This window comes from Setaria viridis, chromosome 1 (genome assembly GCF_005286985.2).
Source record: "Setaria viridis chromosome 1, Setaria_viridis_v4.0, whole genome shotgun sequence".
NCBI lineage: Eukaryota > Viridiplantae > Streptophyta > Magnoliopsida > Poales > Poaceae > Setaria > Setaria viridis.
This window is the reverse complement of record NC_048263.2, coordinates 26248002-26318878: the sequence shown is the minus strand read 5'-3', so window position 1 is coordinate 26318878 and position 70877 is coordinate 26248002. Positions and strand designations below refer to the sequence as shown.

The window sequence follows — 70877 nt, the reverse complement described above, 5'->3', positions numbered from 1 at the left end:
ATGTGCTGCATGTGCTCGCCCTCGCCGGTTGGAGATAGTTTCAGACTTCCACCAGTCAGTCTTTCAGACGCTTTTCCTTCCCTCCTCGGCCCGCGTTGCCCGCCCGAGTCGCTTCGGAAGCCCACAGTAGCAGTGAGTGAGTGCGGCTGGGGCTGTTTTTGTGTACAGGGCCGCGTCCATCCATACGGCCCAGTGGTTACAGAAGTTCGGTCAGGCCAGCTTGCAGCCCACTAAACACCTCCCAATTAGCCAGGCCTCCGACTCCAACGCACTCGTAAATCACAATGTTCCGCCATTGTTTTAGATAAAAAGATTGTTTTTTTTTGCGAATGAGGTAAAAAGATTGTTCCAGACAAATCACACATGTTGCTCAGGATATATTTTTGAAACATTGAATTAAATCAGATGTTTCATATATGTTTTTTGAAAAAAAAATCTGTCAATTTTTTTGATGTCGCAAATGTTGTCATTTGATGTTGCAAATATTATTTTTCGATATTTTAAAATATTTCGTGATTTTAGGGGAGGAAATGTGACAGATTTTCCAGATGTTACAAAATTTGACAGATTTACCCTTAGCAATCTGTCGACAGATAAATAGACATTACCAATATTAAACAACAATTTGCATCTAGAACCCTTAAAATTTAACATTTAATTTTTTTAGGCAAATCGAGCAAATACTCCATGCAAATGTTCTGCATACTGGATCAATTGTTCCATGGAAATAAAAAAATTGCGCACGGTCTCATTTTGATGGATTGTTAATTCTACACAACGGTTCAAACAATTTAGAAAACAAACTTCCAATTTAAGAGGGAAATGCGTTTAATGTTTCAAACTCATACTTATTTTCACCTACCATCGTCGGATACGAATAAACGCGCAGCATTGTCCCACCCCTCTAAAAGGAAACGCAGGAACGAACTTGAACGAGTACGAGCACTAGCGGATCCTCATTGTGGCCAAACGGGGTCATTAGAAACTTCCCTTTACCAAAGAGTATTTTTCACCAGAGATTAACTAACAAAAGCATCAATTTTACTATGTATTTGGGTTAAATTCTTAGGTTGACCCTCCCCCCTCCCTCAAGCTCCGCCTCTGAGTACGAGCATAGTGGTCACATGCTCAAAAATGCTGAAATACAGTAAGCTAGATGCATGAACGATGCACTTTTCCGTGCAAAATAGTGTTGATGCATCATATACTAAATCTTACCTCATTCACATTTTCTCGAAAACAAAACCAGGAACTCGTGACACATGTGGAATCAGAAACATCATGTAGTTTTTGTCGAACTGAGTAGGACAAAATATATATTAAATCTCAACTCATTCATATTTTCCCGAAAACAAAACCAGGAACTCGATTGTCGAACTGACTAAGGGCAAAATATTCGCCTACTCGGTGGAGAGCGGATCGAGGCGCAAAACTGCTTTGCTACCGCTACCGGTAGCGCTAGCACGTGCGTAGTACTACTCCGTAGCTCGGACAAACACACAAATGCTAACTCGTTTGTCGCCGCTCTATTCAGGCTAGCCCCGTCCAGTTCCAGCTGGAGCAAGCAATATGAACCTTCACCATTCCAGGACACGTGTCGGCAACGCGCTTTGCACGCAGATAAAGAGTCGAGGGATGGACCATCGGAGGAGGGAGGACGAAGAAGAACCGAAGGAGTTGGCAAGGCACGCTGGCGAGATGTGCCGACGTGGATCGTTGTATACCAATCGCATGCACAGACGGGGGCGCTGCGACTTTTCTTGCAGCCAAGCCATCCGCCGGAAAGGAAAAGGGACGGAAAAGGGAGGCGCCGTCTGTCGCTGATTTCATTGACCATCTATCCACCCATCGGATCATCCATCTCATCTGCCGACAAGCAAGCAGAAGGCGGCCGCCGCCAACCGCTCCGCTCCTCCTGTCGTCGTCAGTACTCCAATCTATATAAACTCGCACTCCTTCCACGTGCTCAATTCTGCTCTTCCGGCGTGGCGTCAACGTCGCGGTCTACGGCTCTATGCTGCGCAGCGGGCCTACCCTGGTTGCCTTGGACATGTGCCCGGCCGTACCCGCTGCGTCCTTTTTTCGACATCCTGCGCGCACGGTCGCTCGCACGCCGAAAAGGCACGAGCTTCAGCTCGGAAAAGAGCGAGAAGGGAACCCCGACATTCGGTCGATACTGTACTCCTAATCCAACGTCAGCTCGTTCGCATAGCACTGTTGTGTTGATAAATTGCAACGGGCTTATGGGAGCCTTTTCTGCTTGGGCTTGAAAACGAAAATACTTGTACCGTTGTTTGTTATTGGGACTGAAAGAAATCAGAGTGCTTTGTGTGGTGGAACGTCGTCCCAACCTTAAGGATCGATGGCTTCGTGTTAATTGTTGTGCTCAATAGGTACGAAAGAGTTTACATTATATAGACAGCTGGAGATATGCTTGATCATGATTTATAAGAGATATACTCGATTACAATATCTTTACAACAACTCTATCTTCTAGATCAAATCTACAACTACCGGACCAAACATATCCCACGGATCCAATACCGAGCTATCTTAACACTCCCCCTCAATCTAACCTTCCTAGGTTGAGATTGGTCTTGAACATCTCCAAGGTTGAGATTGGTCTTGAACATCTCCAGTTGCCGAACTGTGAGTGGTTTTGTAAAGCCATCTGCAACCTGATCTTTGGTAGATATATATTTAATATCAAGTAAATCTCCTTGCTACCCTTTCTCGTACAAAATGATAACCTACCTCTATATGTTTGGTACGTGCATGAAAAACCGGATTGGCAAAAAGATACTTAGCTCCAATGTTATCACACCACAACTTAGCTGCCTTTGGTGCTTGCACTCCCAACTCATATAACAATGTCTGTATCCACATTACTTCAGCAGTTGCATCTGCTACAGCCTTATACTCAGCTTCAGTACTTGACCTTGACATTGTTGCCTGTTTGCACGCGCTCCATGAAATAAGGTTAGAACCTAGTGTCGTACATACATATATGGACCCACCAGAAGGTTTGGATAGTCCCAAATGTGGGGCTGGACACCGAGACGCATCTGACATGGGGACCATAGTGCAGGACGGCGTAGTCTACATGGAAAGACAGGAATTAGTCGAGGATTAGGAAAGTACTCGTTGTAATAGGGTAGGCTTCCTCTAGTCGTATCCGACTAGTATTTTTGTAACTAACCGACCTGTAATCTTGCCCCCGACTATATAAGGCGAGGCAGAAACCCCCTCCAAAGCAATTCAATCTAACCAACACACAGAACGTAGGGTATTATGTAATCTAGCGGTCCGAATCTGTCTAAATCGTGTGTCTGCGTTTACCTTCAAGTTCCTGATCTCGACAAGTCCTACCGACCAAAACATGTAGAATATTTTTCAAGTAGAAATTTTGGGTATGAGCAGGAATTACAGAATGACCAACGTGACTAATTCCCATACCTACCCCGCAGGCCGTATGAATCTGCTCGCCACCCTTGTACTTATCCCAGATGGCTAGCTTCTCCAGATCACTGGTAACATGATCAGTTGCTCCTGTGTCGACGTACCACTTTGTGTCCACATTGTAGGAGCCCATTGCCGCAGCAACCAAACACTCATTGGGCTCATAATTTTCATCAAAACGATGCCAACAGCTAGGAGCAAGATGTCCCCTTTTGAAGCAAACCTGACAAAGAGGGCAGTCATCACTGCCGCCATTGTTGTTGGTGGAGCGCGGGTTGTTGGAGTAGCCGCGGTGTTGCTGCTGGTTGAAGTTGCCTCATCCTCATCCTTGATTGTTCTGGCCGTGCCCTCGCTTGCCACGGCCTCGTCCACCTCCGCGCCCTCAGTTGCCACGGCCTCGTCCACCTGACGGACCACGACCCCTGATGAGCCACGACCACCACGGCTTGCAATGCTGGCGGAGTAGCTGTGACCTTCTTGCTGGAGATTGATCCGAGTCTCAAAGCTGAGCATCTGAGAGTAGAGTTCAGAGATTGAGACTGGTTCCGCCCTTGCCATCACCGATGATGCCTACGGATTGAACTCAGAGTCCAACCCATTGATGATGTAGGAGGCAACTTCTTCATCGTCGAGTGGCTTTCCAGAGGCAGCCATCTCATCTGCAAGTGCTTTCATCTTTGCAAAATACTCAGTAATAGTCAATGTACCTTTCTTTGTTGTCGCAAGCGCAAGGCGTACATTCACCAATCTGGCACGGGTCTTGGCAGTGTACATCTCTTCCACCAGTCACCATGCCTCTGCTGACGTCTTTGCAGGAGCAATCTGCATGAGGACATCTTTCCCACGGATGTGAAGATTAGCCCAAGAACTTGTTGATCTAGAGCAAACCACTCCTCATACGCCGGATTCGGAGCCTTGACAATCTTGTTGTCTGCTTGCTTCTCATCGATCTCAGCTTCGGGAGCACCGGTCTTACCGGTGATGTGACCCTCCATGCGCGCATTGCATATAACAGTGAGCACGTGGACCTGCCAGAGGGCATGATTGCCCTTGCTAAGCTTCTCGGTGATATGAACGCCGAGCAACGGGTTGGAGGAGCTTGAACTTGACGCCATGGATCTAATCTAAGCTCCGATTATCATGAAAGAAATCAGAGGGCTTTGCGTGGTGGAACGTCATCCCAACCTTAAGGGATCGACGACTTCATGTTAATTGTTGTGCTCAATAAGCACGGGGAAGTTTACGTTATATAGACCGCTAGTTGTTGTGCTCAATAAGCACGGGGGAGTTTACGTTATATAGACCGCTAGAGATATGCTTGGCTAGGATTTACGAGAGATATACTCGGTTACAATATCTTTACAACAACTCTATCTTCATCAAGTCTACAACTACCAGGCCAAACATATCTCACGGATCCTCATTGAGTTTGTTACAATACCGAACTATCTTAACAGGGACATCATTGTACAGTATACTGGTACTCGCACCGAACAGGGAGATATTATGTTCATCCTTCGCACAAAAGCCAACTCTGTCATTCAGGCACGCTTCTGAGTTCAGACAATGCACCTTGTGCCACCCCTTGACCAACTAGATAGCCGACCATTTTGCAGATGCATGTTTGAAGCTTCCATTTTCTTCCAACGGGCAACCGAAAGTGCATGCTTTTAGTTTCTCCTTTGCACGCGCGCGTGAGCTTCACACCCGGCGCAAAGACGAACCTCCCTCAATCAAGGAAAAGATGCCTACCATACCGAAAGTGGTAGTAAGCTCCATTCATTAAATACGCAAACTTTGATCACCTTACGTAGTACGTAACTAATTGGGCGCAAAGCATGTAGTACGCACTTTTTCCATACCATTTTTTTTTTCACCCGACCCGTCAATCCGTCATATATATGCACACAGTAATCTCCTCTAGTGTCTTTTTTGAAGGTACAAAATGCTGGTGCTAGCTTCTACAAACATGCGGAATGCATGCGTGCCTATGAAAAGAATATCGGATCATATATTCCTGCAAATTCTTTCAGGTAGGTGTACAAGTAAAAGATCCCGTCCTAACTCCTACCTCCTCCGATTCCGTCGTACTCTTACGAGTAATATAATAATCGTCGCTACAATTAGCTTTTAGAACGGTTCATCAGATTTAATACGACCATTTACACACATCGGAGCTGGTCGCCGTACGTACAGCCAGGTCACGGTCTCTGTAAGCAGGTTGATCATTAACAGGTTTTGTCATAATAAATCCGCAGGTGGAGTGGTAAACGGTCGCCAGAGATAGGCACCGGCACGTGACCAAATACCACTACTCCGCAATTTATTTATTCATTTTACACGCGCGCGTGCGTTCGCGGTTTGACAATGGTGCTGGGCTGGTCAAACCGGGCCGACATGCGGGCCCGCCCGCTTAGTTCCGTCTGGACGACGCGTGTGTACGTGATTGGTGATTTCGTTAGTTTTGGGTTGGTATATATGCTTAGTTCCGGTGATAAATTAAATTATGAATTCTGATCCAAACGTCATGCTTAATTTCTTGTCTAGCGCTGCAGGAACAGGATGGACGTCACCACACCTTCCCTCCTAAAATAAATTCTTGCCAACACGTACGGATCGCTTCGCCAATCAATGTTCACGAGATTGTACAACAAAACTGCAAGAAACAGTCCACCTCCCGCAAGTTTTGTGAAAAAACTTCCGCATTCCGAACTGATGTATCCTGTTTCAAAGTGGTGGGTTACTAAGGGGGTGTTTATTTCTTTAGGAGCTTCTAAGATTCCTGTCACATTGAATGTTTAGATACTAATTAGAAGTATTAAATATAGACTAATTACAAAACCAATTGCACAGATGGAGGCTAATTTGCGAGATGAATCTATTAAGCCTAATTACTCCATGATTTGACAATGTGATGCTACAGTAAACATGTGCTATGATGGATTAATTAGCCTTCATCTGTGTAATTAGTTTTATAATTAGCTCATGTTTAATCCTCCTAATTAGTCTCCGAATATTCGATGTGACATGAATTTTAGTTCGAACTAAAGATCCAAACACCCCTGACTTATTACAATTGACGTTACAAAACTATTTTGATCCACATGGAACGGGCAACGGCAGAAATTAAATCAAAAACATCGCCGCGGGTTGACTTGTTCGCTTCCCCTTCCCTCCGCCCCCAACCTCACCGTCCTTCCTGCTATAAAACGCGCCTTCGCTTCCCCTTCCATTCGTTCAACTCCAAACAACATCACCTCTCTTGTTCCTCCTCTTCGATTCGATCTCTCCCGTCGCAAGGCAAGCGCTCTCACCAACTGTGCAACCAAGCAGCAGCAGCGCAGATCACAAGCGGACAGCTAGTATGGAGGTCTCGTCGTCGTCTTCGGCGGCGGCCGCGGAGGTGCCGCACTACTTCCTCTGCCCGATCTCGCTGGAGGTCATGCGAGACCCGGTGACGCTCGCCACCGGCATCACCTACGACCGCGCCAGCATCGAGCGGTGGCTCTTCACCGACGGCCACGCCACCTGCCCCGTGACGCGCCGCGCGCTGGCGCCCGAGGAGATGGACGCCACGCCCAACCACACGCTCCGCCGCCTCATCCAGGCCTGGTGCGCCGCGCACCAGGTCGAGCGCTTCCCCACCCCGCGCCCGCCGCTCGACTCCTGCCGCGTCGCCGCGCTCCTCGACGAGGGCCGCCACGGCAGGGAGGCCGCCGCGCTCAGGGAGATCAAGGCCGCCGCCGCCGAGAGCGACCGCAACAGGCGCTGCGTCGAGGCCACGCCCGGCGCCGTCGAGTTCCTCGTATCCGTCGTCACCAAGCACTCATCGGCCATTTCCACGTCCAAGTCTTTCTCAAAGCGTGCCGACGACGAGTTCCTGCTGGAGTCCCCGACGTCTACGAGCTCGCCGGCGGAGGACGCGCTCAGCGTTCTCTACTCGCTCAAGCCATCGGAGAGGAGCCTGACTCAGATCCTGGAGCGGGAGCCCGAGTTCTTGAACACCTTGACCTACGTCCTGCGCCGACCGAGCTACCGGTCGCGCACCTACGGCATCCTTCTGCTGAAGGCGATGGTGGCGGCGATGGAGCCGGCGCGGCTGGCGACGGTGAGCGCCGGCCTGGTGCAGGAGGTGGTGCGCGTGGTCTCGGACCGGGTGTCCTCCAAGGCGGTCAAGGCGGCGCTGCACGTGCTGTGCCGACTGTGCCCGTGGGGCCGGAACCGCGTGAAGGCCGTGGAGGCCGGCGCGGTGGCGGCGCTGGTCGAGCTGCTCCTCGACGAGGGCGGCCGCCGCGTCACCGAGTTGGCCGTGGTGGCGATCGACCACCTCTGCGGCTGCGCCGAGGGGCGGTCGGAGCTCGTCGCGCACCCGGCGGGGCTCGCCGTCGTGTCCAAGAAGGCCATGCGGGTGTCGCTGGCTGCCACCGAGAGCACCGTGCGCGCGCTCCACGCCGTGGCGAGGCACTCGCCGACGCCCGCCGTGCTGCAGGAGATGCTCGCCGTCGGAGTGGTGGCCAAGCTCATGCTGGTGCTGCAGGTCGACGCCAACGAGAAGGCCAGGCTCAGGGCGAAGGAGATGCTCAAGGCGCACGCTAGGGTTTGGAAGGACTCGCCGTGCTTGCAAGCGCACCTCAAGGCATCCTACCCATGATGACATATACACCACGTACATCGTGTACATTACATTGATTATATGTAGATAAAAGGAGCACACGTTTCGATTCTCCTGTTATGTTTGCCACTAAATCATTTAGTTAGTCGATTTACAAATTATTCTTTCATGTTTGAAAAGAATGTAATAATATCGTTCTTATGTCCTCTGTTAGATATTTACTCTCCAAAGGGGAAAAATGTATCTAATGATATGGATGTAGGTCCTTAGATTTTGTACATCTGGAATAATCAATCAAGCTGTACATTACTACATTCTCGATTCAAATATTTCATTTCATCATGTGGTAATTGTGATAGTAGTGTACTAGGTTGTTTGCATCGGGGCATACTGTGTGATTAAATTGTACAAAGTTGCTTGTTTCTGCATCTGGTTTAGTATGCATAGGGTTTGATTCTTCTAAACAAAATATAGCATTTGTAGCATTTTCTAGGGTTTGATTCTTCTAAGAAATACATTAGTTTTTTTTATTTAGTTTCTGGTTACCACTAACAAAAGATGTGAATTACAAAGCAGCAATAACATGAAAATGATGAATGCAAATATTGAGACCAAATTATGTTATCCCGTAGGCTAGTATTACTCAATTGGAATGACTTTAAGAGGTTTTCTCAAACTGTAATTGAATTGGAAGAAAGAATTTTTAATGCTTTCTGAAATTTGTTAACAAACAAAAATATATAATATTTTTTTAAGATCCTAATTTCGGTTTGGTTGCAGGAAAAATCAGTGCACGCGATTGATCCCACATTCTTACATTTTAGCTAGTAAGAGACATCAAATGATATTTTTCAGACGTAAAAAATTTGTATTGGTACCTTTTCCGAATCACCTTTTTATGTTACAGTTTTTTTTCCTGCAAAATCATGATAACTTGTTTTTTTTTTGCATATTTGTAGCCCTACGTTGTTACATTTTGGAGGCTATACCTTTCCCCATACAAGACACACACTTAGAGCACAGCTGAATGCCTCAATCTGATTGTTTGACAGAAATACAGAAGGATATGCTTATTTACATGCATGTTTGTCAAAATTGCACGTCAGATATGCCTGATCTTCCACTGTTTCTTACTGAAACCACCAGCTGAGCGAGGCTCTAGTTTCTGCAAGTCAAATCATTCGTATGCACAAGCTAATGAATAAATCAAACCTGATTGAAGAAGCTGCAACCAAACGCATACATTCATTTAGTTATTATAAGCGTGGTTCAAAACAAGGACCCGCTAAAACCATAAATGCACATTGGGATGAAGTAGTGAAAAGGAAAAGTCAAATGCTTATCATATCCTAGTTGTGCTGGCCAGGATGATAGCTACAGTCTAGAGAGAAGACAATTCAGTAGATCGAATCTTCTGCTGTCTACGTATGTTGCATGGGAAGCACGTTAACGTTGATCCTTCAGTTACCACCAGCTAGTTTGACTCGCCGTTCAACTTTGATGTTCGATGTTTACCTGCATGCGCTCTGAAATTCAATTTCCTTGTAGTAGTAGCGAGCTGCAACTCTGCTACAGTATGCAGACACGCTTCATCTCTCTCTCTCTCTCTCTCTAGCCACACATCACGAAGATACATCCCGGATCAAACAGGTCAAAGCAAATCAAAGTTTCGATGCCACCAAACTGCCAGAGGATCACTCATGCATGGTCACACTCACACATGAATGCGCAACGGTGATGGAGCCTGCGGCTTGTACACTGTATATGTTTGACACAACACTATATGCTCGCATGCATAAACAGATGAGAGAGATGCAATGAACCTCTCGATCGACTCTCGTGCATGCACGCAAAATCAAATCCTGCAACCGTAAACGATCGAAATTCAAAGGACACACATGCATGAGCTGACCGGCCGGGCAACCCTTTTTTTTTCTTTTTTGCAGGCAGCCTAGCTAATCGATCGACCTGGAGAATGAATGAAATGAACCTAGCTAGGGCGATACAGTATGGTCCAACTAACTCCTCCAACTAATATGGGCCTGCGCACGGAAGAAACGTCTAGAAATTAATGTAGCATGAGGAAAGCGAGATCGCGGAAGTGGTTTTGCTAGCCGCTGAATCTTCGCCCCATCAATTCTTCGCCGGGATGCATCTCTGCAGGTCGCCAAAGAGGTTTGCTATCGATGCCGCTGAATCGTTGCTCGATCGCCTAGATGTCTGCAGGTCCTAGTTGCAGAAATATTTGCATTGTGCAATCATGCATGCGTTAATTGATGCGATGCATGCAGTCTTCCAGGGTCATTTTTATCCTACATTTTTCAATGAATGTTCCCGTCAGCTGAAAAAAAGAATTCAGTTCTAAGTCCACTTTACTTACCGGCAGGAAGAAAAACCCTGGATTTTGGCTTAAGTAAGTCAATATTTGTTGCTCTATTTGGTCGTCTCTGAAGAGGCTAAAAGTAAAGAGAGACGGTAAAAAAAAAATAAGTCAGAAAAGTCTTCCTTGGGTTACTTTTCTGTGAGGGCGTCGATCTGTACTGCGGGATGGTGCTGTTAGGTCAACATCAGTTTGGATTATGGTCAAAATAAAAGGCAAAGATATTGACATTATTGAACTCCCACTATTGGAGTGTCTATATCTGAATTATTATATACTATATACAAATACCGTGGGCTGTTACATTTCATGCCAGCCAACAGAAGAGAAGAGATAGAGAGAAGAAAAAAAATGCGCTGTCACGCCTATCAACTGTACAGCTGTACTTCACTGATGATGAAGAGGAGTTGAAAAACAGCAGAAAGCAAACACGTACAGGATTCGTGCGTTCGGAGTAGTGGCTCGGGACAAGGCTCAACTCAGTTTGTTTCACATATAAATAATACAGCAATAACGGCATCTATCAATACACTAGTTTGGCAATTGGTTTTGAAGATGAATTTAGCCATACCATCTTCAAAGGTTCATTTGCAGTACCAAAAGAGATGCTGATGTTCGAAGTTTAAACGTACCAACTACAAAAATTAACAGTTACTTACTTCATCTAAATTATAAGTCGTTTTGTCTCTTTTTACATTTATAAATTTTATTATGCACTTAGATATATACCCTATGTCTACTATGAATTTAGAAAAATCAAAATGACCTGTAATTTTAGGATGGATAAAGTGATAATGATCGTTTGCAAGAGTCGTTGTCTTCTTCAGAAAACAGCGCCGCCACATGTTTCTTCAGGAACACTACGAACGAGGGGCTGAAAAGAAGCAGGTTTTCTCTCGAATCACAGCGCTGACAATGGCAACGTTCTGGCTTCAGCTAGCTGTTCATCACTGTTCAGCGTGCGCTGACCGATCAAAACCACGGAGGATTAGCCTCACCTCTGGAGGTGAGATCGATTGAGTCAGCCAGGCAGCCGAGTCAACGCAGGACTAGTCTGGTGGTGCACGTACTTTTCTCACTTGTTCAGCGGGCACTGCAAACCCAATCTGGTCAGCGGGGTTGACTGGTCCACTCATGCCTGCATGCACTGATTGATCCACTCTTCACTCGGAGGAATATAAGAAGCAGGCAGGAAGCCAGGTCCCGTGCTCTATCGCTGTCTGTCCTCTTCCTCCCAAATAAGCCCGGCACGTACGTGCCTGCCGGCCGGTTGCTACCACCCACGTTCCTCTCCCGCGTCGGGCACGCTGGCAGCGAGCAAGCGACTGGGTGACCGACCTCGCTTGCCACCGGCGCGCTAGCTTTACGTGGTGAGGCACTCGCAAACGACGGCGACCTAGCTCGGTCGCTGTCGGCAGTGGAGGCAAAGCTGCTGCCGGTGCTGCTGGTGGATGCCGGCCGGCGAGAGGGCCAGGCCCAGGGCAAAGGGGATGCTCAAGGCGCAACGCTAGCTAGGGTTCAGAACGACTCGCCATGGTTGCAATGTATAATACTCCACGTAATCATGTACTACCTTCGTATCGAAATATTTGTTACTGTTGAGTCACGTAACATAGAAGGATCGCATGATTCTCCTCTTGAGTTCATCACTATATCACCATTTTAACTTTTAGATATACAAATTCTTTCTTGTCCAAAAATAAAGAGAGATAGAAGAATTTTGAAGAATTGTGTGTAGTTCTTCTTGTCTTTTAGAGTGCATGATGTTATACCCTTTGATGGACGAAGGTCTCATAGCTGTACATTCTAATAAGCTCAACTATTTCAATCATGTGGTAATCGCGGCACCTCGTGCTAATTTCCATCGAAGGGAAATTGACATTGAACTGTTCTTTACTAGCTAGATAAATTATTCATTTCTGAAGGAAACAATATTTTAACTTAATATTAAGTAATATTATGAGCTCGAGTAGTTTAGGTTTTTATGTAATAATAAGACTATGTAGCTCTGGATTTGCTTCCTACTTAAACGACATCACATTGCTCCTGCGGTTTTTTATAAAAGATGGACACAATGTGAATATTCTTTGTTATGAAAGGTACTGAAGAAACAAACAGTTTGCTTTAACGGCAAGTACATTGCTACATCTCACCAGTTTCATAGGTTGTCTCATGCAATGCCACATAGAATTTTTGCTAATATAGAGAAGGGAGGGTGAGGAAAGAGAAAGAGGTCGTTGTTTCACGAAACAACAGCCTCATAGGCTAGATTTTAGGACTATGAGATGACTACTTCATCATTGTACAAGTTGTGGTTGTATACAACTCATAATATATTTTTTTTCTATACACAAATTAAGGAAATAAAATTACTATGAGACAACTTAGAAAGACAACACATTGTACATGTTGTTTGTTAAGTCGCCTCAATATTACGTGTCAATGCATAAGACTGCCTATTAGATACTTGCCCTAAACAATTTGAATATCGTATGTTTAAATGGATGTAAGGAAAATAGGTGCTGTGGCAATGATAAATAGATCACATTTACTGACACAACTAATATTTATCTACCCACCCCCTCAAAAAAAAATACTCCATGCCTTTTTCTTCGGGGAAACGATAATTTTGTTTGAAAAATAGTATGTTTTGCTTATTTATAGCCCTATCATTCCATTTCCTTGTTCCTTTGGAAGGGTGTTTCCTTTATTGAATGCAGACGTAGCTGAAGCAAATTTTGTAAGCATTCGGTGGCAGGATCTTACTGGTAATGATCAGTAATACTAAATTCAAACTTAGGACGATTTGGTATGCTGTTGCTTTCGCTTCATTGCTACGAATGGTATCTACCACCTGAATGACTTAGAACATATCTTCCACATAATTTATTCTTGGCTGAAATTAAAGCAGCAGCGGCACGAGAAATTCTGATGAGAGTGAGACTAGCGCGAAGAGGTCAGTTTCTTATTTTCACGAAAATGCAGAGGTCGGCAACTCAGATTAAGATTAAAAATTTGCTCAATCAAAACCAACCGTACTGACCCCGTCCTCATATTTTAGAGAAAATTTCATAGATTTTCAATTGCCAGGTCCAAAACTCATGTCAGATTAATTCTCAGCACAGAGCCACAGAGACAAATGTGCTCCGATGGTTTCTTACACGTAGTTGAACCGTCCTCCGAGCAAGGCACTAATTTCTGTCATTATTCAGAAATCCGTATGCACAAGCTATGAACGAATCGAACATTGGTTGACAAATTTACAAAGTTACACATTTGATTCTTCTAAACCGGGACCTGTTAAAACCATGAAAGCAGATTGGATCAAGCAGCGAAAAGGCAGAAACAATAGTCAAATGCTTATCCAACTCACAACATGCCGTTAGTTATTGCTTGTTATTTTGGTCAGGATAGCTACGCTACTGGGAATTGAAGACAATTCAGTGAATAGTCTTCTGCTGTCTCTTGCAAAGACAATTCAGTGAATCGTTTACCCTTTACTTGATGCTTCCTTGATCAGGTAAAACTACTACTGCTTCATTTCCTTTTGATCAGTTATTTGATCGATCAGGCAGACTTTATGATGAGTTCATATCCTATCTAAATATAAATTATTATACTCCTGCAGTATATAAACGTATAAGACTTTCTCTTGATTGAGAAAATTTTGAAGAGAATGCAGTAGTTTGGTTAGGCCTTTGGAACGCAAGGATTATACAAGAACCTTTAAAAAAAATCTAGTAAGAATAGAAGTTCCCATCTGCTGCGAGAATGACAAGTTGGTCTTCACATGTGAAACACCATGGCGTTTCCCAAATATAGCAGACTTCGCAGTGGTAGCTGTCCAAATTATTCTATCATAAAAATATTTGTTTTCAGATCACCATGAGTTTCTCTTTGTGTGCGTGCACATATAAGCTTACTACTCTATTTCCTTCATTTACCTTGCAAAAGTAATTACACTGACCCATAAATCAATATTAATTTCAAACTAAAGACAATTTGGTTCCCTGTCGCTTTTGCTTCATGGCTAGCTGCAATATGGACCACCTGAATGACTTAGCGTAGACACCTTTCACTTACTTCTCTTGCAGCCATTGTCGCTAGATTCTAGATGACTAAACTCAAGCAGAGACCATTTTATCATTTGAGGAGAAAAATTGCAAAGATCAGTGTCGCCAAATCAGATTAAAAAAGTGGGGAAATAAATACTAGTCACACTCTTCGTGGCTCTATTAGATCAACCGTACTTGACCTTTTCCTCATATCAGGAGAGGAACTAGCCCAGCTGAATGACTGAATCTAGTATCAGCTGCTCCCTTTCAATGATTTTCTAGAAGAAGAAAAAGAGGACGCAAAAGTCCTTGACAAGACAATAAAATTTGCATGATAAATTGTTACGTCTGATTCTTTGAAAGAAATACTAGGGGATATGCTTGTATAAGAGTGTTGTCAAAACTTCACGTCAAATGCTTAGACGCAGGCACACATGCGTAAATGTTCCCTGATAGTTTCTTTGCAGCTGAAGGCACCGTTTGGGGCGAGAGTCTAGTTCATGCAAGTTTCAAATTCATATACGACTACACGAGCTACCAACATATCAAACTTAGGGGTGTTTGGGAACACCATGTTAAAGTTTAACACCTGTCACATAGGATGTTTGGATGTTAATTATGAGTATTAAACATAGGCTAATTACAAAACTAATTGTACAGATGGAGTATAATTCGCGAGACGAATCTATTAAGCCTAATTAGTCCATGATTTGACAATGTGGTGCTACAGTAACCATTTGTTAATGATGGATTAATTAGACTTAATAGATTCGTCTCGCGAATTAGCACAGGGTTCTGCAATTAGGTTTATAATTAGCTCATGTTTAGTCCTCCTAATTAGCATCCGAACATCCGATGTGACACTGTTAAAGTTTAGCACCTCGTATCCAAACACCCCTTAGGTTGAGGAAATTACAAAGTTACACGTCCGATTCTTCAAAGCTAGGACCGTTCAACCAAAGCTAGGACCGTTCAACCCGTGAAAAGAACAGTCAGATGCTTGCACTTACAAAACTTATTCTTCTCTATTATTATTATAAGTTGGCCAGAACTCTGGCGGACTGTTTCAAAACAAAAGCTACTCCCCCATTTTAAAGTGTAAGTCGTTTTGTGAACTGAGCCTAGCTCACCTGGCAAGGTTTCTTGGGGTGAAACCTATCAGGGTTTAAGTCCTCAGCTCGGCGATGGTGCTCTCATTTTGCTGGATTTATTCCAGAATTTAACTAGCGCTATTCTTTCAGTAGTAAGCGGCGTGCCCATCGATAGCGAGGTGCCAGTAGTGACTTCGTCAATCTCGAGGACTTACCGGCTCGGTCTCTCGGAGGTGCTCATAAGGTAGAGTTGCGTGCGTGTATCCATAAGGTTGAGTGTGCGTGCGTTTGTGAGCGTTTGCGTTTGTACTGTGTTTCAAAAACAATTGTAAGTCGTTTTGACTTTTCTAGATATATAGTTTAGACTATGTATCTAAAGATTCTAGACATAATATAAATCTAGGTGCATAACAAAAACTACTTATCTAGAAAAATTAAAATGACCTACAATTTGGAATGAAAAGATTGATAAATTAATTTAGGATAAAAAGATTAATAAAATTGTAAGTTGTTTACTTTTCTAGTTAGCGTGCGCCTCTCCTGCTCGTCGGCATGTTGTGTTTCTGAATGCAGACACGCTTCCTCCATCGCTCTCTGCAGCCACATGATATATCCCGGATCCAGCAGGTCAAAGATTATCAGTGGATTATGGACACACATGAACGCTCTCTGCATGGGTGGTGGAGCTTGCAAGTTGTGTACTTGCTACTAGGCTACTAGCCCATCCATGTTTGACAGCCATGCAGATACCTTATAGAGCACCCGCAGTGTAGGTGAGGTTTGAAACGTCCTTTCACTGACGAGGTCCATTAATGCAATCAAGATTTATCCATTATTTGCTACTTGCTAGCCACTGAATCTTTGGTCCATTAAATTCGCCGAGATATCCGCAGGTCCTAGTGCAGATCATGCATGGATAATTGTCTCGATCCATGGCCATCCAGTTGCCACATGCATGTTGAATTGCTACTTTCTCATCTGGATCTGAATTTTCATACGAATTGTCTGCCCTGCTACAGTCATTGGGAAGTAGATACCGCCAAGTTATATCTTTTGGTGGTACCATAGCTACCTCGATCCCATGCAAGAACGAGCCTCGATTAACTCCTGCGTCAACTTGTTGCTCGATCGTTGTGATCACTGAAAAGGTGAAAACGATCGAGGAAACAAAGAACAAACAGTTAAAAATAAGCGAAATGCCAAATGTTCCTATTGGTGGGTGTTTTTGTTTCCCTGGGTTATTTGCAAAGCCGCTGAACGCCTTACCTTCGAGGGCGTCTCGTCTGTTCTGCAACGTCCACTAGCTTAGAGGCGGCTACTGCTGACTGCTGAGTGTACATACCGTGGGCTGAGATTTTCAAGCCAGCAGCCAATAGAATTATATAGAAAAGAGGAGAGGAGTGCGCTGTTACGCTTATCCAGGTGCCGAAATGTTGGACAATTCTCATGGAGGGCTAGACATATGGAGTACGTTCTGTTCCTAGCTACTCCTCAACTGACGAAGAGAAGTTGGAAAAAAAAAAACAAGGTTTCAGCAGTGATTAAGCTAGCGCTACCCGCCTCGATTAAGCTAGCGCTGACAGTGACAAGGTTTTGGCCTCATCAGCTGTTACTGCATGCGCTGACCGATCAAGCCAGCCACTGGTGTGGTAAGCAGGCTACTGAGGTTTTGGTGGGCTCTGGTCGAGAGGCCCTTAGTATGAACACAAAATAGTGATCTAGAGGCGAATTTAGCCAAGCTAACCATCAGGGTCATGTCCACATGGAGGTTAGATTGTACACTGCTATAACAGTAATTTTCCGCTGAATTCACCAAATTTTATCGAGATTAGCTGACCCCAATAACCCCCAGATCCGCTCCTGAATGGTTATAGTAGGGATAACAATATACGTATGAAATGTACTTATAAACACTTAAAGTGGATTAAAACAATACCATAAACTCGGCAAGTTCGTCAGCGTTGGAGAAAACAAAGTTGTCGCTGCGCGTGAGATCAGATTAGGACCTCACGCCGCGAGGAGTAGAGGAGTTGCCAACTGCCGAGTCACGCGTGCGCAGCTCGGCGAGAGGGCAAGCGAATCGACAAATGCGCTTTGTTGGTTCAGCAGGGGGACTCACGTGGCTTCTGGACTACTCAGCAGACAGCAGCGCTCGTTCTTTGGGCCTCGTCCAAATACGATACACATACACTGCCTGCTGCTATACTACTACTACTACTTTACACTTGTACTGGGAGGGCCCCTTCGTTTTGGAGGGGCCAGGTCGGCCGCACAGCTCGACCCCCCCAGGGCCGGGCCTGGTGGTAAGATTGGGCCAGCCAGGCAGAGTCAACACAGGCCGGTATTCTTTGGCTTCAAACGCTTTAAGATTCGTGCACCAGCTAGAGACTGTCCTATCGCTCTTCTCTCTTCCTCTCCTCTTCTCTCTCGCGCCGTCGCTGAGTCTCATGCCGCCATTGAGTCCAGTTCGGTGGAGCAGGTTGGAGGTGGGGGGAGCGGCTGGTGACGAGGTCGCCGCCAGCTCGGGTGGTGGTCGAGGTCGATGGGGTTAGGGTTAGGGTTTCGGGATTTCGGGGCCTCCAATGGCTGCCGGCCTCAGAGAAGGAGGAGGGTCACTACAGAAGCCCGGCAGAGGTGGCAGGTTGGCCGGCGGTGGAGGCGAGGTGGCACGGGAATGCCGCTGGCTGGGCAGGGCTGGACAGCCAGTGGCCAGTGGCTTTCGGCGGGGGACAAGGAAGGCCACGAGGTTAGGAAGGGTGGCAGGGGCGGATGGTGGGTGGATAGCGCGGTGGTGCGGCAGCTAGTGGTGAAGCTAGAACAAATTGGAGGGGGATGCACTTGCCTTGTGGATGCATATAATCGAGTTTTGGAGGACGCATATATGGTGAAATTTTGAACCTAATCACTGATTTTTCATTTTTTTGGGTGCATTAGCACCCCCTAAGGACACTATACCTTCGCCTCTAGCGGCAGCCGCCGTCCGAGGCAGCGGTGGTAGGTGGAGGATGCCGAACGCGAGGTAGAAGAAAGTGGGGTGTTCATGGGCTCTTGACGGGCCTAAGCCATCGTCCCTATCTAGCACACGGAATCCACATAGGAGCCCCCACACAGGCTGGTAGCATACTTTTCACCTGGTCAGCAGCCAAGCCTACTTTTCACACAAGCTGGTAGAGTAATTAAGAAGCTGGTCAACAGGGTTGACTGGTCCTCGTCCGCGCACGCACGCACAAATTGATCGATCGATCATTGGGAGCCTAGGCCCCGTTTGGCCAGTTGAATCAGTACCGATTCTTCTTCGAATCACTAGAAACGCTGCTAAACAATCACAAAAGGGATCGATTCCAGCTAGAAACATTCCTAGTGTTTCTGCTTTTTTCTACTATAGATCAGAATCACCACCCAGGTAGTTTCTCGTGATTCCGATTCTTCTTGTTGTCCTACCTCCCATCTAATCTATAAACATTTCTATTGGTCCTTTCTTAAGTGCAACAAGTTAAAATGGGTCTTATTTTAAACGTTCTTCACTCACAAAAAAATCAATATTTTTTGTAAATATATCAATTTCTATAATTTTTTATGTAAATATGTCATTTTTAACTGCCTTTCAAGAATCCGAATCTAGCCATTTAACCAAACAATTTTACGAAAGTGATTCCGATTCATACAAGAAACGTTTTTAAAAAAGAATCGGATCCAAAACGTTTCTCTGAAAATTTGGATCCTACCAAACACACCCAGTAGGAGAAGAAGAATAAGGCAGGAAGGCAGGCAGCAGGACCCATGTTTTCTCTCCGGCGTTTCTGGCGCGTGGGCGGTGAATGGTCCTATTGATCTAATGATCTTGGCCGTCTCAAGTCTCAACTCATCTGCACAACACTGCAGGGATCTTGTCCGATATCTCCAACAGTTCTCTTCCTCTCCTTGGAAGTTGGAACAAGTTAATTTTTCTAGTCGAGGACAAAATTTGCTCCACTAATAAACGGGGGAAAAGGACAATTTCGAAACGGTGCACCGATACCGGATGGGCCGGCGCGTTGAGAAAGCAGCAGACACCAGAGCTCGCTACGGCCTACCAAGTTGTAGCAACGCAGCCCAACAACAGAAGGTGGCGGCCCACCAGCGTTAGCTACTTTATTTCTTTCTTTTTCCTTTTTTTCTCTTCTTCTTTTTTTTTCCGCTCAACTCTACTGCGCGCAAGTCTGCAACATGCATCTCAAAGCGTGAGATATGGGGAAAAAATTAGGTGCGGACGGTCCCCAAAGCACTCCCGTGCGGCCCCCCTCCTGATTTCTGCCGCGTGGGTGTCTAGCGCACGAACGGAAGCGCGCGCGCTCGGCTCTGTCATGTGGGAACGCCTGGCCGCTGGCTCGCTCGGCTCGCTCGATCGATCCATCGCTAGCTCGCTCGCTCGGCTCATCGTCAAAACAGAAACCAGGGCATCTAGCAGAAACCGTCGTCCGCTCGCGTTAAAACCTCCGCTAGATGAGAACCGCGCCGCCTCTTGTCAAAACCTCCGCGTGAGAATCCGTTCGTTTTCTGCCACCGCACCCCTTGTGTGCCGCCGACGCTGCCACCATTTTCCAACGCCGTAGCCTCGATCAGGAGAAGACGTCCTTGTGCGATCCTGATCGTGGCACACGAGGACAGCCGCCATAAAAATCTTCGACGAGCATCCCAGCCGTAGCAGTCGTCATGGGAGAAGGAGGCCAGGAGGATAGCAGTCTGCATTCCACGACCGGAGAAGCCTCCTCACATATCGCAACTGCAATGGCGGTAGGAAGCCAGGAGAAGGACAACGTTCTCGACTCGTCGCTTATGGTGTCGTCTGTGCCTGCCCTACCACACAACGGAATGCAGCCAACGTACATATTTTTTTCACATTCTTTGGTCATCATGAGTTTTCACGTGTGTGTTTGACCGTGTTACATGACCTCTAGCTCCACTGATTTGTGACCATATATATGCTAGATTGCACAGAATTACTCCGACAATAACATCAGAGTTTGTTGCATGATACCTGAAGAAATAGCAGATGAAGCACAAGATAAAGTAACTAAATTACAAATAATTTATTTAACAGAGAGCGTAATTTATTTCGTATCGTAAAGGTAAGTCACATTAATTCTGACTTAATGTACAACAGATGGCTGATGAAGTTGTGCAACCTATGATCGTTTCTAAAGTTGGAATGGCTTTCGAATCAGAGGATAAAGCTTATGAGATGTACAACACCTATGCTGGTAAGATTGGGTTTAGTATTAGAAAGAGCCATACAAAGCGACGAGGTGATGGGACTCTACGTCAAAAGTATTTGGTTTGCAGTAACGAAGGTCATCGAGAAACTGAGTCATCAAGGCACACTACAAGGACGGATTGCGATGCTCGTGTTCAGTTTAGTGTCAGTAAAGAGGGGATTTGGACGGTGCAAAAGGTTATACTTGATCACAACCATTACCTTGCTAGTCCAAATAAAAGTGACAAGCTGAGGTCCCAACGAAGTGTTCAAGAAGCGGACAGGAAGCTAATTGGGCAGATGAGGCAATCCGGGATGAAGCCAGCCCAGGTTTTTGAGTTTATGGAGGAGTTTTACGGAGGAGCCGACAAAGTGCCATTCTCACGGATGGATTGCAACAATGAGATTGGCCGTGAGCGCAAGAAGTACTTAGAATCCAATGACGCAGAAACACTACTGGAATACTTGAAGCGTAAGCAGATAGAGGATCCAACTTTTTTTTATGCCATGCAAATAGACAAGAAAGATGGTCGGATAGCTATTTCTTTTGGGCAGATGGCCAATCTATCATGGATTACGTATGCTTTGGTGATGCTGTGTCATTTGACACAATGTTTCAGACCAATAAGTTTGAAATGCCTTTTGCTCCATTCCTTGGAACCAACCATCACAAGCAGACTATCATTTTTGGGGCTGCATTGTTGTTTGATGAGACTATACCATCATTTGTTTGGCTATTTGAAACCTTTCTAACAGCAATGTCAGGCAAACATCCTAGCACAATCTGCACTGATCAAGACGCGGCCATGGCAGAAGCAATTGCTTATGTATTTCCAAACACAAGTCATCGCCTTTGTTTGTGGCATATTTACCTTAATGCTGCTAAACATCTCGGCCATGTAATTCAAAAGCATCCTGACAAGTTTCTACCTGATTTTAAGAGATGTGTCTATGAAGACAGATCGGAGTTTTACTTCAAAAAGAAGTGGGATGAATTGTTGCGTGACTATAACCTTGAGGACAACAAATGGATGGCAAACCTATATGATTTGAGGGTAAAATGGGCTACTGTGTATCGTGACTCATTTACAGCTGATATGAACTCGACCCAAAGGAGCGAAGGTATGAATAATGTATTTAAGAAAAGATTTCGTAGAAAACTGGGTCTTTCGGAACTTCTTGAAGAATGTGAGAAGGTTTCCAGTAGTCTTCGTAATAATGAGTTGGATGAAGATTTTAATTCACGTCGAAAGAGCCCAGTTACTCATATTCCTCTGTTGAAGACCGCAGCTGAGTCATATACAAGGAGGATGTATAAAGAGTTTGAGGAAGAATTTAACAAACAATTTTCATTCTCTTGTAAGTTGTTGCAAGCCGAAGGGTCAATTCTGACATATACGGTTACACATATGTATTCTGATTATGGAGCAACTGTCATATTCAACAAAGTAGACAGTACCATTACATGTGCTTGCAGGAAGTACGAATCCATAGGTACATATATATATATATATATATATATATATATATATATATATATTCAAATTTGAAATTGCAATAATACAGCATCTAATACAAATTGATGAAACATGGCATTCATATCTGATAGGTATATTGTGCAAGCATGCCTTCAAAGTCTTCAATGTCAACGATGTTTTCATTTTGCCTTCGCAATATATCCAGCACAGATGGACAAAATATGCAAAGAGAGGATTTTATATTCAGAAACAAGGATCTGAGAAGGAAAGTTTAAAAACCCATACCGCACGTATCTCACGGAAGGCAACATCTATTGCATTGAAGTGTTCAAAGTCAAAAGAACTTCTTGATCTTTTGGAGGAAGCTATGGATAAGTTGGATTTGGATGCAGATAATTATCTAAGCAAGATGGAAGAACAATCGAAGGAGGCTCCTCTTGTTTCAGCTAACTTCGCAACAGATACATTTAAAGGTACAATATCGTTTAGAGTTTCTGAGGTGGTAAAAGGTGCAAAGAGTAAACGAGGGACCATCTCCCTTGAAAAGAATACAGGCAAGAAGAAGAAAACTGCTAAAAATAAAGGTATTGATTGTACCAATTCTAGCATTATTGTTTTATTCTATACTTGTATTATTAACTATATGTGTTTGACTGTAGGAGAAGAGTCAAATAATGTAGCGGAAAATAGTTATGAAGGTGCTGGCCCAGATAAATTTATTGTAAGACTTTTGGCTTCGACTGCATTTATTTTTCATATTTATTTGCTTACATACTATTTTTATGAATATGAGATTTTTATGAACATTTTCATATTCTATGACAGGATCTAAATGATGGTAGCGTTGATGCTAACAGTACAATACCACACTTCAATATGCACGGGAATTCTTCTGTCATGAGCGTTCCATATATTAGAGGAGGATACACAAGTCTCTTACTTTGGGTTGATCAAGCTGCCACAATGCAGCTGCCTGCTAGAAAATTAGATTTTGATGGACCGACAAATAAAGAAAATATGTAACCTTGTTGTGTTACAGCATAAATTTATTTTTACTGATGCTTATTGTTCATCTAAGCTATTTTAGAAGAACCAGCCATTTATGAGATCACATAATTTGTTTCTTTTTTTTACCATATTACACTCTGTTCTGTTGTCATTTTTCCTCTTTTTTTATACCATCACATTCCAGAAATTTGAACATCCATATATAATTTCATATCAAAAGAAAAAATGATACATTGATCATGTCAAGAAAAGATGATACATTGATCATCTCTGTACATATGTGATTACTACAAAGTACAAACTACAACATCAAACATTCACACTCCGGACTGCTCCAAGAACTTGACTTCCAACTAGGTGGTGAGCTCGATCTCATCGAGGACAATATCACTGCAGACTTAGTCCAGGAGCTCTCGATCAGAGCATCAGTTTGTTCAGAGCCGTGCTGACATCAGGTTCTATGTGTGCATTTTGGCAGATCTCTTCTAATTCCGTCCTCCTTTTCTTGACAACTTCAGCTTCCATCTGCATGAGAAAATTAAAACCTGAATGATTACAGTAGGCTGTGAACAACGTTTAAAGATCAGAATAGTGAACACCAACAAAGAAGTTAAACCTTCTCAATTTTTTCCTAGGAGAGAAGGCCAGGTGATGTGATTCCCTCCTCTGATAATACGAGACTGCTCATTACATGTCACGCAATGAAACAAATACCAATTGCATATCAGCTTCGCAGTTGCAGTGACATAATATGGTGATAATATTATCACAACTGTGCTTCTCTTTTTAGTGTCAGGAAGTGAATTTAGCTATGCAATTACAAGGGCCAATCAGAAATCACATTCACACAAATGTAGCATGATATAGTGCAGTAAAAGATACTTTTAGACCAGTATTGGTGGATGATGATTTATGTGAAAGTAGAAAATCCAAACCAGACAATTGCACGTATCAAAATCACTTAGCTAACTGAAAAAGAAGAACCCAAAGCAGACAGTTGCACACTTATGCAGTTATGCTGTTACAGCACCCTAAAACTACTAATAGCATTAGTGTGCTCTATTCAGTAGCAAAATAGACAATGAGATAATTGAACAACGTATGGAGTACAACCAAAAGGAATTTACCCCCTGCATTCAGAAATCACAATTAGCCCCATATAGCATCAAAAGCTTGGAGGAAGTTAACATGCACATTCAGAAATCACAAAAACAGATAATAGCATCATAACCCTGCGGGAACCAGTACTGCTCGAACCGGCATCTGGAAGATATGATTTCTGTCAAAATAGAGGACACAAATAAGCCAGTTAATCTCACAGTATCTTGCCAATGTGGGTGCTAGTTTCCATCAACCTGTGCGCATCAGCTGCTTCAGATGAAGGGAACGTCTTGTAAATCATAAGCTTTACCTTGCCAGTGGGAGCGACGACCGCAGGCCACACATTCTTTTCCACCTCGGTGGAGAGAGTTGGACGACGGAGGGAGGCGGGGGCGGCCGCCGGGCTCCAGGGTAGTGGGGGCGACCAGCGGCGAACGACGGAGGATGGCGGCAGGGGCGGCCAGCGGCAGACGACGGAAGACGACAGCGGTGGAGGAGGGAGACGGAGGCAGCGACGATTTTTTTTCCGAGGATGGTTTCCGGCGGCGGACGAATGGATAAGGCGTGGCGGAGCGAGCCGAGCAAGATCCGAGCTTCCATCTGCGGAGCGAGCCGCTTGCGGAACGAGCGAGCGTGCAGCTGGCAGCCGAGCTGAGAGTCGAGGCGGAGCCAGGCCGTTCCCACGCGCGCTTCCGTTCCAGGATCGCTGGACAGCACACGCGGCGCAAATCGAGACGGGTCCAGGATCGCTGGACAGCACACGCGGCGTAAATCGAGACGGGGCCGCACAGCGATGGTTATGGGGGCCGTTCCCATGCAATTTTTTTCCATCACATCCAGGGCAAATCTTCAACTCTATTTGCTGATAGTTGGTGCATATCCTATTAGCGTGTCATCTTCTCTTTCTCCTTCATGTTCCACTGCAAGAGAACTAGCGAGCATCAGGGTTTCATCTCTGACAGCATGCATCTCCATGGCTGCATCTCGTATCGGCATTCGTTCTCTGGGTTGCTGCTTCGAGCATGATACGCCAATCCTAATGGCAGAGACCAGACACTCCTGAACTCTGCTTCTTGTGATATTATCGTTGGCGTCATTGTGCAGCCATATTGTCGGATCAGCTATCTCCAAGACTCTATCAGGGAGAGCAGCCTCAGAAAACTTGTGAAGGTCTACTGATTCTCTAAACATATCATCTGTTGGCCTCCTACCCGTAAACATCTCAAGTAGAGATATCCCAAGGCTATAAACATCACCGAGAGTTGAGATTGGAGAACCTTCGCCATACTCTGCAATTGTGCAATTTTTTTTACATTCATGAGCACCAAAAGGCAAAAGTATTTATGAAAGAACCAGGGTAATGGAAATTTGAATGCGACAGCTCAAGTTATTACCTGGAGCAACATAACCAATGGAGCCTCTTATTCCGATTGTGCTATTTGAATTTTGCCCAGCTTTGTTTGCACTTTCAAGCAAGATCCTTGATATACCAAAGTCTCCCACTCGGGCACTCATATCTTCCGTAAGAAGGATGTTGCTTGGCTTGACATCGCAGTGAACAATTGGTGGGTGACAGTGATTATGAAGATAGTCTAGAGCATCCATGACATGGACAGCAATATCCAGCCTCTGAGTTAGGCTCAGAGTATTGTTTAGAGTGGCAATGCTGTACTTCGGATGAAGCCAACCATCTAAGCTCCCGTTGGGCATGAGGTCGATAACTAGTGCCTTGAAATCTTGACCTTGACTATCGATGCTTGAGCAGCACGTGATGATCTTTACGAGGGAACGGTGGCGTACCCTTCTCAGCGCCTCACATTCAGCCTGGAAACTCTTAGAAGACCCTGATTGCTGAAGGTCAAATACTTTTACAGCCACAGGTGTATCCTCACCTTCGAAAGTGCACTTGTAAACCGAGCCATATCTTCCTTTTCCAAGCAAGTTAGATTCTGAAAACCCATCTGTTCCTCTCAACAATGCCTGATATGAAACTCTTTGGAAGCCTTCCTCAGTAACTGTAGGTGGAGCTTGACCCTCCGGTCGTCGTTTAAGCTTCCAAACAGTAACGGTGACTGAAACTAGCAACAGCATTGCTCCGATTGTTGTCAGAGAAATCATCAGAGACTTGGACCTATCTTCCTTGCTGATGCTTGAAGGATGTGTGGAGCATGGAGCCAAGCGAAGCTGAGGTATTCCACCACACAGCTCGCTGTTCCCAGTTACAGATATGGCGGTCAAGTTTGAGAATACACCCCCATTCGGCACTTGACCCTGTAAATCATTGAATGATGCATCAAATGTGAGCAACGATACTAATTTCTCTAGAGATGCTGGGATCAGTCCTGACAGGTTGTTGTGCGCTAAATACAACTCTTGCAAGGCACCAATGTTGCTAAGGTCATCAGGTATCCTACCGGACAGTCTGTTCATGGTCAGGTTCAGTACCCGGAGCCCTTTTACATTGTGCAGGGATTGTGGTATGCTTCCTTCAAACATGTTGTCATCCAGCATCAATGTGTCGAGAACTAGGCAATTCCCGATGGTATCAGGTATTTGGCCGGACAGACGGTTACCTGATAGGATCAACTGGTTGAGGTTAACCAAGTTACTGACTTCTGATGGAAGGGGTCCAGAGAATGAATTGTGAGCTAAGTTCAGGTTTGAAGAAAGGGAAGGCAGCAAAATTTCCTTAGGGATCGAACCATTTAAGAGGTAGTTCTCTGACAGATCAAGACGGTACATATTTCTTAGTTTGCCAATGCTTGCGGGGATTGGTCCTTCCAAGCTATTACTGTATGCAGTAATCACATTCAACTGTGTAAGGTTTCCAAGTGACAGTGGTATGAGGCCTGATAGCCTAGCCCTTTCCATCGAAAGTTGAACCAAGTTTACCAGTTTACCGATGCTGTCAGGGATCACTCCGGATATCGAGGTGTTTCCAAATTCAAGTACGCTTAGCCCAACCAAATTGCCGATGTCCTGAGGGATGCTGCCAGAGATGCTACAGTATGACAAAGAGAGATACTGGAGCGTGGCTGACAGGTTTACCACTGCGCTGGGAAGCTGCCCACCGAAGGAGTTGACGCCGAGGCTCAACTGCACTAGCTGGCTGCAGTTCGCCAGCGAAGCGATGAACTCCCAGCCCTCCGTATCGTTTGCCTCAAGGAGATTGTAAGACAAGTACAGATACTGAAGACGCCGCATCCTCCCGAGATCCCCAGGCACGAGTCCGGTGAATCCGTTGATCGAGAGCTGCAAGCTTGTGAGAGTGGTGAGATTCGAGAGGGAAGCCGGGATGCCTCCGGTGAACCTGTTGTTGGCAAGGCTGAAATCTTTCATGACGGGGAACTTGCTGCCGATGTCGGCTGGAATGCTGCCATGGAGCTGGTTCCCTTCCACGTGGAAGGTCCTCAGCAACGACAGGTTGTACATGGAGAGCGCGAGCGCACCGTGCAACTTGTTCACGCCGAGGTCGAGGTGTCGAAGGCCGGCGAGGCCGGCGAGCCCCGGTGGGATCGGGCCGTCGAGCTGGTTGTTGGCGAGGGCGAGGTGCAACAGCGACGACATGTTGGCCAGCGACGCCGGGACAGGCCCGGTGAGGCTGTTGTTCTTGAGGCGGAGCACCTGGACCTGCGTCAGCCTGTCCCCGAGCTCGGCGGGTATGCGGCCGGCGAGGCTGTTGGCGTCGAGGAACATTTGCTCCATGGCCACGCACCAGCTCAGGTTGGCGGGGATCTCGCCGGAGAAGGCGTTGTAGCCGAGGTCCAAGTAACGGAGGCGCCGGAGGCGGCCGAGGCTCGCGGGGACGTCGCCGCGGAGCCAGTTGAATCCCAGCTCGAGCGCCCGCAGGAACGTGAGGTTCCCGATGGCCGCGGAGAGCGTCCCGGCGAGCCCTTTCTTCAGCAGGTTCAGCCCCACCACCCGCGGCGGGGTCCGACGGCGGGTGCACGACACCCCCTCCCAGCTGCAGAAGCCGGTGCTGCCATTCCATGAGGCCAGCGCCAGCGCGCCGCCGTCGCTGAGCTCGGCTTTGAAGGCGAGCAGCGCGGCCACATCGCCGCCGCTCGCGCTCGCGTCGTGGCCATCGTCAGGACGGAGAGGCCGAGCATAGTGCATAGCAAGCTCCTGCCACAAGTCGACATTGCCATGCCGTTTCTTAGCTTGGTTAATTTGGTGGAAGGGCCGCAATGGCAGATTCTGATTAGTAGCAGCTCCGTACGTCTGTCTTGATCATCTTTGTCGATTCGATGTCGAAATTGATGCTTCCTTTTGACGCCGGGGCGCGCGCGAAGAAACCAGGAAAGAGAAGGGCATGATCGGACGAGAGGTCCGTTCGATGACACGGCGAAAGAGTTCGCCTTAATATCTTCGAGTGACTTTGCTAATATGAACTCGTCAAAACTACGAGTCTTCAGTCACGTCTTAGTCGCCCATTGATGCTTGATGCAGATTTCGTTCATCGCGTCACGCTTTCAGTAGCCAATTGTCACGGTATTGGACTGGAGCCAAGATTCTTGCTCCTTTGTATATTTTACTATTACTAATAATATTTGAGGCTTCTATTAGAGCGTCCACTACTTTTTCTCGTAAGATTTTCTAGAAACAAAAGATAACTTGTCCATCAATTAAATCTTACTATTGGCTCCTTTCAGTAAAGCCAACTAAGATTCTAGGCGAACGCTTTAGAAAAAGAGAGAAATCTAGAAATTCTAAAAAAATAAAAATATCTGGCCATCAATCGATAGCCTCAAATCATCGTAGCTATTGGATCTATTATGTTTTCAAAAAATTAGTCACCTATGCCATTATGAAAATAGCCTAAGGTAACACCCCAATCTATATCTAAATTACCGACCGGTGGCATTATATAAAATAAACTTTAAAATAACCTCCTAAATTTGCAACTAAATTGCCCACCACTGATACGTAAAAAATAACCCCTTAAATTTGCATCTATATTAACCATATATGCCATTATTAAAAATAACATGAGGCAACCCTACATTTGAATTCAAATCACCTTAATTAAAAATATAGACCAATATATGATTTCTTACACTATTGGTATATGATATAATAATTAAGTATATATGCATGATGTGTGTCACCATTTATAAAGATATAGAGAAGTGATGATAATATAGATTTCTATGTTAAAATTATAGCTCAAACTTAGGGTTCATTAAATAAATTCAAGCGCGTATCTATGATGCAAAGTGAAAAGTTAAAGATTATAAATATGGATGAAAACGTCATAGAGTACTTACTAATTAAAATCTATTACAATCTGATAAAGATAATAACTATATAAGTATTATGTTCGAATATTTAACAAATGAGTATTACAATCTGATAAAGATAATAACTATATAAGTATTATGTTCGAATATTTAACCAATGAGATGTAGCTCAAGGTAATAGTTTTATAGTAATGTGATCTCATTTTTTCATTGGAGACTCTGTACAGGTCCTAAAATTTGCTAATCACAACCAAAGCAAAAGCTGTACAATCTACAATGTACAATGGATCGGTTGCCTTTTGCCCCATTGGACACACTAAGATTCAGTGGTAAAAGTAGAGATGACAGTGGCAGTCTTTTGGGGTCATGAACTTCTGATGTCTATGTACTGAATTTCTGCAATATATCTTCAAATTTAAGGAGAAACAACCTTATTACAAATGGTACAAAACAATGGCAAAAGTTCCTCATGGGCGCTACATTTACAACATTAAACATTAGTCTAAGCGGTGCAATATCTACATATATACCTATGAATCAATCATCACAAGCCATAAACAGGGTGCTGGACCTGAGGCGGCAAAAGGCCCATATCCACGCAGTGCTGCTTATCATAGTCACGAGTGCCAGGAATGGCACCCGTGGCCAACCTGAGGACCTCGCTGCCGGTTAGGCATCGATGAGCAAACGCCAATCCACCGTCCATGACGTCAGACAAATTAGGCTGTGAGGTTCTTCTTGTTTTGTTTCTAGTTCCAGCTTGTCCAGGCTGAACAACCTCATCGTTCAAAACCTTGTCAAGGTCTGAGTACTCCATGAACCTTTCGGTCGCTGCCTCCCATGATAGGTTGTACCTTTGCTCAGGGGTTAGAGGCTGAGGTTCTCTATTCATCGCCTCTTTCACTCTGGCGACAAATTCCTCTGAAGTTTTGTATGTCAAGCAGTTCGGAAATGACATGAAAAACTCATTTGATGGATGTTCTGCACAGATGACAAATTTTCCCATTGCAAGAGCCTCTGCTGTTGCTGTGCACAGCACATCACTAATGCTCGGATTTATGAAAACCTTGTACCTGAGAATAATAAACAGCGGATGGCTGCATCAGTAATCAATGAAAAGTGATTTGCAGATGATGAATTAATTGAGTTTTGAGAAACCCCATTATTGTTTCTCGATACGTACCCATGAAGTGAATTATCGGCATGATCCCTTCCCTTGAAAAAATTGAGACTCAAATCCAGGTTCCTGGCAGTAGACTGAACTTCTTGTGAGTCCTCACCACTTCCGTATACATCTAACTTGAATCCTTCCAAGTCACTTTTATGTTTAGCCATCAAATCTATCAGTTCCCTATAACCTTTGGCCCAAACCATCTTCCCAAGAAAATATGCCCCCTTGGAAAATGATGGCTCTCCACTCTCCCTATCTGCAGTAATTTTCTCTCCAATCTTCAGGAACTTTGGGTTTACACCATGAACATTGCAGACGATAGACTTCGGTAAATCCTGAGTTGCTGCAGAAAGACGCAAGACCTACACATGGATACCATTCGAAATGTAGAAATGTTCTTGGGCAACAGCATAATTAACAAAACACTAAGCTAGACAAAGTACCTTGTCACAGTACGCTCTGGTCACCCAATTGTTGATGTGTTTAACTAGAAAAGCTTGAAGAGCTCCATTCTTCTCTCTCTTGATATATTCCAAGTAGTTTGTATGAACTACACCAACAACATGGTTGAACTTGTCAGTCCAGCGTTTCCCATGATGATACCAATTGAGATGCTCGGGTTCTTCCAATATTGCTATATCAGCTTCTCTTGACGGTATGAACTGAGACGTATCACCAGCAGGAATGATGCTACGCCGCTCTTTTGAGAACTGCAGAGCATATAACATGTCATGTCAATTTCAAGTAATTAAATATTGAATTTGACATAAGATGCATTAGATTGTAACCTTGCTAGGATAGAATGATATCTTGAAGTTTGATTCAAAGCCAAGTCTTTCCTCTAGCCAGTTCCTTATATAAGTTTCCTGCTCTTCTGGTGAACTGAAGGTCATGCCATTTGGGTATACCAGTTCTTGGTCTGATTTGCAGAGCCAAGGAACTACCAGAGTCACATCTTGTTTGGTACCTTTTGCAAGATATGCTGCACGGAACAATGGATTAACTGCTGTTCCTGTCATCCAAGGTAGGCTTGCTGTGGTGACAATAGCCACATGTCTTTTATTGTCTGAGACCTCATACTTAGCAGGTTCACTCCAGAAACCATCATCAGCATGATAGCCAGTACTTTGAAGCACACTGGCAATTCTCAAGTCAAGTTCATCTGATGAGTTATCATTTACAAGCAAGGATGTGTCTTCTGAAAGGGAATGATTTTGTTTCCTATACAATGCCTCCACTAGTCTATCACATTGATCTGGACCATAGTATGAACATATAAAAGGGTCAACTCCTGATAAATGGAAGAAAATAGGATGTAGGTGCACGTTTTATGATTTTTATCTGTACCTCTCCGTACACCAAGTTGATCCAAAAATGGTTCAGATTGCCTTGCTAGATTTGCCAGTATTTCAGTTAGATCAAGTGGAGGGATTTCCTGGATCAAGATTACGTTAACAAGAATATATCAGTAATGAATATCAGACAAGAGAACTTTGGGCTTTCATTACCAATCACTATCAAATTTCTAAACAAATGGTGGCTGCATTCTTTTGGAAAGATCCACAAAATCAGTGTTCAGAACAGGCACAAAGCCTCATACATGACTGCAAGATCTAACACATAGATAATATCAAGTAAACGGCAAGCACTGGTGTGAAAGATCATTCATCATTTCAGTGCCCATGCAGTTTTTTTAAACCAACCCCCTTTTACCATGTTTCTTGTACAAACCAACTGAAGAGAAATATGGAAATGGGTAAACCAACTAGGGAAAAATAACACCCAGAACTACAATTCATCACAACTATGTTTGGCACAAAATCAGATTGTGAAGAGTACATCTTGGGACAGAAGACAATTTCTCATCAGTTAAATATATTATCATAAATTTTGCAGTCTGTGAGAGTTACCTTGGATCCTTGAGACTCCATGTTGAACGACTTCTGCACCAAAAAGGAGAGTGCAGGTAAGTATCTCTGTAAGTATGGCTCTACAATGCTCACACAATCCAATAGAGGCCAGCTTTTCCAGTTGAGTATAACTATTGGACATGATAATTCATTTGGTATCACCAGCTTGCAGATGAATAGAGAATTTATTGGAATTAAAATAAAGATTAATGTTTTGTCAAGAAACTGCAACAATCTCATCACTATTCCATCATTCAAACATTATGCAACCTAAGGGTCCACTGAATACATACTCACATAAGAACTAAAACTCATGTGTATAAGTGAAATGGAGCTACCCTAATTAAGGCCAAGCATTTATACTTGGGCTTGTAGTTATACTTTGCACTTTCCACTATCTTACTCCTTAGTCATTTAATGATGTCTATATTGAGGAGGCACTCTGCCGTTTTGACATAAATGAAGCATGGCATTTCCTCCACTTGGTTCAGATTGTTCTATAGAACCTATTCCAATCAGGCAGATTGTGGTCCGAATACTAGGAGTTGTTCGTATTTATAACAAATTCTATTGAACTCAATTATAAAACTTCCTAGAGCAATCAACCCAACCCAAATTAGCATAGTATAGGCCCATGATGAGGAAAATTACCAGGCTGGACTTGAATTTCTCAACGAGTTCCCCGGTGCTGCGCAACCCCTCAAAAATCTCGCTGGTTTGGCTCCGGCGCTCGAATTCCTTGATGCCGTCCCGTATCATCCTGACCACCTCCCACTCCTTCCCCTCCTCGGCCTCCGCCTCCCCCTTCCACGCCGCTCGCCTCCACCGCTCGCCGCCGCCCGCCTCGGAGACGAGTGCGTTGCGGATTGCGGTGATCCCGGAGAGGTCGACGCGGGCGCGGGCCGGCCCGCCGGCCCCGCGCGGCGCCCACCCCTCGAGCACCCTGCGGCCGAGGTCCCGCTCCTGCGACGCGTAGCGGCGGCGCAGCTCGGAGATCTTGGGCTGGATCCGGGTGCGCACGAACTCGAGCTCGGCGATGGGCGCCCCCGCAGCGAGCGGCGGCGGCGGCGCGAGCGCGGTGGAGGCGGAGGCGAGGAGTTGCTCGAGCTCGCGGTCCGCGAGCGTGCGGAGGGAGTCGGCCCGCGCGCGCATGAGGCGCAGGTCGGCGGTGGCGGAGTCCCGCACCTCGCGCCACCCCTTGGAGAGGAACGAGAAGGCGCTGTCGTCGCCCCGCGCTCCTCCGAAGCCGCCGCCGACAGAGACCGACGGGGGCGGCGACGCCCGCGCCTCCATGGCGGATTCCTGATTGGGCTGCGGCTAGGGTTTTGCCGTTCGGGAGTCGCGAGTAGTCGAGACTTGAGAGGAGGAAGAGGAACAATAGCGAGACAAGACAACACGCCAGGTGTTGGGGAAGACCGGAAGAGATAGGGGAAGACGACGACGACGTCACGCGTTGATTTGGGCCGGCAGGGAGGGAGCCGCTAGCCGCGTGCCAACATGGAGGTGCGCGTGTGGGGCCGGGATGCCAGGGAGAGTGGACGGTGAGGGCTGGATCCGCGGGGGCCACGGAATCTGGGTTTGTGGTGAGGTGGCACGGTGCTGTGCTGACGTGGGCGTACGTGCGGTCGAGAAAGGAGAGGGGGGAATATGCTTCCAGCGTTTTGTGGGATGCGCTGCTTGGACGCGGCGGCCACGGTCTCGTGGATGGCTGAGCTTTTTCCCGTCGAGTGCCTTTTTTGCTAGCAATAGCATCCATCCAAAAATAAGTGTTCGCTCCCAATTCGCCGAGCATCGATTGAGTGATGATGGCGTGCTTAGAAGAGGTCTTAACTCTTAAGCGACAAAAAACTTTTTTCGTAATTGTCATTATCCCCGTGCTTAAAGGATGGATAAGATGATTATAACTTTTGTAACGATGTTTAATGTGTGCTAACAAGCTAACTAAGCCTATTTAAGCACCAGCGCATTTAGGAGTCAACCTCTAGTCTTCTACGGCACTACTTAGCAATGTAGATGTTTAAATATTTGTATATTTGTAACTCTGCTTCTCTTTTAATATAATATTAATCAGCACCCTCCTATTTCATAAAAAAAAAAGGTCTTTAAACATTTCCATCTAAGTTTGTGTACGTATGCACTAAAGCATGTATAAATAACAATCTTAATGTTACGTATGTTACGTTCATACTGTCGCGAGTGCTGCTATCATATGCTTATAAATAAAAAAGAAATCATCAAAAGCACTCACATCTTAGACCTCTGTTGGAGTTGTACCCTCAAGTCTCCGCCACCTTCTCGAGATTTGATTCCTTTAAATTTATATCCAGCATATTAGACTTATTTGTTTTAATTATTTTTATAGGCTCGATACATGTTATTCTTTATGTTATTATTAAGCATAGAGCTTTTATTCAGAATGCGTCAGCTGCATTGAGTTTTGTAGCACAGTCAGAGTAGAAGGACTCTTGCTATATACTCCCTCCGTCCGGGCGGAGCTACAGTCAACCGTCGATGTCAGCTGACATCGACGACTTAGCTGTAAGCTCTTATAGTGCTTCGTCATTATATGGACTAACACTGGTTTAAAAAACGTCCCTGACACCAGGCAGTCCAATGGCATCCAGCAAACAGGCCATTATCTAATCCACCGTTCACGTAGCCCATAATCTCAATATATAGGTAACAGTCCATGGGCATATGCCACAAGGCTGTGAGCCTCTCTCATCTATTTTTCATCGGCATATGTGGATCCAACGAGAGATTTTTGTTATTTTATTATCCATTTTTTGGACGGTTCAGACTCTAAAGTCAAAAATTCTATTGTTTCAATTTTATTAGCTACACTAGTGTTCTTAAGTCAGAATCAAGTGGACATCGGAAGAGCCTTGTTAACTTCTTCGATCTATTCTTCTTTGTAGTAAATGAAAAATGATAACTCATGATAACGGTTGTTGCATATTCTGCACGTTCTCTTCTCATTCACAAGATGGATGGCCGTAGGCGTAAAGAGAATTTGTAGTAACGGATAATGATTATGATAAAAGCTTATAATCTCACAATATGTCACCGTTGATTTTTCATTGTGTTATTCATAGAATATACTATCATAAATATGAGTTAGTATTTTGCACTGACATCGGCGACAAAATTTCCTAGCTTCGCCCCTGCGTCCTGTAATACAAGGCATTGAAGCGTTCAAAATTTATCCTTAAATACAAAGTATTTAGGTACATTTGGATTATCGCCATTTAATTCTTTCTATAATTAATAAGATAAGGGTGCCTGATTAGTGAATTATTATTAAAAAATAAGTTCCTTGTTATCTGCCGCTACCATTTACTCAGGAGTGCATGTGTCTTTTATTACTCCTACTAATATGTCTTAAACTCTTTAAAATGCCTTGCATTTTAGCACGGAGGGAGTAAGTAGAGTTGAGGGTGGGTTGACCATGGCTCTAATCTTGATCATGCCATCCATTAAATTAAACTTAATAAGGAAAAAGTAAAGAAGAGACAAATAAGGTTACCTTTGTTTCGGGGCCTTCTGTTGATGGCCCAAAGTAAGCAGTGCAGTTGAGTCCTCATATATTGCCTGATGCTGGTGCAATTCCTATTTGGAGAACTTGTTGAGGGCACTGAGAAATAAATGTTAGGCACCTGGCACTCTGTGTTTCGGGTGATTTGAAACTCTATTACCTTTTTTTAAATAGAGCGTATGTTCCAAAAAAATGTTTTACACCATAAAAAAGTGGCTTGTTCCAGCATCTCCACCTCCTTCGCAGCCAATTTGCAAAAGTACCCCTCCTACCTAATGGAGATGGCAGCTCCCGATGACAATGGTGCCTCGGTGAGGATGGTGGCCTGGCGGCTTGGCATCACCTATCGTGGACTCGTGCGGCGGTGGCGCAATACAGGGGCGCGCGAGGCGGCGGCACTGGGGAGCAATGCGGGGCAAACACCGGGGTGTGTTGGAGCAGGGAAATAGAAGGGGGTTGACGAGGACATGACACCCATGCATACGATCATGTTTGGCACATGGTATAGAGGGGAAGGAGGCCAGCAAGGGTGTCCCAGTCAAGAAGGAGGCCCGAGGCTAATTCGGTTCGAGTCTCTGAGGTGGAGGCCCACAGCAACTCAAGTTCGAGCCCGTCTCGAAGTTCAAGAGCAGCACGTACTAAAAACGACGCCCAAGTCGCATACGGTGTCCGTTTTGGACGTTCTTTATATGGATGGAAACAGAATTTCATGGAGCTTCCAATGGCACCGGTCCCACCTTAAAATTCAATCGGAGTCAATGGAAATCGTCGAAACAAGTGGACATCCAGAATCTATCAGGGTGCTGCGCCAATCTGTCAAGGTGCTGCGCCACCATCTTTTAAGCCGTTGGCCCGTGTCTTGTGTTGGAGCCCATAGGGGCACGTCCAGGGGGGTCTCCATGACCTAACCCTCATAAATTCAGTAGCCGTCGTCACATTAGGGTTTGGATTTTGTTTAGTTCTAATTTTCCTTTGAGAAACTGAGATTGATTCGTTGTAACTGTGGTGATAAGTCCTTTTACAGTGATCTAGAGCCCCTGTTCTTGTTCTCCTCGATTGTGTCGATTAGTCCTTTCAAATTGAGAGCTTGAACCCTTCTTTACTTCATTCATATTTGCAATATCAGATTGCGTGTTTATACTTTCTTGCTTGTGTCCTTCGATTCGCTTGCAGGGAAAGCCTTTTCGGCAAGGTCAATCAAGTTGTGCTTGGTTGATAACCAACGGAGCAGCGGTGTAGCGGTTGCAGGGATTTGAATCGTGTCTGATTAGAAGCCTGGACGATCGAGTCTCCACCAATTGAATTTATCACTACTTTTCGGAAGATCGGGCCAGTGCTACATCAAGTGGTATCAGGATTCCAGGTTACTCGTGAGGTATAAACCTTTGTGTCCCTTTAGATTTGTTTTTGTCAATTACCTATAGTCCACAAAAAGTCCTACAAAAAATAATTCCGCTGTCCTACAACCCCATTTGTGCCCTACAATTTTTCTTTTCAGATTTGCTTTTCTGAATTTTGGTCCCTCGCGGTGTCATTGTGTTCGTTGTGTCTAGGTCTTGTTCTTGTCTTTAGTATCAGGTCTTGCTTAATTGTTTTGGCACCTAGTCGATTTACCCTCATAATAATTTTAGTGCCAATTTGTATTTGGGCAAACGAGTGCTGTTCTTCTTTGTTGTATACAATGTTAGAAAGAGGAAAGTATTATCAACATGAGGGAAGAAAGACAAGTGATCTTTGCAGCGATTGGACTAAAATATTGCTATCCAATTTGGAGTCCGAGTTCTTTTGGCAAGGACACCGTGCATAAGACATACTTCACCAGATTGTTGTCGATTTGAGTCGCAATCTTTTGCTCCCTGCTGTTTATTTGTGGCTGATCTGTGTTGTGTCAGCTAGTCCTTGCATGTTTCCATAAATAGCTGAGCCATAAATTTCCTTGTTGTTACTCGACAACAAGGCTTTGGTTTTGTGCCGAAGTGCAAACTTATGTATTTTAATTGTAATATCGTCTGCGGCACTTTCTGTTATATTAAAAAAGGAACAAGCAAAAGGTAAAGAGGTGCTGAAAAAGTGAAGAAAAAGTCACACCAGAAAAAACAGGAAAGAAAGAAAGAAGGAAAAAAAAGAATAAAAATTCAGAAGTGCTTGCATCCTTTGAGTCCTTGTGGTGAGTTGTTTTGTTGCTTGCTTGAATTAAGTCCAGGACGAGTTTAGGTCAGCGACATAGACTAGCTTGGGACTACTTTTCAGTCTTGCAAATTTTGAATTGAATTATTGTTTTTCCTTGCTACCATATTGAGTCTGCCTACAACTCCACATACATACTTCTAATCAGTACAGGTTCACCTTGCAACTGTTACCCTCAAGCTCGATAACTAATTGTACCATCCTATTTGGCTTTGGTCAGAACACTTGCAAGACGGTGGTAAGCCGCTTGAGATATTGTATTCCACTTTCACCACCATCCAGTAGTTGCTAGTTGATAGGGATAATACTTCTGTGTTGTCTTTTGCTATCTTCTAATAATGACAGGTTGTTCATATCCACCAACATATGATGGTATAGGTGCTGATGCGTACATTGAGTGGGAAATTGCAATAGATAACATATTTGCAACTCGCTTCATGTGTCCAAGGAGGAAGGTAAAAAGTGCAGCTAGTGTTTTGCGACATTTTGCTTTATCTTGGTGGGATTCTTTAAGTCCTTCAGCTAAACCTCAAACTTGGAATGATATGAAAATTCTTATGAGAGAATCCTTTGTTAATCCACCTCCTGCATTGAATTCATATGATGAGGTGCATAATTTAGAGGATCAATCCATTGTTGTATCTCTTGCTATGCCTAGCCTTTTGCGGGATTATGAACAAAAGCAAGAGGACAAGGATGATGCAAACGAAAATGAGGAGCTCCCAACCTCATGTGAAATTCAGAACCATCACTTCACAGTGCACCTATTACTCCTGCTGAGAATGAAAACATAGGTAATGCCCATGGTGCTACACTCACGGAAGGTGAGAATTATCTTAATGTGCTAAATTTTTCCACCAATCATGCTATTATAGAGCAATCGTTAGTGGAACCATCTCTTGATTTATCTTTGTCACATGATGATGTGCTTGATGTTCCTTGTGATAACGATGAATTATTTGATAATGCTTCAGTGCTACATGTTTTGGAACCAAATACTTGTGCTGAAAATAAACATGTTACGCATATTGCTAGTGCCAATTATGAGCTAAAATTGTTGTCTTCCTTACATACTTTGGGTTATATTGAATTTGGTAATTTGTGTAATCTAGATTGTTTGGAAGAGAGACTTTTTAAATATGCTGAATTGCCTTGGTTTGCCAAACACACATATCATGTTATTGGCAAATATGATAACAAAGGACAATATATGATACATAGAGTCTATATTCGTAGCAATATGAATTCTCCTTTTGTTGTGCAAGATTGTGATTGATTAGAGGGCAGCCATCATATACAATATTCACATGTTCCTCTAGTAATTTGGTCTCCCAAGAAGGGGAGCATTGCTGGTTGCTACCTATGATTGGTAGTGCTAAATTTTCTTGCAATGAGTCATCTATTCCTGCTGTGCCTTTTGTTGGTACTAATCTTTTGCAGGATCGTGTGTCTTTCAATCAAGGAGCCTACAGGCTTGCTGAAAGTTTTCTGCAAGATCTCACACTACACAATTGGGAACATGGTCACATCTCTCCTCATAATTGATTTCATTCCCTTTATCTTCGCAACCCTGTTCTCCTTTGTGTTGTGCAGGATCAGTTTCAAGCACAATCGACGCCAAGGACGGCTTTTCGTCAAGAAGGGGAGGATGATGAGGACATGACACCCATGCATACAACCATGTTTGGCACATGGTATAGAGGGGAAGGAGGCCAGCAAGGGTTTCCAATTCAAGAAGGAGGCCCGATGCTATTTCGGTTCGAGTCCCCGAGGTGGAGGTCCAAAGCAACTCAAGTTCGAGCCCGTCTCAGAGTCCAGGAGCAGCACATACTAAAAATGACGCCCAGGTCGCATACGGTGTCCGTTTTGAGCGTTCTTCATATGGATGGAAACATAATTTCATGGAGCTTCCAATGGCACTAGTACCACCTTAAAATTCAATCGGCGTCAATAGGAATCATCGAAACAAGTGGACGTCTAGAATCTGTCAGGGTGCTGCGCCACCATCTTTTGGGCCGTTGGCCCCTGTATCGTGTTGGAGCCCATAGGGGCACGTCCAGGGGGTCTCCACGACCTAACCCTCATAAATTTAGTAGACGTCGTCACATTAGGGTTTGGGTTTTGTTTAGTTCTTGTTTCCTTTGAGAAACTGAGATTGATTCGTTGTAACTGTGACGACAAGTCCTTTTACAGTGATCCAGGGCCCCTGTTCTTGTTCTCCTTGATTGTGTCGATTAGTCCTTTTGAATTGAGAGCTTGAACCTTTCTTTACTGCATTCATATTTGGAATATCAAATTGCGTGTTTATACTTTCTTGTTTGTGTCCTTCGATTCGCTTGCAGGGAAAGCCTTTTTGGCGAGATCAATCAAGTTGTGCTTGGTTGATAACCAACGGAGCAGCAGTATAGCGGTTGCAGGGATTCGAATCGTATCCGATTAGAAGCCTGGATCATCAACGTCGAGTCTCCACCAATCGAATTTATCACTACCTTTTGGAAGATCGGGCCAGTACTATATCAGGGGTGCTCGGAGTTACGCGGCGAGATGGAGCAGGAGGGGCGGCCATGAGCGAAGTTGTGGAGAAAAAAGCGAGCGGTGAGGAAAACAAGGAACAGAGAAAAGGATGTTGCTGCTCGGAATGGGAAGAAAAGCAGGCAGCGGATAAGAAGGAAAGAGAAATGATAAAGAAAGAAAGAAAGTAAGGAAATTGAAATGGGAATGAAAGAGAAAAAAAGAAGCATGAAGAAAAGAGAAAAAAGTAACGGTATTATGAACATTTTATCTTTCCTATCCATTTGAAAAATCATGAGAAGTCATTTTACCAAGTGGGGTGAAACTTTAAACATCTTGTGTATTTTTTTATTATTAAAAAATGTCCATAATAATTTATAACTCCACAGTGTGCTGAAATAATCTCTCTACACGTGATCTCTCAAGTTCCTCTCATCGTGCATGTCTTATCGTTTCCTTTCCTCTCACTCGATTCCACTCTGCATATCTTTAGAAATTGGTGGATTGATTTTTACTATTTTTATGAATGGATAAAATTATCAAATGCCCAATGTGCCCTGCTGCTATCTGATTTGGTTATAGATAAATTGTATATTTGCTCGCGATTTATAATCTGAGTTACTATAAAATGAATTATGAGTTGAATTTATTTCTTAACCCGATTTTTATTGATTAATCAATAAATAAAATACCCTAATTAATCAACAATCTGTTTTTTAACAGCATCTTTCCTCTTATCCAATCCTCCTATTCGTGCCGTATTTTTACTTCCCACCGCTTGATCCGGCATCCTCACGAAGGAACGCTGATCACCCAGTCGCGCTGCTTCGGCAATTGAACCTCGCCTCGCGTGCCACACTGCCCTTAGCCTCGCCTCACCATGCTGCCCCACCCCTCCGTCTACGCAGCACTGCATCTTCGCCGGCTCACGCGGAGTAGAGGATGGCTGTCAGGTCACACAACTATCGTCGCGGGCGATGCGGGGAAGGTGGGCGCCGCGCCCAGGTCCGCGCCAGCTTAAGGCCTCGCTGCCAGTCCAGGCGCCCGTGCTGTGGATGCCGGGAGCTGGCACATCATCACCAGTAGAGGCAACAGCCGAGTAGCAATCTCAAGTGTAATCTTGCCAATTTTTTTTCTATTTCTTCCATTCTTCTCTACCTTTACCTCCATTCTTCTCTACCTTTACCTGTATTTTCTCCTCGCGCCCGTATCGCCACTCTTTAGGGAGCCGCGTGTTCGCGCTGTGCGATGTGTCTTTGGCGCGGCTTCGCTAGCCTCGCGGCTCCCCTAGGCCCTAGGCACCCTGCTTTGTTTAGAGCAAGGCTAGTAATTTAGCCAGCTGCTAGCTGCAAGTCCATGCCATGTCATATACAGCCAGCTATATAGCCAACTCATATAATAGGTTAGCTACTTGGCTGGCTGTAGCTCAGATTGTAATCATTTAATGCTCACATGTGCAAGCAATCTGCAAACAATCTGCTGTGATCACATCTTTGTGGCCATATATATGTGCTCATTCAACTAGAAAACAAATATGTTCATCCATACCATTTTGTCAAACAACATAATCTGAGATGAAGCATTTTACCAAACAACATAATAAAAGAAACAATACCAGATAGATGACAAATTTCAAGCAACAATCCAAATAAGTTCACTGGCACATAGACCATTAACTAAAAACAATACTAAATAAGTTCGTTGGCACACAAGCCATTAACTAAAAACAGTACTAAATAAGTTCACTAGCACACAGGCTATTATTTATTGATCTAGATGATGGTGATAGAAGCATGAAGCCATAGTTGATAGCTAAACTTCAGTAGAATGTAGCAGCCAGTCCATTTGCATCAAAAGTGACAACACTGCAAGCATAATAGTGCGAAAGTCAAACATATGGGTCCTGAAAATTAGCTATAAAAGTTTTTGTTTGTGGACAACTGTGGATCAAATAATGTTGAAGAGAACGTGTTTAGAATTTTTAAAGTCGATACCTGCAAGTAGCATCTGCAATATTCAGCACGCCATGCCTAGTCCTAATTCCTGAAAAGATACATGTAAGACATCGTGTTAGTTCTCACTGTGAAGGGAAAAAATAACAAAAACATGTAGATTTCAGAATTCTACCATGACTAGTTATGATGGCTATTTCCAAACCTACGCCAAATATGCTCGACCAAATCATTTTTAAGCTGGCTATGCTGTGGATGAGCACGGATAGCAGCTTTTCTACGTAGCACATCAGCGAAGCACAGATTACCACCAGTGTTCACTTCAGGAGGTAGAGCAATGGATGCTCCTAGATTCTCATTCAAGTCAATATGAATAGTACCATCCTCTCTCTCATCTTCCACTATCATATTGTGGAGAATCACACAAGCTAGCATGATCCTTCCAATACTCTTTCTCTTCCACAGACGTGCAGGACAACGAACAATGGAAAAACGGGACTGTAGTACCCCAAAAGCATGCTCCACATCTTTCCTTATCCCTTCCTGGTGCTTGGCAAACAACTTATGCTTCTCTGTTTGAGGAAGTGTAATAGTCTTCATGAAGGCTGCCCATTTTGGTATATACCATCAGCAAGGTAATAACCTTCGCTATACTCATTCCCATTAACTGAAAACTCAACTTGAGGAGCTTCTCCTTTTAAAGCATCAAAAAATAATGGGGACTGGTTGAGGACGTTAAGTCATTGTTTGACCTAGCAACTCCAAAGAAAGCATGCCAAATATGAAGGTACTGGGAAGCAACAACTTCTAGGACTATAGTTGGAACTCCATAATCACCACGGGTGAATTGCCCCTCCATGCTAAAGGACACTTCTCCCAATGCCAGTGCATGCGATCTATGCTACCTAGCATTCCAGGGAAACCACGAGACTCGATAGCCTGAAGTAAATGCTCAACATCCTCACATGTGGGGCGTCGCAAGTACTCCCTACCAAACACCTCAATCACCCCTCATGCAAACTTATCCAAGCACTGTAATGTAGTGCACTTTCCAATCTTCAAGTACTCATCAAGAGCATCTGCAGGAGTGCCATAAGCCAGCATGCACATGGCTGCTGTACACTTCTGCAATGGTGAGAGCCCTATTCAACCAGCACAATCTGCCCTATAAGTAAAATAGGGAGACAACTGACCAACGGCATCCACAATGCATAGGAAGAGACGCCTATTCATGCGCAATCTAGTACGGAACATACTCTCAGGGTAGAGTGGGTCTACAGCAAAGTAGTCCTCTACAAGACGTTCATGAGCACCTCCATGATCCCTCCGGATGCTCTTTCTAGGACCATATTGTCCCTGAGGTACTCCAGCCGATAAGGCAGTCTTGATCTTCATTGCGAGCATCCTATCAAAGGAGTCAAGGACGCTCTGCTCAGCAACATGCTCTTCAATGATTTTGGAAGTTCATCGGAATCATCTGAGTATGAAGATGAATCCGCCATGGCTTTGGCTTAGGAAGATGTGAGATGGAAGATAGGGTTTCTAGTCAGAGTAGGAAGATGAAAGGTAGGGAAAAGAAGATGGGTATGGGAGGATTATATTATGTATCCATGGTTATCTGGACTGCATTATAGTCAAGCAAAATTGGAACCATTGACTTCATGCATGGTTATCTGGACGCGGTAAATAGTCCATGGTTTCAGCATAGCAACGTATTAAGGACTAAATTTTAGCATTCATGCACGGTTATCTGGATTCCATAGTAAATAGTCCACAATTTCAGCATTCATGCATGGTTATCTAGATTCCATAGTAAATAGTCAATAATTTCAGCATTCATGCATGGTTATCTGGATTCCACAGTAAATAGTCCACAATTTCAGCGCAGAATGCAGCACTAGATTAAATGCACCACAGAATTCAGGAGTTAGTGACTTGATTTTAGTAGTTAAGGACTACATAACTTTTTTCTGTACAGTAACTTACTCCCTCCATATAGGAAATAAAAGTCATTTAGGACATGATTGTGCTTACCAAGGAGTCATTAATTAAGTGGTATTTTTCCATGTTTGCCCTTATTAAATACGTCTGTGGGTGACTCCTAGATGAGAATGATTTGCAGCTGGACTGGTCAAGTGGGTGGGACTTGAGGCTTGCGGGCAGGGTTCGACTCCCTTGGCCGGCGCTTTTTTTGTTTTATCACGATTTTGCATGGGTCTGTGAAAAAATTGCATGGCACTGTGAACGTGCGGGTGGGATGGTTTTGTGGTGGAACACCTCAGATTAACTTAGCTAAAGCATGGTTAAGTCGCCTAACGGGCGAATCTCATGCTTTAATCAAGTTAACTCGACGATCCGTCGGATTTCATCCGATACAACCACTTAGACAGGACCGAGTTAGCATAACTCACACGAAGGTGAGTGGTTCCAGAGAATACAGCAGATCAAATAATTAGTCCAACGAGTTATTACACACTGGTTCAAAAATCAGAGTTTTACAAGGTTCAAGGGCAGCGGAAAGATAAAATAGCGCAAACTAGCGTCGGGGTCGGATATCCCTGGTGAGGCCGATCAGGACATCAATGATCCCGCTCCTCGCCGTCCGAGGAGGGATCCCACTCAACCGTCCACCCAGGAGGCAGCTGGGGAGGCCAAGTGCCAACAGCAGCACCCTCGGAAGCTTCAACTTCACATGAAAGGAGATGCCACAATAAGGCTGAGCTTCTAAGCTCAACAAGACTTAACCGACCAGTGGGAAAAACTACTCCACCACTTCTAGACATGCAAGGCTCTTTAGCTGAGGGGTTTTGTTTGCCAAAAGCAACTATAGTAGGTCCTTACTTTCAATGTTTTAGCTCCGGTTCTAAGTTCATTAACCAGCCTACTTTTGCAACTTAGGCTAAGCAATCACAGATCCAAACATTATGCGTCTATAGCTCAACATCAAGTTCATATCATCATCATGTTCCATCTTTACTCAGTGTAGCATAGCGATCATAGCAGTCTCAAACTGTGAGAGGCAGACGAATCGATTCGAGTTCCTTAACCATGCATGGAGAATCTAACCTCACGACATCCGCGCACCACCGAGGGTCACTTCCTGTGTCGGCCGTCCCCATCAATTCCCTGGCCTGTGTCGGGTCCACCTCTCTTGGTGCAAGGTTCCACAGATCCGGCCTCTGCCGTTCCGTGACCACACTTGCCACCACATGCGGCCGCAGGGGAAACTCTATTCCAGAGACAGTGGATCGAACCGCTCACGTCCAGGTTCAATCAGGTACTAGGCTTCCCCATCCCATACTGGGTATGAGATTAGTACTTTCAAACACTTGATCACGAACACCAACACTTTTTGACCTTAAGCAACTTCTTATAGACAGACGGGGCGATCCACCGACCACCAAAGAGTTTACCAAGCCCTGCCCCGTCCACCGTCCTTATAGTTGTAACTAGAAGGAGAACAACCAACTCCTATAACTTGCGAGTGACAGGAAATCACTCGACTTTTACGGAGCCCTATTAAGCATTGCAACTACTCGGACTCATCAGGCTAGTGTTCAAATCAAGGGAGCTATGTCATGCATCTATGGTTTCAAATAACTCCTATAACGTAAATGCACATACATACGAAGGAAGGCATGTGCAAGTTTAGAAAGTTGGGTTCATGCTCCGGGGCTTGCCTTCGAGCAGGGTGGAGGCAAACTGGTACTCTGCGGGTTCTGCTTCATCTCCTGCGGTCGCGGCTCAGCTACTGCTCTGTCTTCTGGTGCCGGATGCAGCTCGTATGTGCCGTCGGTGAGATTTAGCTACACACGGAAGTGCAAATGCAGGGGTTAAACATTTAGATGGTTATTTCAACAACACTTGCACGATTTAGCTCAGACACTTGTAGCAAAGTTGCAGGAAAGGTGGGGAAGCCCCAACTTCAGTTGATGGAGAACAGGACAAAAGGGTCGGATTGGGAGAAACTTATGATCTGACCCTTAGACCTAAGGAATAACTGTACCAGGGTCCTCAGACTTAACGCAGAGAAGTCCCCGAAATTTTACACGGATACCCTCAGGTCAAAGAAAAAGATACAGCCGAGCCCTCGGGCGAGGCGGATAAGGTTCAGCGAAACAGACGGGGTCGGGCGAGACGGAAAAAGGGGTCAGGCGAACCGGGAAGGGGGTCGGCAGCTTACCTTTAGGCCTACTGGTGAAGTCTTGGGGTCGGAAAGGAACAGACTTAGGCGGAAGGACTAAGGTGCTAAGGCTTGGACGGCGGCGAGGTTCGACGGTGCTCCGGCGGCGGCGGTGCTTCTTGTGGACAACTAGCAAGCTCTAGCACCGTGCGGAGGAACAAACGGCTGGTGGGTTGGGGAGAAGCGGGTTTGAGCGGAGAGGGAAACTTCCTCAAGAGCTTAAGCGGCAGTGCTCAAGTGCGAGCAGAGTAAGGTGCGGCGAAGCAGCGATGGCGAAGGAAACTCCGGTAGGGGTTCTGGTACTTCCTTTTATAGTTGCGCGGAAGAGAAAGAGTTCGGGCAGCGCGAAGATCAGGTTGAAAAGGGTGGAGTGCTCTGCCTTGGCAGCGATTGGGCGGCGCCTCCATTGGCCGGCGAAGCGGAGCTTCGGGGATAGGGCCTTTGGTCATTGGGCACTGGAGACAACGCCGGTGCAGGCGCGGTTTTGCCAGGATTAAGAGTTGGCGAGGGCGAGCATGGTCTGGTCGCATCAAGCAGCGGATTGTGGGTGGCGACTTGACTAGAGTGTGATAGGAAGAAAGGCACTACAAGCGAGGTCGTAGCAGGCGAGGTGACAGGGCGAGCGGCGGCACTAGCGAGCGCAGAACAGCGGCTTGCCGGGGCACGTTACTGGCGAGGCGGAAAAAGGAGTTGTCTCTGCCGGAGCCATGGTTGGCGAGGGCGGTATCATCGTGGAGTGCGCACGTAGGCGGCGCAAGTGTGGGGGGGGGAGACAGAAAAGCCGGAAGGCATCAGGGCGCGCGGCCGGGGATCCGGGTGAGGTGATGGGTGCGGGATGCGAGGCGGTCTGGCACGGCAACGGCAAATCCTCTGTCGCGGCGGTGACAGGAACCTTGGCACGGCCGGTGAGGGTGCGAGTGAGACGAGGCGAGGCAGAAAGGGCTGCAGGGGCTTCCACGCGCGATTGGGAAGGAGACGCGCTAATCTATCTTGTCGCGGCCGGCGACTAGGCGAGGCGGCGCGCGTTGGGGAGGTTGAGCCACGCGGCGGAGTAGCTCTGAAGCGGGGCGCACGCGGCTCTGGCGCGTTTCACTCGAGAGATCTGGGGGATCTGGTTGTGGGTCCACCATCCAGTCTCTGGCTCTCCCACAGCTCTAAGATTTTTGGAGGAACACTGGTTTTGGGACTTAGAGAAGAGCTGCTATTTGCTGGGTTGGTGCGATTTTGTTGGGTTTTTAGGGGTCGGACCGATAGAAACTTTAGATTTGGGGTTTGTCTTGGGATTAACTCGGCTGATTAAACCAAGGTCGTTACAGGTTTGGGCGTGTTATCTTCGATTTTGGCCGCTGGCGCTCTCGTTTTCTTTGTTTGCTGCTAATTTTTTTGCGTTTGCTTCATTGGCGCTCACGGCATTTCAATTCTGGCGTGCACGAGTACAACGCTTGGAGTCTTGCTTATTCTATTTAAGACGCTTCGACGCTAGGAGTCCGACGCTTGCATCTACTACTTGCACGCCTAGCTTCTTCCTTGCACGCCTAGCTAGCTTGCCTGCTTCTTAGCTTGTTCCTATCCTATACAACATGGCTTAGCTCTTGTTCATCTACTTCTTCCACTCTATGGCACAATGGCTGATTTCCTTCCTGCGTTTGATCTCAATGTTCGATTAGAAGACGATGATGACAGCGACGTTGCATTTGATCTCAACGACCCTTCGTTGGAGCATGACAACGGTATTTCTTGTTCGTCTCTTGTCCATTTTCTACCGTGCTATCTCTTCCTCTCAATCGTTTCTCATATCAAAAGGACTATTGTTACAGAATTTGATTTAAACTTGCCGCTAGATGAATTTGGTGTGATCGATTTCAATTATCTACAAAATCTTGCTGGTACATTATTTTTTCCATATTATTTACAATATGCACATGCTGTGGCTATTACTATTATGCACATGCCGTGACAAATAGATGAATGTGCTTGTTTTTCTCACTATAAATAGAACATGTTGCTGAACAATAGTGCTTGTTTTTTCTCTATAAATAGAACATGCCGTGACTCGTAGAAGAATGTGTTTGTTTTTTTCACTATAAATAGAACATGTTGCCAACCAAGAGTTCTTGTTTTTTTCACTGTAAATAGAACATGTTGCCGACAACTAATGCTTGTTTTCTTTTAACAGAACCTGCTGGGGACAACCCCATCGCGCAAGAGCAAGAGCAAGAACCCAACCAGAGGAAAGATATGACTGAAAAGCTCCGACAACAAGTTTACCAAGCTTTGTTCACTAGAAGCAATAATGCTACACTACACAAGAAAGATACTGCATTTGTTGCTGCTCAATTTGGCCTTCACATTCGATCAGTTCAGCGTGTTTGGAAACGAGGTAAAACACAGTTTAAAGCAATGTTCCGGTTGTGATTTCTAGTCTAAAGAAGGGTAGAGTTGGCCGTAAAGCAATTCCTGTTGATTTAGAAGCATTGCGTAACATTCCTCTAAAGGAAAGAATGACTATAGAGGATGTGTGCGCCAAACTAAACATGAGCAAATGGAAAATTCAAAGGTACTTGAAAAAAGGATTGATTAGGCGCCACTCTAGTAGCATCAAACCATATCTCACTCAAGCTAACAAGAGGTCTAGGTTACAGTGGTGTGTTGACATGGTTAATAGGGAATTGCTTGATGATCCAAGGTTCAAGGAGTTGTTTGACTTTGTGTTCATTGATGAGAAATGGTTTTGCCTATCTTAAAAATCTGAAAGCTATTATTTGCTACCCGAAGAAGATGATCTCCATCGGACTTGTAAGAATAAGAACTACATCCCTAGGCTCATGTTCTTGTGTGTTTGCGCTCGGCCAAGGTTTAGGGATGGGAATTGTATTTTTGATGGTAGGATTGGTTGTTTTCCACTTGTTCGTTATGAACCAGCTCAGAGAGGTAACGAGAGAATGAGCCGTGTCCATGGAAACTTGGTTATGAAGCCCATTACTTCGATCACTAGAGAAGTGATTAGAGATTTTATGATCAACCAAGTGTTGCCTGCCATTCAAGCTAAGTGGCCAAGAGAGGATGTGGGCAAACCAATCTTCATTCAATAGGACAATGCACCTTCCCACTTGAAATTGGATGATCCGGATTTTTGTGAGGCCGCTAAGCTAGGAGGATTCGATATTCGCCTAATATGTCAACCACCAAACTCTCCGGATTTCAATATTCTTGACTTGAGTTTTTTTCGAGTTATACAAGCAATTCAATATAAGAAGAATGCAAAAACAATAGAGGCTCTAGTTCCAGCCGTGCAAGAGCTAATTTGCCCAAATTGTTCACACATGTTTCAATGTTTTCTTCCACAACAAATTTGCCCATTCATTCATTTCTTGCACACTTGTTTTTTAGGCATTCATGGAGTACTGGAGCCGCAAAGCAAACCGAATATTTCTAACACTACAAGGTGTTTTGATGGAAGCTATGAAGAAGAAAGGTTGCAACAACTTCAAGATACCTCACATGAAAAAAGAAACATTGGAAAGAGGAGATCGTCTGCCAACTTGCATCCCTTGTGATCCATCATTGCTACATGAAGCTGAGGCTACTCTTGCTGCATGAAAAAATTAGAATGATGATAGTTAGCTTAAGTAGTAGAGTCACTCTCTTGTAACAATTAATTAGAACTAAATTTAGCCTGTGCTACTCTTTCTGCATGTAACAATCAAACCATATCTTACCAATGCTTTGGCATCATCCTTTCTCGGCAGCAACCAACCGTAATGCTCGATTAAAAGGTCGCAGTCCACCTCGACGCGGCTAGCAATGGCGTCACTCATGTAGTCCGCGTGGACGAGACCACAGCGACGGCATGGCCTGAACCGCGAGTGTGCACGATTCCATGCTTTGCGGTCCTCATGGACAAGATCGCAGTGACCGCAAAGAAAAGCGCCCGCGCGGCAAGGAATCTGGCACGATGGAGTCCATCGCGATGGAGTCGGGCGCCATCTGCAAGTTCGGCATGGAGTCCGTCGTGATGAACTCGGCCTCCACGGCCTCCGCCACCGTCGCGATGGAGTTCAGCGTGGTGCAGTCGGGCGCCATCTGCAACTCTGGCGTGATGGAGTCCGGCATCACTTCCATCTGCGAGTCCGGCACCACCTCCATCTCCAAGTCCAGTGTGACGACCTCCTCCGGTTCCTGCGACTTCGGCGGGATGACCTCCAGTGACTCCGACGTGATGACCTCCGTAGCGACTCCAGCGCGATCTCCTGCAACTCCTCCGCACCCGCGCCGCCAGACTCCACGACGAGCACCACCTGCGCCGCTGAACTCCATGGCAAACTCTAAACACTAAGCCGCGGACGAGCAAGTGAAAGCGAGGGCGAAGGCGAGCAGCACCTGCGCAAGGGTGGCGTGTGTTTACTGCCTTGACGCGAGCGACGAAGCCGACGGCGAGCGTGCTGGGCTATTAACAAAGCGGGCGGCGAGCGTGCTGGGCATCGAACGGAGAACCGGCGGGCGCGTGGAACAAAGCGTCGCCAGGGGCAAACGCGTCAAATATTGGCCCCTCAAGCCAGAACGACTTCCTTTCGCATCGATGAAGCGTCACTCAGAACGACTTCAAATTTGTATACGGAGGGAGTATACCTGAATTACTGAAGTAACTTTGAGGCGTGGCAAAATTTTCCAACTATGCTTTCCTGCATGGTGACATGAGAAGCATGAGTTATCATTCATACCATAGTTATGATCATGCATAGTAACAAAAAAAAATCTAAGCTTAGTACCTTAGTCATTTTTATTAAAAGCTTCTCCCTCAAACACTTTAGTGCCAACACATCCTCAGATTTCACATCTTCAGGCATACGTATTGTCTCTTTTATTAATAGCGCTCGATATGTTTCAAGCATAATTGACTCCTTGTGCTCTTTTGCTACAAGTGTGCAAGCTTCGGAGCTTCAAGATTCTTACTAGACACACGTCGTTGTGTTTCTAACATCTCTTTGCGCCCTTCATTTTCTATTTTCTGAGCATCTAAAAAGTTGTTAAGCTCATCTTCAAGATTTATTATACAAGGCTGCTCTTTTATTCTTTTCTTCATCTGCTCCTTAGCTTTCTTGCCCCCTATTGGCCGTTCATCTCTAGCATCATCTAGAGAGAAATGTTGCCCCACATCCTCGTCAACACTAAACTTTCTCTTGTCTGGTTCAAGATCATCAAGGCGTTCCAGATAAGCGTCTTATTTTGGTTCCTTGCAAAGAACTTCCCAACAATGCCTAAACATGAATGGCCCATCTTTTTTGTGGTCTTCTTTGTAACTTTGCAGTGCCTTCATCATTACATCCTCGTTAGATTCACCACTAGCCCACATAGCATTGGCCTCCTTCTAGCTACCATAAAACCAAGCAAACCTTTTCTTAATTCTTCCAAAGTGATCCTTTATTTGCTTGGCTGTCCTGACTCGGTTTTTTAGGGTGGTGCTATTAAATACATAAGCAATACCTTTCCAGTACTGATCATTCTTCTTAAAATTGGATTGGATTGGATCATTTGAATTATTCACCAAAGCACTAACCTAAAACATTGTCAAATTTCAAAAGATGTTAAGTGATGTGCTAGCAATGTAGCACATGGAGCCCATTAACAAAAAAAAAAGAACTTACCAATCTAAGATCCTCCTCTTTTGTCCATATCAAGTGTTTCTCAGTCCTAGAGCAATTGCCATCATTGTTGTCATCGTCAATATGTATTGCTTGTGATGAACTCCCATTGCTCGCAACTTGTGGTCTGCTCTTCAAAATATTTAGGAAGCCACCAGGAGGGTAAGAATCTAATCCCCTGGCAAAAAAATATACCCTAAATAAAAATTTGCATTCAAGCACTAGATATAAATAAATCGCAGCTTAGAACTAGAAATCCACAGTTAACAAAATTCGTGTGTAACTAGATAAGAAGCATCACAAATACTGTAGAAGTCTCTCGCATACAGGACATCTAATTTCATAGCTACAGAGATGGCATACTTGCACATAAATATTAATCATCATCACTACAGAGATAACATACCATTCTTGCACATCGAACTCCTCAGGATTATTAGGCCTAGACCAAGGATATGTTGAAGCACCAACACCAACGGCCTTGAGCCGCCGAGCTTGCCATGCCCGGTTGCTGTACACCGATTAGCCAAGATGGTGCGGAGGAGGGAGGCATGGACTGCGGCAGGCGAGGCGGGCACCAAACACCAGGTCCAAACATGGAAGGGATGGACGGTGGAGGAGCGGGCTGACCTGATTGAGCCACCGGCGGCGGAACCTCCATAAGCGTTGGTGCCGATGTTCTCTTGAACCTCTGACTCATCTCACCAATGGACAAGTGATGGCTGGTGGGTATGGCATCTAGGGTTTGGGAGAGGTGGTGATTGGGGAAGATTTGGGGCTTAAATCCTTTGATTTGGCACGCGAGGAACCGATTTGGCGCGTGAGGAACCAATTTGGCGGGAAGAGCATGGTCGATTTGGCGCTAGAAGGGGAAGCGGAGCACGGGATCAGGAAGGGAAGAGACGGGAGAATGAAGCGCCGGCTTATCGCTCGCATCGGGCTGGAAGAGGGCATTTTTCTCGTATGGTGCGCTACAGTCGGGCGAAGAGAATAGCACCCGCTCCGTAATCTCTCTCCTAACATGGCTGTTTTCTGATGACGTGGACCTTCTCTTCACCGGCTTGCAGGTGATTACTATACTTGTAGCCGAGGCATGGATGTTGGGTGGTGCGCTCTCGCCGGCTCCAGCCGAGCCATGGAAGAGATCGCGCTATCGTACTCACGCCAAGAAGCAGCGTCGTACAACGCCCGGCTTCCAGAGAAGTTCATATATTTTTTTAACTTCGAGTGCCTCTCGCTCTTCTCCTTTCTCACGCTATGTACACTCGAGTCCCGAAGATACCGATGCGAGTTCGAAAATGATACGGAGGCCACAACAGATGAAAAATTAAGGGGAGTTGATGGATGAAAATTAATAGGGCAGAATACGTGAAGGATTGCTTACGCACTTTAATATTAGGTAAAGATTTGGTTCCTTCCAAAAATATTAACAAATATTTACTGGTCAGAGGTAAAGAAAAAGCTGGAGACTTGCTAGAGCTCACATGCTTGATTTTTAAATTTCTCTCAATCACTTTTTCTGGGTGTTCTCCCACAGCTCTGGCAATGGCGCCGGCGAGCCTTAGGGTTTGGGTTCCTGGGTCTGGGGTTGAGGGGTAGGGTTAGCTATGGTCTGCGGGCCTAAAAGAGGCTTCGAGGCAGCTTGCCGGCCGACGGTGGTGGCGGTTGAGATGGTGGGAGAGCGGAAGCGGCGTGGGTACCGCCGGAGCTAGGCGGTGGAGGACCCTGGCTGGGTGGTGGAGGCGGCTGGGGCGAGCGCCAGCAATAGGTTAGCGCGGGAGCAGTCAGCACGATGGTGGTGGATGTGGCGGCGGGGCCGCCAGAGACGGGCAGGGTAGCGCCGGAGGTGGGGGCGAGCAGCCATCGGCGGAGGAGGAGGAGGGGGAGGAGGAGGAGAGCATTGGGGGTGGGGGGTCGACGATGGGCCCTGCCGGCGCTGGGACGCCTGGCGCCGACGAGGTGGAGGGTGGGCTAGCGGTGGGCGAGAGGAAGACGAAGAAGGAAGAGGGCGTGGGGAGAGGATAAGAAGGATGAAAGTGATTGTCAATCGATTGAGATATAGGGGGTGTTTGGGAGCACTCCACTCCACAAAAAATTGCTCCACTCCACCAACTCCAAAAATTTCGCAGCCAAACGCGTCTAGCTCCAGCAACTCTGGCTCCAGGAAAAAGGTGGAGCAGGGGGGTAGATCCACGTTTTTTGTGGAGTACCTCAAGAGGTGCTCCAAAAACCCCCTATACAGACCTCCTCGTGGAGTTGGTGGGTATTTACCCACCATTGTCACTCGTTACACAGTACCGGTTCGCGAAACATAAAACTCCCGTCGCCCGTTCCACCCGCGCGTCGGCCGCCGCCCGCCGCGCCGCCCACCCGACACGCCGCCCGCCGCCCGCCACGCCTCCTGCCTGACGCGCCTCCTGCCCGACGCGCAGTACGTAGAAGAGAAGAGGAGAGAGATGAAGAAGAGAGGAGAAAATAGAAGAGTATGACATGTGGGTCCGTTAACAAAGGGTAAAATAGACCATTCACCGCAAGTGCTCACATTTTGGAGCTGAAGTATTGCCATCAGCCAAACACATGCAGGAGCTCCATATTTTTTTGAGTTGGTGGAGTGGAGCTAGGAAAGTGTGGAGCTGGTGGAGTGGAGCTGGTTTTTCTGGAGTGGAGGCCATAGAAAGACTTAAAAAGGAGCCGCACCCGTGTTAGCAGGAGCTAGCCAAACGAATCTAAAAGTAAGCCCAAAGCCCAAAGGTGAATAGCTACAGTCCAATTCGGTCTCCGGTAGCCCACCAACGCGGCAACGCCAACGCCTCACCCCGACCCCACGCGGCCACGTCTAGTCGCGCCGTCAGTACCGAATCGATCGAGCCCAAGTTCGGCGGCGGATTTCTCCCTAACCGCCGATGGGCGATGGCGGCGGCTGCCGACCCCCGCCTCGTGCGCAATACTTGCATCCTAGCCCGCGTGGACCACGGCAAGACCTCCCTCGCGGACCACCTGGTGGCCTCCGGCGGCGATGGGCTCCTCCATCCGAAGCTGGCCGGCAGCGCCATGTTCATGGACCACCTGCCGGAGGAGCAGCGGCGCGCCATCACCATGAAGTCCTCCTCGGTCGCGCTCCGGCACGCGCACCCCACGGGCGTCCACCGTGTGCACCTGATCGACTCCCCGGGCCACGCCGACTTCTGCTCCGAGGTCTCCGCCGCGGCGCGCCTCTCGGACTCGGCGCTCATCGTCGTCGACGCCGCCAAGTGCGTCCGCGTCCAGACCCACGCCGCGCTGCGCCAGGCGTTCGTCGAGTGCCTGCGCCCCTGCCTCGTCCTCAACAAGCTCGACCGCCTCATCACCGACCTCCTCCTCTCGCCCGAGGAAGCCTACGCGCGCCTCGGCCGCACCCTCGCCGAGGTCAACGCCATCTACTCCGCGCTGCGCTCCGGGTCCTACTTCTCCTCCCTCCTCCAGGACGACGACGGCCGCCTCGCGGGCGGCGGCGGCGGCGACGAGGACGAGGACGACGGCACACCTTCCATCCCCACAAGGGAAACGTCGTCTTCGCCTGCGCACGCGACGGCTGGGGCTTCCGCATCCACCGCTTGGCCGACCTGTACGCCCAGAAAACCGGCGCTAGCAAGGCCAGGCTTCTCAGGGGTTTCTGGGGCCCCTACTACATCGACAAGGAGAAGAAGGCGGTTCTGCCTCTGACGGCAGCGCGGACCAGCAGCCGGCGTTCGTGCAGAACGTGCTCAAGCCACTGTGGAAGCTGTACCAGAGGGGCCTGATGCCGAACAGCTCAGAGTGGATGCACAACAACGTCGTGTCCGTCTTCAATCAGGTGTCACCGCCGGAGCTGCACAGCAAGGAACCCAAGGTCTCGCTGCACGCCGTGCTGCGGGCGTGGCTGCCGCTCGCGGAGTCGGTCATGGAGATGCTCGTCGAGTGCACGCCCGACCCCGTCGCCGCCCAGGCGTTCAGAGTGCCAAGGCTTATGCCTGAGAGGAGGGTTGCTGCCAGCGGTTGCGCCAGCATTGTCACCGAGGCGGAGCAGGTGAGGAGCTGTGTGGCGGCCTGCAGCACAAGCAAAAGCGCGCCCGTGGTGGTGTTCGTGTCCAAGATGTTTGCAGTTCCATACTCGATGCTGCCGTCCAAGGGGCTTAATGGGGAGCACTTGAACCACAACCATGGGCACAGCGAGTTGGAGCCGGATGAGGAGTGCTTCCTGGCGTTCGCGAGGGTCTTCAGCGGGGTGCTCCGTGCAGGGCAGAAGGTGTTCGTCCTGTCGCCGCTGTATGATCCTGTAAAAGGGGATGACGCGTCGGGCAAGCATGTGCAGGAGGTGGAGTTGCACTGCCTGTACGAGATGCTTGGGCAGGACCTGCTGCCGGTTGACAGTGTGGCTGCCGGCAATGTTGTTGCGATTCAGGGCCTTGGCCAGCACGTACTGAAGAGTGCAACGCTGTCGTCGACCAAGAATTGCTGGCCATTCTCGAGCATGACGTCCCAGTTGTCGCCGATGCTCAAGGTCGCAGTTGAGCCCTCCAATCCTGCTGATCTGGGAGACTTTCTGAAAAGACTGAAGCTTCTTAACCAGGCAGACCCGTTGGTTGTGTACACTGTCTCGCAGAGGGGCGAGCATGTCCTTGCTGCAGCTGGCGAGGTGCATTTGGAGCGCTGCATCAAAGATTTGCAGGAGAGGTTCGCCAACGTCCAGCTGGAGGTCTCAAAGCTATTGGTATGATTCAAGGAGACCATCCAAGGAGAGTGTGTTAGCTTAATGGGAAGCATGAAGGCTCAACAGGGGTTTGTTGAGAGAACCACTCCGAATGGGAGATTCACTGTGAGAGTTCAAGTCATCAATCTTCCCAATGCACTGACCAAGGTCCTTGCGGAAAATGAAGAATTGCTTGGTCAAATCATTGAGGGGGAAAGTTCACAATTTGCTCAGTAGGATGGTAGTAATTCAACAGCAACGCTTAGGCAGCGTGTGATCAATGCCATTGACAGTGAAGTGGAAGCGATCTCTGAGCAAGTGGAAAAGGAGAAACTTGAGAGGTGTAGGAAAACATTGCTGGGATACCTTCAAAGAATCATGGCCCTAGGTCCTTCACATGTTGGGCCAAACTTCCTTCTCTTGCCTGACTTGAAATCAACTAGTGGTGTCACAGCAAGCCAAAATGGAAGGGGAGGTATTCTTGTGAGTAGTAGGTGTCATGTCTCAGAGAGGTTGGGGTTTGTGAGTGCATCTGATGCAGAAACCAAAAATGCCATGTAAACAGTGAAACACAGGCATCAACGTATTCTCTTGATTTTGAGGCACTAAGGAACAGCATTGTCTCAGGTTTTCAGTTTGCCACAAATGCAGGTCCCATATGTGATGAACCTATAAGGGGTGTGGCGTTCGTTGTTGAGTCCTACATTTCTGTCAACAACCCTGATGCTGTAACTCCGATGAAATCTTCACTGCAAGTAATTACTGTAGTGAAGGAAGCATGCCGAGAAGCTGTTCTTCAGAGCAAGCCAAGGCTTGTGGAACCAATCTACTTTTGTGAATTGACCACACCGATGGAGCAGTTACATGCCGCATTTGCTGTTCTGCGTGATTGTCGAGCCAAGGTGCTTGTACATCTTTGTTCACAGTGCATGCTCACTTGCCAGTTGCCGAGAGCTCTGAGTTCGCTGAGAAACTTAGGAAGCGAACGCCAGGTGCAGCTAGTGCGATTCTAGCTTTTAGCCACTGGGAATCCATCTCTCAGGACCCTTTCTTTACCCCGAAAACGCAGGAAGAGACTGAAGAATTTGGTGATCGCTCAAGCATTGGGCCAAACTTGGCTAAGAAGCTCATGAATTCTGTGAGGCGAAGAAAGGGCCTACATGTTGAAGAGAAAGTTGTGGAGCATGGCACGAAACAGTGAACTCTTGCGAGGAAAGTGTAATTTTGTTAACATAATGTAGGAAATTATACCTTTGGCTCCAGATTTTGCCCTATACACTGAAAATATAATAATCAAATGTGCAAAGTATGGAGTTTGTACAGTTTTGATATGCTTGGCAGTTCTAGTGGAGCAACATTACTCTCCTCATTTCAAATTGTAGGTCGTTTTGATTTTTCTAGGTTCATAGATTTTGCTATTTATTTAGATATACGCTATGTTTAGATACATAGAAAAACTAAATGCCAAAATGACCTACAATTTGAAACGTAGGGAGTACTTTTTAGTATCATGCCCTTGATTCTAATGAAGATGAAAACGACCTGATATCTTTCTGAAGGATAATAAGTATCTTGTCCCAGATGTGGATGATAACTCTTCATCTGATATTTCATAAATATTTCAAATTTTAATATATGGGAATTGCAGATCAAGTTGTCAACAAAACGGAGCTTACTGGACACTTTGGATAAAACAACCTGAAAACCATTCGTCAGCCTTGCTTCCTTCACAAAATCTGAACAATTCAGTTAAGTTTCATCTGTTGTTTAGTAATACATTTGTTCATTGATGAGGCAAAATCTCATTATGCTAAGTATCACATGCTATTACTCTTTGATAAATTCAGTCATTCAGCCAGGTTAGGTGACTATAATCTCAAGATTATTTCTGACATTTTTTAGACACAATTTCTTTTATAGTGTTGCTTGATCTGTTGACTGTTCGCATAAGTTCCCAGCAAGAAAGATAGCTAAATAACATGTGAGCAAACGATTTCTGGTGTCTAAATTTTATTTCTCCACGCCAGCAGTGCTTTGCAGCACCTGTGCTTATCCCCATTAGCTATTAGGAGTGTAAGTTAGTCAAGAGCTTGAAAAGTTTAGTGCTTTATATAGTGTCCTGTGGGCTGGGGCACTGAACGGTGGCAGGTCTGCATGACTTGCATTCTAACATTAACGGAGTAGAAAAGAAAGAAGTTCTCATCTTATCATATGAGTATATTACTCTCCAAAGATGCGGCCACAGTCCAATGCAAAAAGGCCAGCTTCAGTAACTTTCACTCGCTTCTGTAGTTCTATGTCTGCTGCATTGTCCAGTGAAACTGAGCTCACTGCTTTTTTGTGCGGTTGATTGTGGGCCAAAAAAAGGGAAACAAGGAATCGAGATATGATTTACAATTACAAATATTAAATTCTAGTGCTAAATATGATTTACAGATCAGAAGACATAAAGCAAGAGTAATAACTCTTTCCTGTGCTTTCCTTGACTTGAAATTTGCGGCATCTGCCACTATGGTGTGGACTTGTGAAGCATAAAAAATAGAATAAGGTAACATATGTGGATGCTCCATGTTTGAGTTCTCTTTGTGAGTGGTGGCCTCACTATTCAGTTAAATTTACAGAATTTCTACTGAAAGTACAATGATATTTGGTCCTGTAATATGCGAGGAAAAAATACCAAAGCATTTGAATTTACTACACACTTGTTATCTCGATCCCTTCCAATCCATTCTTTTTGCAGTATTTCTACGGAAAACCTCCAAAAGGCATCCCAGTCAGATAATATGAGTTATATGTGGTTCATTTGATTGGGAAGGGAGTTGAGATGGAATGGTTTCATCCTTAAGTTTAGAGATGGAATGGTTCCATCCTTATATTTGGTTAGATAACTGAATGATATTATTTCTTTATTTGGTTAGAGGGATGGAGATGAAAGGTTTCACATGTTGTGTTAACCGTAGATCTAGCTTGTCAGTCAAACAAGCTTATATCTTATGTTCTATATAAGCCTCGCCCCGTAGCCCCCTTTGATTTCCTTCCCTTCCGCGCCCGGTGGCTCGACCCCAGGGCCGGCTCTGACCCCATGCAACCTAGGCGACGGCCGGGGCCCAAGCAAGAGAGGAGCCCAATAGGCCAACATCAATACTTAACATGCAATGCAAAGACCTTGCACTGGTGGAAAACTAAGCTTTAGTCCCGGTTGGAGAGACGCATAAGTCTCGAAAATCCAACCGGGACTAATTATTCAGGACTAAAGGTTCCTATCTCTAGTCCTGGATTATTCACCCGGGACTAAAGATCTCCTTCAGTCCCGGTTGGTATTACCAAACGGGACTAAAAATGTTCCAATAAAATAAACAAAATAGGCTACCCCCGTCCTACCTGCTCGCCCTGACGCCCCTTGCAGCTCCGTCTCGACTTTCTCTACCACCTCCTTGAGCTCCAACTCCACCACATAGACAATCAAATCAAGAGCAACAAACATGCTCATCTCATAATGACCATCACACAAGTAAGAATACACAATCAATCAATTCGCACAAGATCTTATTCACAACACATGAGTTCAATTTGATTCACAACACGCGGTGGATAGCAAAAATCACAAATGAATCATTCACAAACAAATAATCATTCACTGCTCACCAATCTCACCTGCCTGTAGCTAACCTGGCTGCTCCGCGCCGCGCCGGGCCGTCGCATGGTGATGGCTCGCCCGCCCGCGTCACACCACACCGGTTGGCCGCGTGTGGCAGCGGCTCGCTCGCCCACGCCACGCCTTGCTGGGCCGCGGCGGGGAGGAAGGGGGAGCAGAGGGAGGAGGAGGTCGGGGAGGAGCTAGAGGGAGGAGGAGGCCTGGGAGGAGCTAGAGGAGGAGGAGGAGGGAGAGGAGCAGAGGGAGGAGGAGGGATCGAGGAGCAGAATGACATAAGGATAAGGGAGAGAGATAGAGTCGGAGAGAATTAAAGGTCGCCGGTGGATTTAGTCCCGGTTGGTGGCTCCAACCGGGACTAAAAGGTAGTCCCGGTTGGAGCCACCAACTGGGACTAAAAGTTCCACTTTTATCATGGTTGGAACCACCAATCGGGACTAAAAGGGCTCTGAGGGACTATGAAATTTAGACTCGAGACTAATACCTCTTTAGTCCTGGGTCTGATTCATTCCGAGATTTTTGTCCAACGATCGAAAGTTATTTCTCTATCAGTGCTGTGCACAGCAGGTCTCCAGGCTCCAGATAAGAGATGATCAGACTCCCGAGTCCTCCATGCGTGCGCAGCCGCCGTAGGCTGCCTCGACAAAACTAATCATCGTCTCGTCTATTCCTATTCGTTGCTGCCGTCACAATTGAGGAGGTGAGGAGGCCGCCTGGCACCTGCAAGGCCCTGCCCTGCGCTGCTCCGAGCTCCAGCATCACCGCATCAGTGATCGACTCACCGGCAACGAACGATGTCGTCCTGGGCCAGCTTGCTATTCATCACACGTGAGTTATCAACTTATTCTTCAATTTTAAACTTTGAGATTCAGTAACAATTATTTACTTTCACCTATAATTTAGATCTTAGATGTTACCCAAGAAGCAATTGTCAGGTGCTCATAAAAGGAAAAAAAGAAAACACGATGATCAGTTGGTTGAATCGCAAAGGGATGCTTTACACAAGTTCTTTGTAGCTTCAAGTAATGTTGATGTCAATGAAGCTCAAGAGCAGGAAACTGATCACGGGCAGCCACATGATCATGATTTAAATGCAGATGTTGAGGTCTCTGAAAATTCTATAGGGGAAGAAGATTTAATTGTAAAAATTGATGTCCCTGAGTACGAGGGGGGGGGGGTGATTTGCATCCCTCATTTGATCATGAAAATTTAAATGGTGATGAACAAGAAGGTTCTGATATATCTATCTATGATCTAAGAACATGAGATAATCTTGATAATAGCAAAAGGGATATTTTAACTGAAAAGGGGCCTATGAGAGAATTGAATTTGGAGTTCCCAAAGGATGCCATTGGCAGATATTTTTCATATGCTTACTACTCCATAAATTTATCTAATGGTGAGTCTGTTGATAGAAAGTGGTTGGTTTACTCTAAACATGTGGACAAAGTTTATTGTTTTTGTTGCAAGTTGTTCAAGTCAAATAAAAGCAAGTCTATGTTAGCATCTAATGGAGTGAGGGACCGACAGCGTCTTAGTAGGAGACTCAAAGAACATGAGCATTTGATGCAGTGAGGGACTGGCAGCATCTTAGTAGGAGACTCAAAGAACATGAGAGCAGTGTTGAGCATTTGACAAACATGAATACATGGAATGAACTTAGAGTGAGGTTAAGAAAAAATAAACAATTGATGATGATATGTAACGAGAAATCACAAAGGAAAAAGAGCGTTGGAGATAAATTTTGATCAGAATAGTTTCTACTGTGAAGTTTCTTGCTAAACATAATTTGGCCTTTCGAGGATCAAATGAGAAGGTTTATCAAGATAATAATGGTAATTTTCTAGGCACGGTCGAAATGATTGCTGAGTTTGATCCTGTGATGCAAGAACACATTAGGTGCATTTAAAGTAATGACATTCATCATCATTATATTGGCCACAGTATTCAGAATGAGTTAATTTCTATTCTTACTGATACCGTGAAGGAGTATATCTTAAAGATCGTCGAGGATGCTAAGTATTTATCTATTATCCTACATTGTACCCCAGATGCGAGCCATGAAGAACAGATGACCTTAATTGTGCGTTGTGTCAATATGGCAAGTCACATTCCGAGAGTGGAAGAGTTTTTTCTAGGGCTCTTAAAGGTTGATGACACATCAGGATTGGACCTTTTTAATGTATTGATAGATACATTGGCTAATCTAGATTTGAATGTCGCTGATGTTAGAGGTCAAGGTTATGATAATGGTTCCAATATGAAGGGACACAACAAAGGTGTCCAAAATTGTTTGCTTCAAATCAACCCCAAAGTATTATACATGCCATGTGCATGTCATAGTCTGAATCTTACTCTTTGTGATATGGCAAAATCTTGCAGGCAAGTTATTTATTCTTCGGTATTATACAACGGATATATGCATTGTTTGCACGTTCTACTAAAAGGTGGAAGATTTTGCTTGACCATGTTCCAAAACTGACTCTTAAACCTGTATCTAATACTCGTTGGGAGAGTCGAATAAAGAGTGTGCAACCTATCCGGTATCAAACTCCGCAAATAAGATCAGCCTTGCAGAAAGTGGAGGAGATTTGTACTGATGATGCAACAACAGTAAGTGATGCTCAATCTTTGGTTAGCACACTTGAGAATTTTGAATTTCTAGTTGGTATGGTTATTTGGCATGATATTTTATTTTATACAAACATGGTGAGCACAAAGTTACAATATAAGATTGTGTGCATGGATGCAACTCTGAAACAAATTGAAGGGGCCATCTCATATTTTCAAAAGTAGAGAAACGAAGGTTTTGACTCTAGTATTGAAGTTGCAAAAGCCATTTGCATCTGATATGGATATACAGCCAAAATTTCCTACAAAACATCAAGGTAAAAGGTAGAAGCATTTTGATGAAATAAATAATGATGAAGAAGAAATACAATTGACAGCCAGGGAATCCTTCAGAGTTAATTATTTTGTTGTCATCGATGCTGCTGCAATTGCTTCATTGACTAGCGGATTTGAGCAGCTGAAGACATTTGAAAAGGTGTTTGGTTTCCTATTCAACTCAGAAAATCTGAAGTCCTTGGATGATAATGATCTACGGGAGCATTGCACTACTTTTGCAGAAGTTTTTTCTCATGATAACTCATCTGATGTTGATCTAGATGATCTTTTTTTCTCTGAATTAAAAGTATTGCAAGTAACTTTGCATGACGGTTTAATATCAGCGACTGAGATTCTTCAGTTTGTTACAATTGTAGATTGATATCAAAATGTCTCTGTTGCATATCGGATCCTCTTAACTGTACCTGTGACAGTGGCCTCAGCTGAAATAAGTTTCTCAAAATTGAAACTACTGGAAAACTATTTGAGGTCAACTATACTACAACAAAGATTGAACGGCTTGGCTATGTGCAGCATTGAGAAGAATATCTTAGACACATTAATCTTGATATTGTTCTTAATGATTTTACATCAAGAAATGCCATAAGAAGTTTTTTTAAGGACCGAAGCTTTATTGAGTCATGGAGCTTAGTTATTATTTGAGGTAATCATACTAGTTTTATTTTACCCCTCTTTTAGATTGTACTATGGATATTGACTTCAAGAATTAAATATATATTGTTAGTACTAGTATCTCCTTTATAACGTTACAAATGAAAAAAAACAATTAGCCTAGAGGGCACTCAAAATTGTAGAGCCAGCCCTGCTCAGCCCACCATCCTATCCGGCTAGTCGAGCTGCTGCCGCTCCTTACAGGTGAGCTGCCACCACTACTTGGCCATGTGAGCCCCGCCACCGCTACCTAACCGCCATCAATCCCGCCATACTCAAGCGTCGCCTCACTAGAGCCGCTTTTCCCCCAACACGCTTGAACCTTGTCTCACCGGAGTCGCGTAGCTACTGCCGTGTGAGGCACAAGGCAACTAGAGGATGGTAGCGGGTTGATTGGAGAGTGGTGGTGCTTAGGAGCGGGGCAAGCGGAGGCTGGTTCTGCTTAGGAGTAGGGTGAGCAGAGGGTAGCAACACAAGGAAGTGTGTAGAGGGACGGAATAAGAAGAGATGGTATGAGCTTGGAAGAACTCAATCCATCTTTGAGACAGTCCATTCCAAATTAAAGGAAAAAAAAGGATATTTTCAGTTAAGTCTATTTCAGTTACCCTCCAACCAAACATTTACGAGACTGGGATGGCAGCACGTACTCCCAACCAAATGCAGCTGCCTGGAATAAATAAACCATCAAAACCCGAACCAAAAAATTAGCCGATTTTTGTTATTTTCGTGCTTGCTTGGTATTTCGGCGCGCAGCCCACATGTGACTCCAACGCAAGGCCCATTCCATTCCGCCGCCAACTCAACAACAAGGCCGTTCACGTCCTCCTTTTCCTTCCTCCTTTTGCACTTGCACCTCCCTCGTCCTTTCCTAGCGCGCCGACTGGCGAGCGGCGCCGCCACCGTCCCCTTCGCCGGCGACAACCATCCGCCAGGTACTCCCGCAGTCCCGCCCCTTCCTTCCCTTCCCTTCCCTTCATGCTGCGCGGAACTGAGTACTCCCGAACCCTAAACCCTCCCCAAACCCTAATGTAAGTTATCTGTATTCGGATCTGACCAAATTGCAGGTTCATACATGTATATTACCACCTAACTTCGATTTCTTGATTCTGACAAAAAAGGAAACTTCGATTTCTTTTCCGAAAATTATCAATGTGTATACCCATGTGTTTCAGCCCCTGCCTGTGTTGCTTGTCACATGTTTTCTGTGTTAATTGGCTGCTGGTTTTCCGAATGAACAGAAGCAAGGAAGGGATGCTGGATTGGCTTCTAGTTGCTTAGCAGCGAAGCAAAAGAGGAAGGACATCGGAGATACAAGGGCTTGTTCTCGCCATGTCCCGGTCACCGCACCTCCCGCCGCGCTGCCCACCCCTGGGTCCTCAGATCACTCGAAGGGATGACAGCTTGTTCACCCAGAGCTGCAGGTTTCCATCTGGGGATCCATTCTATGGTGAGCCGCCGTGCTGGCTCGATGATCTCCTTGCAGATTCTGGGAAGGTTCCCAACCTTCCTCCTCTCAGAAGGGCTTGTAGCGATTCCGATGCTATCTTGGACGCCCTGTCGGTGTTCCAGAGCCCGATTCATCCGATTGAGGAAGGGGATCTAAGCCCAGGTGGTGAAGCCAAGGACCTGTTGGATGCTGTCGAAGGTGGGGAAAGCAGTTCTCTGGTTGAGGCCAGCTGTGTTTATGGGCCGAATTCGCCAAGACAGAAGAGTAGTCTGACAACTTCAGAGAGTTCCATGGTAAATGCTGTGCTTGAGAACGTCCCCAGCAACCCCTTGCAGTACCTGACCATCGACGCCTCCAGTGGCGTGAATGGTAATGTGGCCAATGGAACTGCTGATGCCACTGATGCTTTTGGTCATCCTGATCAAGACAAGTCATTTAAAAGGTACACTAATGTTTGTGAGTGCAATATCTACTGTACGTTCTTCAGATGTTTTCTGATTCAGAAAGTAGGAGCTTGTGGCAATCAATAGAATTATCACTTCTTCTAAAATATAGTTCATAGTGAAAATGCAGGAAATATAGAAATTTTATCAAGGAAGTGCAATTGTGAACTTTGGCTCTTGCCAACAGAAAAGAAGTATGATACTCTACTTTGTAGAAGCAAAAATTAACTGCTGATACTTCCAGTTGTGTGACACTGGTAATTTTGAGTTCTATAACCAGCAGTAGCAATTTCAGGTAGAATTGACTGTCATGACCTTGGCAGCATAAGTAGTTCAAATCGTGAATGTGTGGTGTGTTGAAAAATTAGTACTAAATTCTCATTGCTTGACTATTGTAAAAATTGCCTGTTAGTTTTGTAAATACTTGACACTCCCCAGAATCTCCAACAGTCAAAGTCTGCTGCTGTCATGTGTCAATCAGAATTCTTCTTTTTCCAAGATGTGCAAATTATACATATAAATGGAGCCTGAATGTATACCAGAAAGTTATTTTGCTGATTTTATACTAGCTTTAATTATTAGAGGCACTAAATGTGCCAACTAAAGTAGCGATAGCTTTCAGTTCTAAGTATACGAAATTTGTTTAGAGAACCTTTCTTTGTAAATAGTTGTCTTATGTTTCCATTTGGCACACATTGGAGCAATTCTAAACAGTGCTGCAAAGAACGTGGAATGTGTGGCTTTTAATGGATATATGTTTTTATGCTAAATCATATTTTTTTATAGTGCTGGGTATGTTTTTGTGCTAAGTCAATTTTGTTTTCAAACAATGATGAGTCGGGCTGATGTTTCAAGCTAGGACTATCTTGATGTTGATTGCTTTACTCGCAGAAATCCATGCCTAAGGTTCCAATTTAGAAGTTTGATGTTACCAGGTCAATATTTATTTACATTCATACCACATGTGTGCTTGTATCTGGAATGTTTTGAATTCTTTGCATGGGCAATAGTTTATGTTTCGGACCTAAAATTTTTTGTTTGATGGATGTTGAGCTTTTCTAGTTAAATATACTACAGTGCAAAAGAAAATGTAATGTCCATTGATATTCAATTGATGTCTACTCAGAAAATCAACATTTGTGCAGGCGTCCGGGGCAGAGATCTAGGGTCCGGAAACTTCAGTACATTGCTGAACTTGAGAGAACTGTTGACTCACTTCAGGTAATTCTGTTGATCTTCTATTTTATTTTGATGTCAAGGGCTTAAGTAGTACTTATTGTTTGACAATAATGTCGTTTTATTCTTTTCAGAACATGGGAGCTGATTTAGCTGTCAGAGTGGCATCACTTTTCCAGCTTCATAATGCTCTATCAATGGAAAATGAGCAACTGAGGATACAGATTTCTAATCTTCAGCATGCAAAACTAATTAAAGATGGTATGTCCAAGAAACATCATGCTCTTTTTTGAATTGTTAGAACTAGTGTAATGTAATTTAGGGTTCCATCCTTTTTAGTAGCATATGGTTCATGAAAGATTTGTAGTTATGCAACAAGAAACTATCATAAATGACCATAGACAGAAATATCATGCGCCCTATATTTATAGGTCATATGTGAAACAGTACCTTTGCTGAACCAGATGATTACTAAATATATGGAGTTCAAAGGTTTTTATCTTGATTATTTGGTGCCTACTAAGCTGCATGCTTCTGCTGTATGGTTCAAGTTGTGCTCAAATGTTAAATGCAATTCAAATGATGTTAGATAGAAGAATAATTAGCTATCTGCACAGGCTCCTTGTTTATTGCAGAAAAGCCTGAATTTCCACATAAAAGTCGCATTGCCTTTTGGTCACTGCCTAACATTGGCCATTCTTTTAATTGTGTTTGTGATTCATTACCTCCATACAATGGTAGGGACAGTGACATTTCAATAATCATGAAAGCCTTCTGTCCTTGTTCAATCAAATCATATAGTGGGTGTCAAATATGCTGCATCCCTAATAGATAGGTGTTGTATCCACACCTGTGTTAACACAAAAGAAAATCCAAAAAATATTGTGAATATAATCCACGGATGATTGGAAACCCCATCTGGGTTTTAAGTTCAAGCTCAATAGCTCGCTGTTGATAATAGTTTCTGTTCCTTTTTTTTTAACATTACAGCTTGATCTATAGTGTGCCAGGAATGTTTGTTTTCGTATGGATAATTTTGAAATGTAATTTTGTTTTGGGTGCAGAATAATCTAATTACAGCATATGCAAGTTGTTTCTATGTTTTTTTTTGTAATCCATCCCCTGACAAAAAAATTGTTTGCATTATTGCAACTATTTGGTATTCTTTCCTAATGTTAATGAGTATGAAATGTCAGATTATGTGTCTAGAGTATTATGGCTCCAGAACATGGTTCAGACTCACCTAAATGAATGCTTTTGAAATGAAATCTGCAGGTCAGACGCAGGCCCTAAAGAATGAAGCTGAGAGGTTGAAGCAGATGTCTGCCCGTCACCGCAGGAGCAGAAGCGTCACTTCCTGTTATAACATGAGCCCTTATGGAGATGCACCAGCAGTCAATTGGCAGATGCCTGACATGGCGAAGCTCAGCCTGAACGACAGCTCAGTCTCCCCAAGAGGTGGCGGCTATGGTCTGTGACAGCAGCCGGCCCGATACCTCTTAGAAGAAAAATCGAGGCATAACTTTTCGCTAACCTTACCAGAGCATAGATTTGAGTTGAGGTCCTATCGTTGACTAGGAGAGTAGGGTGCATCTGTCGTCGTTGTGGGGAATTACAGAGGTTATCAGCTTAGTTTTACCTGGTAGAGTGCTGCAGTTTGACTCCCAGAATTGAGAACTGACGAAGTGAAGCAAGCTTGGTTGGCTTGCCGTTTAGCAGTTGCTATCTGCTCGTTTGATGCTCTTGCGTGTGCTAGTGAAGTTGCAGCGCTCTGACGATCTCCCGAGGCCTGAGCCATGCGTTGAGCTATGGTCGCTCTTTGTTGCTGGTTTCGTCTGGTTGCTATTTCTTCGCCATTCGTAGGTTTTAACGTGTGCTCATGTCATTTCAACTTCTGATGGCGTCTGATGATCTTCTGATGTTCCTAATTTCTCTGTGTTTTTTTTGTTTTTTTAAACGTCTCTGGTTGTGTTGCGCTGACATGGAGATATCTTTTCTTCAGCTGAGGCAATGAATTTTTTAATTTTAGCTGGTATAAAGCCCAACTGAGATCCAAGCCCAGTTTAGTCATGGTGGCCCCTCCTCTCGAAAGGGAGGAAAAGAGTGAAAGGGGCAAAGGGCTACCCTACTCTTTGATTAATGATTATATGGCCAGAAATCAAAGACGGCAAGAGAGAAGACTCGAGGTTAAATAATAATTATCCACGCTTTCCGGTGGCTACCAACTGCATATACAGGACTATGAACTATGCTTTTGCTCTTGCTCCTGGACCAAACGAGGGCCTATAGAATTTAAGATACAGCGGTAGGTATGTGCATGTCCAAGAATTGGTTGGATGATGCCTGCTTTATATAAGCCTATTGAGGTCATGCTGAGTCTGATCCGGATTAATCCTAATGACCTGGTCTACTGATTGCCTCTCCCTAATTGACAAAGAAATTTATTACTCCCTCCGTTCCAAATTATAAGTCGTTTTTGGTTTTTTGAGATTCATAGATCTTGCTATGCACCTTAAAATATATATCATGTCTACGTACATACTAAAAGTTATGGATACTAAAAAATTAAAATGACCTGTAATTTGAGATGGAGTGAGTATAAAGCACCTAAAATTAGATAAGATATATGATCCCACCAAACAATTTCCGAGAACAGCCCCCCCTTTTTTTTTTGCAAAATATGCATCAGAACATCTTATAGATGATTTATACTAATGAAAACAATGCTCTTACCATACGACCTTTTGCCCGGGATCCGAAAACCTTCGGGGTTCAGAGATCTGGTTCAGGTTCAGGGCATGCACGCAACGCGCGGGGTCGGTGGGGAAGATAAGGTGCCAAGCAACCAATGCAAGGGCAGGCAGCACCACACAAAGCACAACACACTTTGGGGTCTGAAAATATATGGGAGCATGGTCGAGTGCAGTATGCTACGCTGGGGAAGGTTAGGTTGTTTTTTTCATCATAGAGATGGAACGGGGGCCGTCCGTCTGCTCCCTCGGCGTTTTGCCTGGGGCGGATGGAGTCGACGCCGGAACTACCAGCATGATGAGCGTGCGTGCCTGCGTGGGCGCTACGCCCCACCAACCTTCTCCACTCTCCACTTCGCCCGGACAAATGCCGCGGCAAGGAGGGACAGTGCCCA

General features: G+C 45.2%; 4 protein-coding genes, 1 non-coding gene and 3 pseudogenes across 6 annotated transcripts; 4 read left to right on the top strand and 4 right to left on the bottom strand.

Annotated features, from left to right (window-relative positions):
* Positions 1–3956: 3956 nt before the first annotated feature.
* Positions 3957–4095, bottom strand: LOC117841761 (small nucleolar RNA Z247). Its single transcript, XR_004637348.1, has one exon. It is a non-coding gene; the product is annotated as a small nucleolar RNA Z247 (small nucleolar RNA).
* A 2589-nt stretch (positions 4096–6684) lies between these two features.
* On the top strand, positions 6685–8385 carry LOC117861529 (E3 ubiquitin-protein ligase PUB23). The gene has a single exon (XM_034745104.2). It carries the CDS (start codon positions 6824–6826, stop codon positions 8108–8110), a length of 1287 nt encoding a protein of 428 aa, XP_034600995.1. The 5' UTR covers positions 6685–6823; the 3' UTR covers positions 8111–8385.
* Positions 8386–18271: 9886 nt separating this feature from the next.
* LOC140221651 (protein FAR1-RELATED SEQUENCE 5-like) lies at positions 18272–23331 on the top strand (annotated as a pseudogene).
* A 270-nt stretch (positions 23332–23601) lies between these two features.
* LOC117857074 (receptor kinase-like protein Xa21) lies at positions 23602–29876 on the bottom strand. Its single transcript, XM_034739560.2, has 2 exons — positions 25812–29876; positions 23602–25706 (listed from the first exon to the last, which is right to left on the bottom strand). Exons 1-2 carry the CDS (start codon positions 28531–28533, stop codon positions 25273–25275), a joined length of 3156 nt encoding a protein of 1051 aa, XP_034595451.1. The 5' UTR covers positions 28534–29876; the 3' UTR covers positions 23602–25272.
* Positions 29877–30021: 145 nt separating this feature from the next.
* On the bottom strand, positions 30022–34147 carry LOC117857095 (digalactosyldiacylglycerol synthase 1, chloroplastic). 2 transcript variants are annotated; one of them, XM_034739599.2, is made up of 7 exons: positions 33390–34147; positions 32739–32768; positions 32176–32263; positions 31617–32083; positions 31272–31538; positions 30841–31190; positions 30022–30730 (listed from the first exon to the last, which is right to left on the bottom strand). In XM_034739599.2, the coding sequence occupies exons 1-7, from the start codon at positions 34029–34031 to the stop codon at positions 30202–30204; spliced, it is 2373 nt and encodes a 790-aa protein (XP_034595490.1). In that variant the 5' UTR covers positions 34032–34147; the 3' UTR covers positions 30022–30201. The 2 variants fall into 2 exon arrangements, with proteins under 2 accessions (XP_034595490.1, XP_034595482.1); XM_034739591.2 differs by having other exon boundaries at positions 32739–32771; positions 33390–34145.
* Positions 34148–43103: 8956 nt separating this feature from the next.
* On the bottom strand, positions 43104–44311 carry LOC140221436 (uncharacterized; annotated as a pseudogene).
* An 11347-nt stretch (positions 44312–55658) lies between these two features.
* LOC117855217 (uncharacterized) lies at positions 55659–58807 on the top strand (annotated as a pseudogene).
* Positions 58808–65437: 6630 nt separating this feature from the next.
* Positions 65438–69450, top strand: LOC117839176 (uncharacterized). The gene is made up of 5 exons (XM_034719454.2): positions 65438–65598; positions 65905–66555; positions 67702–67777; positions 67867–67993; positions 69008–69450. Exons 2-5 carry the CDS (start codon positions 65996–65998, stop codon positions 69208–69210), a joined length of 966 nt encoding a protein of 321 aa, XP_034575345.1. The 5' UTR covers positions 65438–65598; positions 65905–65995; the 3' UTR covers positions 69211–69450.
* Positions 69451–70877: the final 1427 nt, after the last annotated feature.

Bases quoted from the DNA above. Each gene is read 5' to 3' on its own strand.
- LOC117861529 (XM_034745104.2), top strand. From the start codon at position 6,824: ATGGAGGTCTCGTCGTCGTCTTCGGCGGCGGCCGCGGAGGTGCCGCAC.
- LOC117857095 (XM_034739591.2), bottom strand. From the start codon at position 34,031: ATGGAGGCGCGGGCGTCGCCGCCCCCGTCGGTCTCTGTCGGCGGCGGC. The intron at 32,264-32,738 runs GTAACTCTCACA...ATCTTGATCCAG, and splicing joins TGGAGTCTCAAGGATCCAAG to GAAATCCCTCCACTTGATCT. The intron at 30,731-30,840 runs GTACGTATCGAG...TATTATTCTCAG, and splicing joins GCCGATAATTCACTTCATGG to GTACAAGGTTTTCATAAATC.
- LOC117839176 (XM_034719454.2), top strand. From the start codon at position 65,996: ATGTCCCGGTCACCGCACCTCCCGCCGCGCTGCCCACCCCTGGGTCCT. The intron at 66,556-67,701 runs GTACACTAATGT...ACATTTGTGCAG, and splicing joins CAAGACAAGTCATTTAAAAG to GCGTCCGGGGCAGAGATCTA. The intron at 67,778-67,866 runs GTAATTCTGTTG...TATTCTTTTCAG, and splicing joins GAACTGTTGACTCACTTCAG to AACATGGGAGCTGATTTAGC.
- LOC117857074 (XM_034739560.2), bottom strand. From the start codon at position 28,533: ATGCACTATGCTCGGCCTCTCCGTCCTGACGATGGCCACGACGCGAGC. The intron at 25,707-25,811 runs GTAATAACTTGA...GCACAATTGCAG, and splicing joins CATTGGTTATGTTGCTCCAG to AGTATGGCGAAGGTTCTCCA.